A 72,089-nucleotide genomic window follows, 5' to 3' on the forward strand; every position below is an offset into this window, starting at 1 on the left:
TAAGACCGGGAACGCATCTGTGTCATTTTAAGATTTCTTTGGCTATTCAGATCTAGATCTGCTATTCTTTGAAAAATCGTGGAAAAGTCGTACAAATCTGAATATAATCTTAAAGCAAACATTTTTTAACTCCGATCTGTGCTTCTGGTCGTCCCTGGAACAATATATTTTGAGATGGGGGTTCACAGCCAAATACATATTATTTTGGGGGTTCTTGACATGGAAAAGTTGGAGTACCACTGATACCACTGAACATATTGCTCGGATTTAGAAAATATTTTTAGATATGTAGTTAGCAAAGATTTGAGTCACAAATGTTTACTTTAAAAATATATATGTTCAAAGTTGGCACACATATTCAAGATAAAAAAAAAATAGCAGATTTACAGGCTTGTACTGCAGATCTGCTATTTTTGAATAGCCAAAGAACTCCCGCCCGGTCTTAGTGGCTTAATGTCCCCGTCCCCGGCCCTCAGGGGGGTCTTTCGCACCCCGGGCCCGGCGTATGTCATTTTTATGAGCGCTGCTTTGGCCTCCGTTGGGCTCGGGCTGCCCATGCTCCGAGCCTAGAAAGGCAGAGTAAATCTGCCAACTTTAATTAAAATAGCTCTCCTTTTGTGGCTGGTGCCTTCTCCCCCCCCCCCCCCCCCCTCCCTCCCTCCTCTGTCGTCCCTGTGCCCGGTGACATAATGGTGCTGGGAACTTCCTTTCCACAGAGCTGACTCAAAAGGGAGTGACCCTCGGAGAGAATAGAGGTGCGTTGCACTATTTTATGATGAGTTAGCAAGAAACGGCCCCCATCACCCCTTCTCTTCCTCTCTTTTCTCTGTTTGACCTGGTTTACGGTGTAGAAATGACTTTGGGAAAATGATTTCTTTGATCGGGAAGCGTGCATACTGTAGAAACCATAATTATGGATGAATAACCGGATTCAATGAACAATTACAACAGTTACTGTGGGTTATTGTACACAGAGGGCCACTCTGTGGAAAAGAGTGATTTCCTATTGAATGTGGCGATAACTGCAGCCCCATGCAGTCTTTCAAGGTCTCTTGTCCTTCCTAGGAGTAATAATGACTTTGTGAAGGCTGATCAATGGGGCCCATTCATGTCACTTTTGGAAAATTGTTTGGGGACTCACATTGGAGCCATTGATTGGTTAATTTATGGCTCACATCTGGTCTGAGCATTAAATGAATCCAGAGCCAGAAGAGAAGAGAAGAGAAGAGAAGAGAAGAGAAGAGAAGAGAAGAGAAGAGAAGAGAAGAGAAGAGAGGGGAGGGGAGGGGAGGAAAAGAGATGTGTTGCAGCCTTGGGTATTTTAAGTACAGTACATCTATCACTATGGAACTGTAAATGTGTGTCCCTAGAAAATGTTAAAAAAGGAAAGCAGACCTTCCAAGAAGATGACCATTCACCACTTACAGAATGAAAGGACCTTGTACCTCAGAAACAGACATCTGTACAAAGTCATTATTGTTCCTCCTCTCTCAGCTCCTCTCCTCACATTTCTCCCTTCCACTCTGGTCTTCTCTCCTCTCTCTTTCTCTCATCTTCTCTCACTCTCCTCTTGCCTCATATCCCCTAACCCCCCTCCATATTTTAGTTTCATTGTTTGACAGCATGATCATCAGTGTATTTTGGATTCCTCTTAATGTGTATTTTCAGATATTTTAACCACTTGAACCGTCAATAATTAATAAACTTTACCTTTCACTCAGTACTTAGTCTGCTCTTTTTCCCCTCTACACCAAACCTCCTTGCCGAAAATAGACGATCTGCAAGCAAGGTGTTGTGAGCTTGTAGATCTGCTATTTTTATTCTCCTCAGAATATGGATGCTAGGGTTGAGTAAAAAAAAAGTTCCTGTCACCCCCCCCCCCCCCCCCCTTGGCGGCCCCCCTGTAGTAGCTCTGAGGACCCCCTAGGGGTCCCAAACCCCCTGTTGAAGACCCCTGTCCTAACCCTTGTTGCTCACTGCGAATTGTCCCCCTTTTGCCGCTCTCTGCTCCTCTATCCATCTCCTCTCTTTCTCTACCGTGAGGCCCGGCTCTAACAACACTTGCCACACCACCTGCCCTCTTTCTTCTCCTCCCGTCTTCTTTCGCTCCTCTTTTCTTATCGCCCCCTGACAGGGTGGTTGTCTGTCCTCCTAACCAGTCGAGGCCGCGCTTCCGCCGGTCTGTGCCCGGCCCCTATTATCGGAGCATGACAAAGAGTCGCAGTGTCGACTTGTCAGGCTAATAAACATCCTTTATGGCGCCCGCCTGGGTGTGCTTCTGAGGAGGGGGAGTCAGCCAAGCCACTATGCAGTGGACCATTGATTTCCGCGGACGGCACACAGTACTTACACTTATATCCGTCCATTATGCGGCAGACAGGCTGCAATTGTTTTGCCATGCACAGCCACACTTATGACACTTATACTCTTAGAGGCTTTCCATTTAGCGTGACTGACAGAGGCGGAGAGAGGGAGGCAGAGGTGGAGATATGAAGAGGGGGGGGGACAATAGCGAGCGAGAGAAGTGGTGGCTATATGCACAGAGATTATGGCTAGTGTCACTCTCGTGGCAGCAGCCCATTTGATCCTATACTCCACATTTCCATGATATTTTCTATGATGACCTTGTTTTGAAACCCACATCGTCAATGTCGGGCAGAAACCTTGTATACCCATATTTCATGTTTTTTTTATGCTTTTTTGTTTCATGAATGAGTTCCTTATTTTATGCTTATATATATATATATATATACTTACTTTGTGTGACAGTGTTGTGAAAAACTAGCAAACAACAGGCAATCTGCAAGCCCACAATGTGTCACATTGTGATGCGTTGTGAGCTTGTAGATGTGCTATCTTCAGTATTTGGACATTTCCGACTTTAATTACTTGCCCAAATTAAGAGCCACCAGATTAGAAGTGGTTAAGACTGTCTGTGGACTTGATGAATATTTAACCAATGAAAAGTATTAATAAGAGCTTGTGTGTCTAAATAAAAGTACATTGGATGAGGATCTATTGAAACACAGGTTGTTTGTTTTTTTCATTTCCTGAAAAGTAACGGTTTTGGACATACAAGGTTTCCGCCAGACAGTGCCAGTGTGTTTGAATCTTTTTCTTCTTTTTTTGCAGTAGACACTTCAGCTGTCGTGAGTTAGATGTCCAAGTTGACTACAGCAGTGTGAGCACTAAGTATGAAGCACAGGAATAGAGAGAGAGGAATTGAGAGCTACAGAAAGAGAGAGAGAGAGAGAGAGAGAGAGAGAGAGAGAGAGAGAGAGAGAGAGAGAGAGAGAGAGAGAGAGAGAGAGAGAGAGAGAAAGAAATACAGGGGGCTCAGGGGGGTGGAAAGGGAGACTGTCTCAGACACAAATAGTCTAGGGGATAACTACAACAACTGTGCATTCCATGAGAAAAGCACAACATGTCTAACATAGCACATTGTCAAAGTCGAGCAGAAACCCTGTATCTCCTTATTTCAAGTTTTTCGTAAATTGACGCCCAACTTTGTCGTACCAGAGTGTTGCCCAAAAGTATCAAAAATAGCCGATCTACAGGCTCACAATGCATCGCGGCACGTTATGAGCTTACAGATCTGCGATTTTTGCTTAGGAACACAGGTGCTCTCTTCTAATTCCCGAAAAGTAACCTTGTAACATACAAGGTTTCCGCCCGACAGCAACGATATGCAAGATTTATTTTCAGATGTGGAGGGAAATCAGATTTGACCTCTGAGGACGGCGAGGGGTCAAATCTGATTAACCTTCCACATCTGAATATAAATCTCAAGATTCAAGAGGGTTTTATTTGTCACTCACTCATACACGTACAAGCGACGTTGGTGTGGAATGTTCCACAAGATGCTAACAACAATACAATATCACAAAAAGATAGTACCGTAATAATAATAATACTGGATGTAGAAAAAATGTATATACTATTATGTCAGAATTTCCTATTTTTGTCATACAGTAACATGCAAGATTGCTATAATATGAGAGTTTATCTGCTCCACTAAGATAATCGACCACCTTCAGAGCCCCTGATTGACAAATACAATTCAGTACCATGGACAGCGACACGTGTACCAAGTTTCTGCACAGCAACTAAGCAAGCTGGGGTTACACTGCCAGCATGGTATCTATCCACAGCAATCACACTGCCTCTCCTCTCATTTACCTAATAATAATATCTTTCATATTCCTGGCAGGTGGGTGGACCTAAATGTCAACTCAGCCTGCAAGGAAATGGCTCTCACCGAGGGACCATTAATATCAATCAAAGATATGTGAATAAAAAAATCATACATATTCAAATGAATACTTAGCATGAACTGGCTATTATGCCTTGTGGTTGCTCCATTTTCCCAAGCTATGTACATGCCGCGCAAGAGATACTGTCTGGAATTTCAATAGCTATTTCTATTAACAAAAAAACTCTATCCACAGAGATTCTTCTACACAGTTCTTTATTTCTTTCACAGTGAAAGAAATCTATGAAACACAAGGCCGGGACATGGATTTATCCAGTAAGTTAATTTGGTTGGGTGCTGATGTATGATCATTGAGCAGCAGGTAACCTTGGACCTTACTGGTCGGACAACCAGACTAACACAAGCCTTGGAATGAGATCTTCAACCAAGAAGGGTGTGGGAGAGCGCAACCAGTCTAACGTAGCTTTGATTGTATTAGCTGTCTTTTGAACAGGTCTGTCTGTCACAGTACAATCTGCGATTCTGGATGATAAAAAAAAAACACCCCCAAAATCTTTTTGAGGCAACGGCAGTCAGGCAGGCAAACCAGCCAACCTGTAAAACTGTCAACGCGACCTTCACTTACCCCCAGTATTGATGGCCCCATCATATAGAGAATATGAATTAGCACCTCCAGGGATTTCTCCTAACGGGGCATAATTCCTGGGTATGTCAAAAGAAAAGGGAATAAATTAGGTTGTGACTTTATGGCATAGCCCGAGCGAGCCTGGGAAGATGAATTTCAAAAACATGTTTACCTCTCGCTCCTCCCACCTCCACAAGATGTTGTGTTCAGCATAGTGATTAGAACGCCCACCGCACAACAACAATGCACAAAGCAAGTGCCGACGTCTCCATCTTATCTCGGTTTGTTTGCTTCGTCATTTGCCATAGGTTACTGCACTACACCTACATCTTTATGCTATACCACTCAGACAACCACAACCAATCTCACTTATCAAAGAAATGTAACAATTATTTTCTTGCTATCAGTTTAAGACAATGGTGTAAAACATTCACTTGATTGTAATTAAAAAATATAACCGTCATGGTAAGAATTTATATTTTTGTCTATGAATCTTCATAAAAGGGCATCCGCACACTCAAATCTGTGAATCTTAATTGGATTTAAATTGAGTACAATTTTCTAGCTCCAGCACCTCCGTTAACTCCGATACCAGGTGAGCGGTGTATTTTTCTCTACCTTTGATTCAATGGAATCTTGAGAAATAAATTGTAGTCAAAGCAAAATGTTCTCGCTATTTACCTTTTCTTTGCCCCAGTATTAAATCCATTGGAACACGCATCTTGATGGATTTCTGTTCTCAGATGCATTCCATAATAACCATGAGGAACCTGAGGGCCTACAACAGGAGGCAGAGTGGCAGCTCATCTCTGTGAATACAGTGTGTTCTGAATACATTGCCTATGGCTCAGCTCTCTCGCTTGGTCTTTGTTCAGCTTCCTATTCACTGTGTGTAAATGTTCCAACTATAAATAGATCGCAGTGTCCATCAGGGTTTCTAACACACAGCTCATAATGGACCCCAATGTGCTGTCCGGCTCTCTGCACCCATCGCTAGCTTTCTGTCAAGGTGCTACATTATACAAGTAGCACTGAGAGTCCCCGTGTACAATATAACCGCAGCTATTCATGTCCAAGTTTATTTTCTGCATTTTTCCCTTTTCTGCGCCGCTCCGCTGTGGATTGAATGTCAAACTGTGGTGTGTAGGCCTAATTAGCTCTACCAAGCTCCCAAAGATGCTTTCTTATTATTTTACGCACTTGCATCTCAGCAGACTTTCACTTAAAAAAACAATCCACAAATTCTAACTATGAGGAGAAAACAACACTTGAGGAGGGGAATATGAGGCAAACTGTTAATTTACCTTTAGCCCACCAGTCTTTTTGTTATAAGTCTGAATCACCCGCTAGTCACCACACAGATAATGGAGCCTGCTGTGCTCTCCATGCTCTTTGTGCCCACTAGCAGCCTTGCAGATTTGCCAGACTAAACAAATATAATATGGAGTATTACCTCTAGCTGCCCATTGTATATTCATGTACCTAATAACAACTGATTTATTTTTGTATGTGCCATTACAATACAGTATATCTGGATTCATAATACAGCACATACAGTTCTCTACTATACAGTACAGACTGCGATGAGAGTTATACATCAATCATAGGCTTTATAATTCAATATTCCAAAAATGTTAGCATCTCTGTGCACAACCTGGTGGTTATATGAAAGAAAAAGAAAAGAAAAAGTCTTTGCCCTATTAAAGGAAACTATTGTACTTATTTGTGAGCAAACAGTATCTGATGTACAATAGCTGTCCTTCATAGGCCTGTATTGCAACAGCATAATGGTGAGACTATGAAATCATTCTGTAGGGACATACAGTAACTTAATTTCATTTGAGCCGTCTCTCTCTAATAAAGTCCATATTAGTACCATGGATGAATGAAGTGCCTGTCAAGGTACATTAAATATACCTTGTTTCAAATACAATTTATCTGAAAACTATTAAGCATTGAAAATGCTAACGTCTCAGGATCGTGCTCTGGCATACTCTGAATAATACCACAGAAGCTGCACACTACACAGTCAAAAACAAGACTGGTTCAAAACATTGGCTGACCCGTGTATGAAATGATGGAGGGCTTTTAATTTGAAACAACGCATACACAAAACACCAGTTATCACCCAGTGGATAATCAGATTGTTGAATGTGACAGAGTAGTATCACATAGCAACCGTTTCCGCTGTGGAAATCCCAAATATTGTTCATGGCCTTCTTCTCAGCTCAATCAGAAACTTTTTGTTGGACTGTAAAAGGTGAAATAGAGATTGTTCTTCCTTCTTGCCATTGTTCTTTTAAAGAAGTTACAAGCTTTTTTTTATCCCATAGCCTGGAGGGACAATTGCTCCGCAATAGACTAGTTCATTGGCAGCCCGAGACATTTGAGTTGATAGGGCTGGCCTTGTGGAACAGCCAAAATGTGAAAAATATAAAATAAGATTAGCTACAACGGAGACAGCATAGATGAAATTATCTCACAGTTAAGTCCTGTCTTACAATATCTTTGACTTCCTAAGATAACACAAAAGGGAAATGGGTTTTTGCATTTCCTTGTACTTTAACTCTGTCTTTTATCGCCTTTTGAAGCTCTTAAGCGTTGTCAAGGTACGGCGGTGGCAGATAAGTGTGCACGGTAGAGCACAACTTAGAATCATGTTGATTATCCTCTGTGGAGATAGAGAGTTTCTCTTTATTCACATAATGAACCTTCATTCCCTAACACAGAACTGCAGTCTCTGACATGACGAGGGACTTCAATTACTGCCATTCAGAAAGAAAGAGAAAGAGAGAGAGAGACTGAGAGAGAGAGAGAGAGAGAGAGAGAGAGAGAGAGAGAGAGAGAGAGAGAGAGAGAGAGAGAGAGAGAGAGAGAGAAAGAGAGGCAAAGTGAGAGAGAGAGAGAGAGAGACAGACAGACAGACAGACAGACAGAGAGAGAGAGACAGAATGAGAGAGGGAGAGAGGACAAACAGAGTGACTGAAAAGAGAGAAATATCACAAATAACACCTTGACAGTGCTTGGAGACTGCAGTAAGCAAAGAATTCTCAATTTCAATGATTTTTTTACATTACAAGTGCCTTATCTACAATCACTGCGTACATACACTGTGAACAGAAAATAGGTGCAGCACAAACAAACATTGTTATTTTGACAGGTTGTCAGTGTATCTAGTTGAGTGTGACAGTAGTGTAATCATGGTGACAGGTTCTGTACATTCAATCTCATTGAAATGCATAATAAGCAAAACATTTAATATCCGCTCCCAGCAGTGTCTGGTGTGCACGTACCGTATAATACAATGAGTAAAACCTTATAGGTACATGTATGTGCAGTGTGCACTTCTACAGTGTGTATACGTGCACGTGCGCACATGCTCAAACACATGATCAATCAACCCTGTTTAATATTGGAAAATCGATGCAGGGAAGTGCACACACACACGCACACACACACACACACACACACACACACACACACACGTGCAAACACACACGTGCGTGCACACACACACACACGTGCACGCACAACTGGACAAACAATAGAATAGAATAGAAGAGTGGTTCTCAAGCTTTTTAATTTCAAGAACACCCATAACTCCGAAAAAAATTAAAAATGGAATCAAAAGGACTTCAAAGGGTCCATTTGGTTCCATGTGTACACTCTCAGAGATACAGGCCTGTAAGGGTCCATTTGGAACCCTGAGGGTCCCTAGACCCCACTTTGAGATCCACTTGGAATAGACTGCCTTTATTGGCATTGCACACTGCACAACACAATTTGGTGTAACCCCTCAGTGGTACATACCATATAGATTAAAATATAGATTAAAAACTGCAGCGATGATCAATGCAGCATATTGGACTCTACACACATACACGTAAGTGTATAAAACAAGCACAAGAGGCTCGGTGGTCTTTAATCAGATTTGATCAATCCCCTATGGAAACACAGCCTCGCTGTCAGGCTAACACAATGGCTCAGTGGGCTGCTCTGTGCTACACATCAGCATTTTGGGGAATAAATGGGACACATTTGCAGTCAGTGTGTAACATATCGTCTCTGTCAGGTAGAAACCTTGTATGTCTAAAACCGTTTGCTTTTGGGGAAATGGGAAAAGGAGCCTGTCCTGTGTTTCTAATCTAATGGATCCAATGCAGTTAGGCTATTATTTAGTCACAAGCACTTGTTAATACTGTTTAATTGGTTAAATAATTACAAACAGACAACCACTTTCAACCTGGCATCCTTATTTCTGCATGTCTTAAAAAAAAAAAAGCTAAAATAGCCGATCCAAAAGCTCCCGAAAATGTAGATTTGCAATTTTAATTTGTTTACTATACAAAGTGTAAAATAGGGCATTTATTTATGAAAAAAGAAAAGATACAGAGATACAAGGTTTTTGACCGACAGCGAGAATATGTTACAGATTACTGACTGGAAATAGCAAACAGCCTACTGTATGTTGAAAACCTTGAACGTCCAGGGATAATAACTCATTCTTTCTCATTGAGGTTAGATGCTTCCTCTCTGATTGACTCAGCAGAACTGGCCTGCTTCACAGCCATCAATATCCAGGAACAGTCACCCAGCTATAAAATCACTTCTCTCCAGAGAACTAGAGGGATGAATATTACATAAATAATAGAAAAGTTATAAATGCAAATCACTGCCACCAGTGTTGCTTTCTTCTTTTTCTTTTTATGAAGACAGAACAAGGAGGACGAGCAAATCGTTTTTGTCAGGTGGAAACTGCCAACAATGTTACTTTTCAGGATTCAAATTAAAAAAAGATTAAAAAAAATAGGAGATCTCCTAGCTCAAAACAAGTCGTGATGTGATGCGTTTTGAGCTTGTAGATCGGCTACTTTTGCATGACACTGTAGTATGACGAAGTAGGACATGAATTTACCAAAAAAGGTTAATTTACAAAAAACATATGGAGGTAAGAGGTTTCTGCCCGACAGCAACCAAATTGACTTTTGATAGTAATATTTAGGGATGACAAAAGATATAGCTATCGATGATGAATGGCACGCTCTGTATCAAGAAATTATTTTACCTGGCTGTTACATTTTTTTGTTGTTGTTTATGAAAACTTGAGGCGGTCGAGCAGTGTTTTAAATGGAATAGCACTGGCCTATCTACCACCAGGTGGCCTGGAAACTGCTTCCAGTTCCAACTCACACAACATTTATATATGGTGACTTAAAAATGATGGAGTTGCAATGGCCATGTGAATGAAAAATCCATTTCAGTATCAGTCTATGCAACATAACCTGTTGGGTTTGTTGTTTCCTCAACTTACTGAGTTGACATAGAGTAGTCTACCTAGTAGTACCTACTGTACAGTATAGGCAAGAATACGAACACACAAACACTTCTATAATTGTTATGTGTCAACAGAACGAAACAAGCACTGTTCCACGTTCTGTTAGAATGCCCGAAGGAAGTAGACACATTTGGCCCTCACACCCTGAGGAAATGTATTCTCAGCGGGCTGCTTTTCCACTTTGACAGTTATTTATGTCTGCTAGCTTGGCCCTAAGCTGTTAAAGCTGGCATTGACTGCCAATTCCAAACTGATAAAACCGTAATGGAGTCCAGCAGGTACAGGCAGGCACACTGGAACTCTGGCTATTCCGCTAAGATCATAAAACTGATTTTCGTCACGCACGAAAGCGCTCCTTTCTAAAATTACTTATTGGCCCACAATCCATCATTTGAAGTCAGCATTTCAAAGTGAGTCCAATGTGCATATCCCCTTTATGTTTACCCCCCAAAAAAGCCCTGATGAATACTGCTGTTGACAGTGTTAGATGAAAGTTCTATTGATCCAAGTTAATGATTTATTGGTTGACATAATGATTGATTAACGTCGAGGTTTGTATTGGGAGAGCCCTGTCAGATTTGTGGAAAAGATGACCTGCTAAGTGTTATCCAATAACGCCTCAGATTTTAGTCAAATTAGACAACCTCTCTGTGAATAGAGTTTCATAAAGAAATACAACAACACAGCTATTCTGGACAGACCATGACACAACGTAAAGGATCATACACAGTCATGTTTGAAGGGTTTGTTGTTGCTCATTTTAAACAATCTTCATTTATTTTATACTGTATACAACCTGACTATTTTAGTAATCACCTCAAGCTATAATGTTAAACGATTGAAAACGATATTAGGGTATTTTAAAACAAAATTGTACAGGAACAGCGATGTAGGAAAGTACAACAATTTAAATGACAAAACGCTGATATGGTCCAATCCACCGTCATAACATAAACACATCGTTTTTTATAGATGTGACCTTGAACAGGTCTCTCAATGCTATAAATAAGAGCCAATTCACTGGGGTTCTTATTTCAGCTCATGTTTGCTGGGAGATCAAAGGTTACAGTCTTCAGTCTAGCTTGGCTGATCTCTACCTTTGAACGTCGAGTACATTGTTGTTCATGAGCGTGAACGGAATTCTAATACATGGATATGAGGTTTAGGATTTTATTTTAAACTACTTTTGCCTATATACTAGGTCAAAAACTTTAAAACATTTTCAAAAACCTTCAATTTCTTTCACCCTAAATTTGCAGACTCTACAAGCTCACAATGCTTTGTGATGTGAAGTTGTTCTTGTTGATCTTTGAAAATAAGGCTTAATCGATCAATCCAATGCTAACCACATGCTCTGATAATGTAGCATTGATGTAGTATAATATCACAGAATATTCATCAAAAACAGCATCGAGGCACACACATGCATCACAGAAACATCCCCCCATAAACAAAAGGATAAACCGGGGAACAAAGGGGGTTTGGTGACACCGTACAACACAGTCTCTGGACACCCACGGGCCCTCTGAAAACAATAGATCAGAGCATGGTGCTTTTTAAAGTGCGGTTTTGTCCTCCAGCCGAAGGGTGAAATGATCTATGTAGATCTCATTAGCCCCCTGTGATGACAGACACACGGTCCAATGATTAATGACCGGCCATGGAAACGGGAGACTTATTGACGTGACCTTTAGGATCGCTCGCCGTTCTGGACGCCAAATGCACCGACATGTCTTCCTCTGAAATGATCTGTTGTGACGGTTCCATCTTCTCTCTCTCTCTCGCTCCCTCTCTCTCTCTTGCTCCCTCATCCTTCTCTATCAACATGTGCCTTTCTCTGTGCATTTCTGTCCTGCCTCACGTTACATCTCTTATCTCAATCATTGTTTCTGTATTTTTCAATCCTGTTGTCTCCAGTGTTTCTCTCATGTTCTATATTCCACTTATTCTCTCTTTATACTCAATATTGTATGCACTCTATACTGTACTCTATTAGTCTGGAGACAAGACAAATCGGCCAGAGCTTAAAAAAACAAACAAATAGCCAGTGATATCAGTCTGGCCATGCCAGGCTAGTACTCTATACTCTCTTCACTGTTTCTCTCTGTCTCTATTGTTACTGTTGGGCAGAAACTTAACTTTGTATTTCCATATTTTATATTTTTGTTTGTTTGTTTGTTGGTCCATAAATTAATGCTCTATTTTATACTTGGTTTTATGACACTATTTCTTTTGTGAAGGAAGCCGATGCACACCTCAAGGGTTGGCGACAGGTGCGTAAGTCAAAAATGTACAAATTATGGAGGAGATCTCTGATGGTTAGACCAAAGAGTAGGACTCGCACACCGTCTGGATCTTGCAAAAAAACTGTAGCTCTTTATTCTTAATCAACGTTTCGGTCGTTAGACCTTCATCAGGACAGACAATACTTTCTAAAATAGCGAAAATAGCAGATCCTCTAGCTCATAATACATCACAATGAGACAATGAGCTGTGAGCTTGTAGATCGGCTATTTGTGAAAACATTTGAAACTAGGTTAAAAGTGGTTAAGTCTGTCAGTGGGTTTTATAAATATTTAACCATTGAAAAATATTAACAAGAACTTGTAACTAATGATAACTACATTGGATCCATTGGAGCACAGGTTCTTGTTTCTTTCCAATTTCAGAAAAGTAACAATGTTTTTAGGTTTCTGCACAAGAGCGACAATATGTTTGTCTCCTGCTTTCTCTCTCTTTCTGTCTGTCTGTGTCTTCCCTAAGAGAAGAGACTTTCAGATAATACACCTATTCACACTTGACAAGATAAACATTCCAAATGGGTCCAACTTTATTTACCGTTGCAGTGTTTTGTGAATATGCAGTAGCTGGGCAGGAAAATAAACTTGAACCCAAGCTGTTCCCCCGGCAACGCAATTCCACTGACAAGGTCTATATGCAGACACGGTGTAATCTCAGGCGATGGGATTTTAATGACGAGGAGCTTTCCAGCCACAGCCTCCTAGTAACCCCCGGAGATACGGCAGCAGCACCGACATTAAGAGGAATTCATTCAACATCATGTGGGGATGAACAGTCTGAGGCCGCAGGGGGGAGGCTGAAAGAGGGAGGTGGGGGGGGGGGTAGGGGAGGCGGAAGGAGGAAGTCAGGACAAGGAGGGGGAAACGTTCACGGAGCAAATTTAACATCAAGTGCTGATGGAAATGCTGGAGGACGGGGGGTAGAGTAGTGGTTCTCAAAGTATGGTCTGGGGACCCCCAGGGCTCCTTGAGCGGGTTGAACTGGGTCTCCAGCTAAATTAGCTAATGTAGTATCACAATCAGTTTAATCACTTTAACCATCATACATCGGCTATTTGAAAACAGCTGATCTACAAGCTCACAATGTGTTGCGAGCTTGTCCACAGCCACATACATATCAATGTGGGGGTCCTTGACATGAAAATGTTTGAGAACCACTGGTATGGAGCACGAAAGGAGGAAGGGAACACACTATAGGACGACTTGAGGGTGAGAATATGTTGAAAGGAAAGGGAGGTGAGGGAGACAATACGTAACGCAACTTAACCACTTACTGTAAGCCCTATGTGTGTGTGCGTGTGCGTGTGCGTGTGTGTGTGTGTGTGTGTGTGTGTGTGCGTGTGCGCGTGTGCGTGTGCGTGTGCGCGTGTGTGCGTGTGTGTGTGTGTGTGTGTGTGTGTCCGGAGCTAACCTTGGAAACCACTGGACTGACCAGTGCCAAACTTAGTTTTTTAAACATTTTGGCTTTTACATTTTTACTTTGACATTTTCTTTGACATTTGTGGCCTATAATAACATGCCCAAAATAGGGACACCTGGTTGAAAGTGGTTCATTTTCAACGCATCCACCAGGATGGCAGGAGATGAGAATACATATTGGCACTACCTTGTACTGTATGTCCAAAACGGTTACTTTTCAGGATATGGAAAAAAGAAACTGTTCCAATGGATCCAATACCGTTAATATTTAGTCACAAGCTCTTGTTAATACTTTTCATAGGTTAAATATTTATAAAACCCTTGTTTGAAATCCCTTTCAAACATTTTCAAAAATAGCAAAAGTTGCATATGTACAAGTTTGCAATGCACCATGAAGCGACGTGTTGTGAGCTTGTCGATCGGCACTTTTTCCACTTTTGCGTGACAATATCGTACGAGGAGGACATAGCATTAATTAACAAAACAGAACAAAAAATGAAAAAATGAAATATGGAGTTACAAGGTTTCTGTCCGACAGCGATGATATATGAGTGGCGGGGAAGGGATGGAGAGAGAAGTGCAGGAAGAAAACGAAGGGCTGTACAGTGTGAAAGGGAAAGGTCCTCACCTCCACAGGGAGGAAAGGCGACGAGGAAATTAATAAAGGGTTTGGTCAAGAGGTCACGAGGACTTCTCCCTGGAAGGAGAGAGGCGTGTGACAGGACGATGAGGGCAGGAGATGTGACAGTGGGATGGGTGTGTGTGGGGTGGGGGGTGCTGTGCCGGTGGCCTGCCTGTACCTTGTACTAATAACAACATGGGCTCTAATCTGGCTCGCAACCCGCCCTCCCATTCACTCCCACCTCCAGCGTGTGCTGCTGGGTCGAGAGGCTGATGGATGAGGGACGAGGAGGGGAGAGAAGGATTAAAGAAACGGAGATGATTGGCGTGTGTGTGTGTGTGTGTGTGTGTGTGTGAGTGAGTACGTTGAATTCTATTTTGTTATAAAACCTTTATCATTATTGTGTGCATGCGTGCGTGCGTGCGTGCGTGCGTGCGTGCGTGTGTGCGTGCAAGTGTGTTTGGCAGGCTTCGAAACACTGTCAGATAGGAGAAAGGCGGGGAAACGGTACCAGCGGAAGGAAGGAGGAATGAGGAGGGAAGAAGGGAGGGTGTGTGATCGTCGGCTCCGAACATCAGGGTTTGGTCAGAGTCCTGGCAAATTAATTGGTTCGAACAAACACAGATGTTTGCATTTGCCTGGGGCCCACGCGATCTCCTCCCCCGCTCTGCCCCGACTCCTCCAGCAGTCCAGATCATTATCGATCTGCCGAGCCTCGGCCCCATTCATCTAGCTCACTGAGCCCATCCCCACCTGCCAGCTTCAATAGAAGGGACTCCAGAGGACCCGGGTCACTGGACTCACTGTCTCTGTGGAAGTGTTCTTAACTACATTAACGCTGGCAGCATACCTATTCTGGGCATGTCATAATACAGGTGAAGATTTGGCGAAAAATATCAGATCTACACAAGCTCACAACACGTCGCATTGCCAGTGGTAAAAAAAAAAATATCAAGGACCCCCAAATTAATATGTATTTGGCCGCGGACACCCATAGGGAATTATTTTGTGCCAGGGACCCCCATACAAGAATTGTGTTGTTAAAATGTTTTCGATTCTAAATGTTTCAACTTTTTTCTATATAAAAAAAGCATATCGACAAGCGCACAATGCATCGCAACGTGATATATTGTGAGCTTGTAGATTGACTACTTTCAAATAGCCAAGGTTTAAAGTGGTTAAACTGATTTCCATATACAGAATATTACATCATTTTGCTGAGGACCCCCTGAAGGGTACACGCACGGGCGCACACACACACACACACACACACACACACACACGCACACACACGCACACACCTAGGAAAATGCACAAAGGACAGCTCAAACGCAACTCCTGATAACCAAAGGCTGTAGCACAGCTGTGTATTCTCATAGTTCTTCCAAAGCAGAATCCCTTCCTCCCTACATTGTTATTAGGATGCTGCAGATTTTACGGGGCTGCTGCTTGCACCTCCCAGAGACCTGCTCCAAGCTTTGTCTTCATTTACATGTAGTCACCTCTGCTCCGTCAGCGTGTCGAGCCTGTCCTTGAATATCACTAGTTAAGGAGCATGGAAATGTCAAGGTTACAGAGGAAAAGGTCTCAGACAAGTGGTTTACGACGAGAGGGGAATATCAAATGGATTTAATGCCATTTCTGTCTTTTTCTGTTTTGCCCACTTGGAGCTAAAATATTGGTGAACACATAGCTTCCCTATTCTGGAGGGAACATTAGCCGAAAGCGTGTCAAAACATGTTGCATTGTGAGCTTGTTGATCAGCTATTTTCAACAAAGATTATTTAGCATAGCCCATGGGGATACAGTCGGGATTCCAAGCGAGGGCAGAATAATAATTTGTAATAAATGTGAATAACTCAAATGACAAAATATTTAACTAGACTGCCTCTTCTTCTTCTTCTTCACCATCATGTCAAGTGAAGAGGTGGGTAGTTTAAATAAGTGGTTCCCATACCTTTTAAGCTCGCCGCCCAAAAGATAAATTTGGAGACTCCCCGGGACCCCAATTTACAAAAGGTAGATGATGAATTGATAATTTAGGCAGCTTTTTGCATGGATAGCGATTGTTGTAACCGCCATTAGGCTGAAGTGCAATGAAAGATGTTCCACAATGCAGGATAAAGGGTGAGCAGATTTTAAAGCGAGAGCGAGGGAGCTGCCACAGTGTTTCAGCAAATCTGCCAGTGGCTGGGAGAGCCAAAGGAGCCCAAAGTCTTTTAGGAGGAGCTTAGAGTGTTGGCGGAGGGGGTTTTGAGAACATGCTTGAGAAAAGAGGGGAAACCACCAACCTGACAGGTGCACAGATTGGCCAGTAGCGTTATGCTTCGTTCGTACTTGGTTGCCCGCTGGTGTCGTGTACTGAAAATGGCAGATCTACAAGCTCACTGTGACGCGTTGTGAGCTTGTAGATGTGCTACTGTTGGCATGTGACACCGTATTATGAATCAGGCTTTAAGTGATTATCTTGTGAGTCAAGGATATCGCAGAATACAGCTTTAAACCAAGATTGTCACCTTGTAAATATTACTATTATTAATACTAGACCATACCCGTAGGGGGATATGAGCACCCAAAGTGTGCAGTTTGGCTTATGCGCTGAGAACAGACAGTTTATCAGGGATCGAAAGTGAGTTTGTACTGTGTAGTGCAGTGGTTCTCAAACTTTGTCATGTCAAGGACCCCCAAATGGAGACTTGTTAGCCCGCGGACCCCCATTTGAAAAGATATGCCAGGGACCCCCATAAGAGAAGATTTTTTTTACAGCTCTAGCAGTGAATCTTAACCATTTTAACATGCATTAGGGCTACGGACCCCCATTTAATGGCATTTCTATCTCTTGGACCCCAGTTTATATCGTAAAATCTATGTTAATTTAACTCTGAGAGTGTAAAAATGGAACCAAATGGACCCGTTAGAGTCCATTTGGTTCCATTTGTACACTCTCAGAGTTACAGACCCATAAGGGTCTATTTGGTGCCTAATCTATCATTTAGCTGGGGACCCCCTGGAACTCCCTCAAGGACCCCTGGGGGTCCCCGGACCCCACTTTGAGAACCAATGGTGTAGTGTGTACACACACACACGCACATCCCGTCGTGGAGGCACAGAACACACACAAACACCCGCGCATATACAGATCTAACAGGCGGAACCGTCCCCCGTCGGCCGTCGCAAACACACACACACACACACACACACACACACACCACGGTACATCCTCATGCGGCCCGTGGCCCGTCGCGAACACACACACGGGCGTCGCGCAAACACAAATAATGTACATTGTGACACGTGCCTCCCCAACGTGCATGCGCACGTGCGTGTCCACGCATACATGGCCGCGGACCCAAGTTGTGGTGCGATCATCTCCCCCCCAACCACACACACACCACGGAGCCACGATGCAGAATGAAATGTGGCTCCCTGGCGTAGGCATGTTACTCGCCCCCCCCCCCCGGGTACCGTCGCAAACACACACACACACACACACACACACACACAGAGATCCGTAAGGGACGTGTGGGGACGCGTTGTGAGCTTGTAGATCGGCTGTTTTCCAAGAGGCAAGGTATATGTGTGAAGGCGCTTCGTTTGGCCTTCTTTTCATAGACCTTGTTGCTTGTAGGGTTCGTTTCGTTTGGCCTTGTTTTCATAGACCTTGCTGCTTGTTTCTCGCGCGAAGCCTGGCAACGGGCACACACCAAGACACCAACCAAGACACCACCACAGAGGTTAGTCAAATTATAGGAGGATTACCATTTTCAAGCATTTTTGTTAGGATGCTCTTATTCAGAGACTAGTGACAGAACAGGAACAGTGTACCAGTAGGACAGTGGTTCTCAAACGTGCTCATGTCAACGAACCCCTAAATGAAACGTAATCGGCCACGGACCCCCAGTTGAAAAGATTTTGTGCCAGGGAAGGGTGCCTATAAGAGAAGTTTTGTCAACATTTGTGAAAAAAAGTGTTTACATTGTTGAGAACCCCCTGAAACCCCTCATGGATCCCAGGGGGACCCCACTTGAGAACCACTGCAGTAGGATGCTCAAGAGCACATGGCTTGCTACTGAGGTCTGAGGGGAATCAATCGTGTGATCTTTGGGGGAGAGGCTCCTCTAACCAGCAGGCTGAGCTGCAGCCAACTGAAAATATAAAAGTGTGTGTGTGTTTGTTTTGTATATATTACATAAATAATGCATGATGTCAAGAAAGCCTTTCAGAATAATAAAACTACAGTAAATGCTTACAAAGAGGGGTGTTTGTGATACTGCCTTGCTGCCCTCAAGATGGAGCAAATGATTCACTGGTATAAACAATATTAGAAGTGTATTTTTAGGCGACCCTCTTGTCCAAGTCTGCCAGAGGCCATTGTCTTTATTGACAAATGATATGAGAGTGATATGTTCCAGCCTTTATTACAATGGGAGCGCTGCTGTGGCCTGATGCCTAGTCTACACTCTCAAATGCAGGGTGTTCATTTAACCACTTTGAACCTCTTTTTTGGCCATGTCATTATAAGCAAAATATAAATATATTTTTCAATATAACTTTTTCTTGGTCTAGAAACAACCACATGTGAGCCTGTAGATGAGCGTTTGTATTTATTTTTATTTTTGCACTACACCATTGTATACGACAAATTATTAAATGGGGAAAAATGGGAAAAGTACGAAAAAAAGTCAAATCAGTTTCTATTTACATACTAAATGTCTTTACATGCCAAGAGCTTGACAAATAAACAGTGAACAAAATTGTCGGTTCACTTCAAAAATCAACCTTCTTCCAAATAACGTTGTGTTGCTTTATCGTCACATAATATTTGTGTTCTGTGTGGATGACAAAAACAACAGTTCGAATAACTATATTTTAGGGCAAATTAATCACATGAAATAAACGCCTTTGGTGTGTAAGGACCTTAAGGCAACCTACAGGAGCACAATTTAGCAGTGAAGTGAATTCAAGACCGGGTCCTGGCTGTGTCACAAGTCATTCCTTCTCTGCACTATACTGTCTGCCTCCCTGCTGTTCACTGTGAAATAAAACAAGAAACAGCAGTGAAAATAACCCCAAAGACGCATGGAGAGCTCTGTCCAGTAACCACTCACGCCTAGAGAGTCAAGCTCATCATACAGTGAGTTCTTTGATTTCCCAAATGGACAGAGCGCTATTTTAGACCCCTCAGTCAGGTGCCGGCAAAGGAGTTAGAGAAGGGTTGAGTCTCGTTGGTTTGTTGTGGGTCCCAGCAGTCCTCCATCAAAACAGGAGCACGCATCAATACTCCTTTTTGAGACATTTGCCCTGCCATGCTTGCTCTGCCCTCTTCTTCTCCATCTCTCTCTCTCTCCCTCTCCCTCTCTCCCCCCTCATATCACTCCTGCCCCCGGAGATAAGGGCCAATATACTGGAAGAGAAGGTTCTAGTCCTTTGCCGATGACAGACAGTTATCTGGCAGGAGATAGAGTGAAATAAATATCGCACTCTCACAAAGCCAAACAGGCACCGGAAGGAAATGGACGGCGAGTCAGAGAAGCGAGCCGACACGGAATTGTGCCTTCTGAAGCGCCATCTTCAAAGTGGAAATAATCCAAGCCAGATAATTGGCCTCATCAGAAAAAGTATGTCCTAGAAGCGAGCCTGTTGAAAGCGAGCATACATCATTCTGTACACTAGACGAGGTTGAAAGGAAATTTCCATTTTGCTCTCATAGATGACCTTGTTACAGTTTGAAAAAGGTGATCCATGGCATTAACATTGGTATATCAATTAAATTGCTCTTTTTGCTTTGAAAGGCCTCATACAGACAGTGGTTGCACTTCTGACTATGATTTAGATTTCAACATTAAGGACTAATAAGTCATTCATAGATATTAGGAGATGTCTATATCATCCATGGGGTCTTTTGTGATGTTTCCAGGCTTAAATGTGGGGTAGCACCTGTGCCATTTTAATTAAACACTCAAAAGGTTTTCATTATGCAAATAAAACTGACAGTGAATGCATGTCTATATCCGTTTGATGCGATATAAAGTCCATAGAATGAAGTGGACATTAGGTCCAGAGCACTGATAAATGACCCATCGAGTTCCCGTAAAAGGTCAGACCTCTTATTATTTACAACAGCGGTGCTTTGTCATGTCCAGCGTCACTGACCTTGGCTTGTACAGCATCCTGAGTACCTTCATTTCATTGCCTCCCTGTCTGTCCACCAGCCTGTGTGTGGGTCTTTATCTGCACATGTAGGGAACACAGTGGTGGAAGAAGTACTTGCGTATTCTTACTAACCCTTATACTCACTTATGTAAAATAAGCTATACCACAATTTAGACTAAATTATACTCTGTTACAAGTAAAATATCCTGTATTCCTGTATTTTACTTAAAGCAATGCAAGGTAGGTCCAAAAATAAAGATTTTTAGCAACCTCTGCTGGTCACTACCGTCATTGCAGGCCTTTAGCGGAGTTGCATTACCCAGAATTCCATTTGTTTTCACCGGAAGGCAGGAGCGTTTAAAAAAGCGATCTTTTTGTTGTTTTATACTATCTGCGCATCTTTTCTCTTAGCCAGTGGAGCTTTATTTACTGTGAGCTATGTTTTCTTTTGATGTTGTTTTTCCATCTTTAAATCCTATAATGCCATAAAAACAGCGTGAAACTCCTTTTTGTTACTAGAGCGGTAGTTCCGGGCCAAACAGGAAACCGGTGCATTTCCATTTCCTGGCCGGATGACGTCATTTTCACGGGAAAGCCGCCCCACTCCACTTTCAATAGGAAATATATTTATAAAAGGCTTTCGGGGGTGAAATTCATGGAGTGGGTATTGTGAAACATTTGCCACTCACAAAAGATATACAATTTTACTTTTTTTAAAAAAAGTTACCTAGTATAACTTTAAGAAAAGTACAAATACTTACAGTACCAAATGTAGTCATTATGCAGAATGGCCCATTTCACGATAATATTGTTTGATTGTAATTAGTAATGCATTAATGTGCTACATTACTTTAATGTTGTAGCTGGTAACGGTGGGGATGATTTTAATTACTTTATGTGCTGCTGGTTAGATTAACCTATAATAATACATCATCATTTATCAGTTCATATAAAGTCAGCAAATGAAAAAGTAGGCTAACTAAAGCTTGTCAAATAATTATAATGGAGTAAAAAGTAAAAGTAAATTCTCTGAGATGTAGTACTGTAGATGTATAGAATATGCAGAAAATGTTCATACATGGATGAGGTCGCATGATAAATGCATACACCCACAAACACAGAATTGCATACATGTGTATGCAGATGACAACTTGTTATCCTACTGTAGTTATCCTATGTGTTTTCTTAGTGGTCTAATGACTCCACCACACTCACTCTGTGGTTGGTTGATTAGGGTTCACGCCGTGCTCAGGCTGACCTTGCTCTTTGAAGTCGCTCTGCATGGGAGCGTCTGCTAAATGCTTACCTCGTATGGTACAGATCCCTGCTTACACAGACTTAAACACACAGGCCAATAGATACTGTACACACAAAAGCACACATGCATACACATGTCTCTGCACACGTGAACACACACAGACCAATACGCGCACACGCCATCAACCCCACACACAGACACACAACACACAGAGGGTATAGCCCTGTATTGACCTTGGTCTAGATTAACATTAGTCTCAGTGGACCAGGCCTCGTTTATAGACCCTCTGAGGTATCGCAGTGTATTTTTATTGTGTGCCATTGTTTTCTTTACAACTAGCCTCACAAATGGGTTGTGTAACAATTTTCTCAGGAAAAAAACAAAACAACGCACACTAGACGGATTAGATGGGCCCTTATAAAATTGTTTTATGGACAAAGCATTTTTCCTCCCAACTATTACAGGACATTCTTCTCGCTATAGTGCTGTCTTGTGCGTTTTTCTGTGACTACTTTTCTTATGTGCACTTTTTTCTGTTCCAAAATGAGGGGTTTATACCGCTTATCAGATGAAGTGATGCACATAATAGAGCAACTCATAGCCTAAAATAAAATAAATGGTAATGTCGAAGTAATAAAGTGTTTTGTGATAGGATCTTTAAAGTAGCTCGTATATCCTTGTAAGTTATCCAGCGTATTCAGATAAAGCCTTGGTTGAATTCTTACTTCACAACCTTTTTGATGGGTACATTTTAGTAGAACATTCCCTCAAAGGCCTAGTATTGAACACTGAACTGGCAGAGTTTATACCGCACCTCTTTCAAAAAAGGCTTTGCAGAATATTTTTAGATATGGATGATATCTGTGGGGCATCAGTGCGTTTGTTGTACCAGTGCACTGACATCCACTCTATACACCAGGGGAGGAGAAACTCATACTGCATTTGGAGATGATTTTGTTATGTAAGGTAATATACATGAGAATGTTCTGACTTGAATAGAAATAGATAGACTAAACAATCATAGGAGAATGAGTTCATTTCTAAATGATGTAATGATTGGATTTATAAGTGCCAGTGCTCACTGCCTGTCTGGTGTTAAAGGTAAGTCATTGGACTATTATTCAGACAATTAACACCCTCATTACCAAAATAGAATCTGTGTTTCATGCCTTCTGTTTAATCTTGAGAATCACAAGCATTCATGATAAAGCTACTGATGTCGGTAATCAAAAAATGAGATTGATTGAAGAATTACATGGCAATGCACCGTATAGGTAGAAAATGACAGAAGCATTAAAAACATAAAAGCGAATGATAGACGTACAGTATAAAGGAAAACAGTTCCAACTGCAGATCAGACTTTGTCAGTATCGGCTATGACCAACACCCCGCAAACGGCTATATTTGAGACCGGCCCTCAATTTATGAGGGTTATGTCTCATGCATGCAGCTCCCTGATTACCTCTCATTTAAAGCTTATGGCATAGCAGCAATAACATGCACTGGCTGGGTTATTCTTGCCTGGCATAATGAGCATAATGTATCCTTCATCCATTCTGCCTCATAATGATTATTATCCATAATAGCAGCGACAACCGATCATGGCTGTACGTGCAGTATGACGATAATGCTGCGATTCGTCTCATGATACTGCAGAGGCAAGCAATCTCGTCAGGCAGGATGCTGCTGGGCTGTCATTCCGTAACCGCTCTGCCACAGTTCGCCACAACTCAACCTCCAATGCCAAAGCCCTTAAGTCTTGTTTTGATTTCAGGAACAAAACATGTCCTTGGTGAGTTATGCCCCATGGAGCGACCCTATGGATTTACGGGTCACACCCGGGCCGTGCTGCCACAAAGGCTGAGAAAATGGCAAATCAGCATATAAATGACTGCGTTACGGCGAGCGCTTAGAAAAAACAGCAACCAGCGAGTCCATTATATTAATTAGAATTGCCTGCATCGTGGCAGTCAGTCAGGCCGGGGTCAAGCCTTTTGATAAATGAAGGGCTACAGTATGAATATAGTCCCGGACAATGATATAGCAGAGCATCTGAACAAGCGCTCCCTTTTGTTTACACTGACCTTGTAATTAATCAGAGAGAGGCAGAGAGAAGCTGGGGGGAGACAGGCGGAGTCAGGGAAATGTCATGGAGAGAAGATGAGGAGCAGGGGATGAGGAAGAGGGTAGGAAGGGGATTGTGGCGCACTATACGAGCAAATGATGGAGGGAAATCTGTGTAAACAAGAACATAGCCGGCAGCGCGTTCAGGAGGATGATGTTGATAAAGAGACTAAATATCTCAGGGATTTGGGGGTTATCATGCTAAAGGAGGCTGGGGAATGTACCTCATGTTTGCTTGTGCAAAGCAAATAATGTAACACAGCACATTATTATGCTCTGACTTAGTCAGTGGTGGAAGAAGTACTCAGATGTTTTACTTAAGTAAAAGTAGCAATTACCACAATATAGAAATACTCTGTTACAAGTAAAGGTCCTGTAATAATAATTTTACTTGAGTAATATACTTACTCTAGAGTTTGAGATGCTTCCCAAGGCACTAGGTAATGTGTGCACCTTAGACCAGGGGTCTTCAACAGGGGGTCCGGGACCCCTAGGGGGTCCTCAGAGTTGCTACAGGGGGTCCGCCAAATCTCTGTGTGATAGGATCATTGTTTTTTACATTAACCACTTGAACCCTAGCATCCCTATTCTAAGGACAACCTTAGCCGAAAACAGCCGAGGCGTTGTGAGCTTGTAGATCGTCTATTTTCAGCAGAGAGGGGAAAAAAGAGCAGACAAAGTACAGAGTGAAAGTTTACTAAGTATTGACGATTTAAGTCGTCAAATGTCTGAAAATACACATTAACATGAATCCAACATCAATGAAAAGCTTTAATCTGAATATATAGTGGGGGCTATATATTGCCCTGCTTCGTCTCTCTCTCAATTAGGGGGTCCTTGGCCTGAAAAGGTTGAAGACCCCAGCCTTAGACTGAAAAACAAACATTCCTATAGTCTGACTTCAGCATACTGTAATTCTGTATCACCAATTACCTTAAACTAAGTTTGGGACATTAATTAGCTCTTTGTTTCTCTGAGGAAGTAGTTGTTGGGTGGAGGTAAATGAAATGTTTTTATTACTCAATTTGTACCTTTGGAACCCACAGCTCTGGCTAATAATAGCCAGAAACACCAAACAAAGAACAAACTGTTGTCTCTTCTCTTCATCTAATCAAAACAAAGGGCACATCCTCTGAACCTCCTTAATTAATGCTTCAGACAAAACGTGCCATAATGTATGTGACATGCTGCTTGACAAAAATGTACGTGCACACGTCCTTGTGTCACTCTGAAATAGATAGCAATTATGCATAATTTAACTTAACATTGAAACATAGACACTCCAAACTTAAAGCACACAAACCCAGAGGGTTGTTTTGCTTCCCTCTGATCCCCAATTTATGAGCTAATAAGATCAACCTACACATTTTCAAACATAGCTGTTAATCATTTGCATTTATTCATTTTTATGAAGTTTTGCAACTAAATGATATAAATCAGCGGTGTCTCGCACAGTTGCCCTAACAGAAACATCATCAACCTCGGCAGAGATGAACAAGAAAGCCTGTGAAATATCAAATACGTATATGTAAATGTGCTAACAGGTAGCACATTCATATTCTTCCATTCAAAGTTTTTGTTCAGAGAGCTGTTTATTTCCAATGTGTATACGCTTACTGTAGTTGACAGGGGTCCCCCAGGGCTCTATACTTGGTCCACTACTTTTTTGCCTCTACACCAAATCTCTTTGCTGAATATAGCCGATCTACAAGCTCACAACACGCCACAAATTCAATGCGCTGCGAGCTTATAGATCAGCATTTTTGCCAAATAGTCTCCACCAGAATAGGGACGCCAGGGTTCATGTGGTCACGTGGAATTATGATTCATTACTTGTGTTGTTTAAGCTAGTTTGTGGTTCCATTCACCAGTGTTGCAAATAATTCAGCCGGGATGTGTCACTCACAGAGGCTTGCGTCACCAAGGTTAGCTGGTGAGCAAGCACTCGTGACGATTTATTTCTGTTTCACAGCAACAAAGGTACTGATGGTTTGGCAGATTTATATAGCCCATATCTGCATAGTGTGGCCATAATTCCACCAAGGAAAAATACATTTATGCATGATGTCAGACATTACGGAAATTTACGATCAAGAGTGGCCATTGACAAATAGCTAGCTCTGTGGATGCGGTGTGTATCCCACCATACTGTATACAGGCTTGATAAATCAGTAGCATAATGCACAAAGAACCTCTGCCAAATATTGAGGTATTTTGCTACTGTGTGTAATTAAAGGGCAAAACAGCAACTGCTAATTTGCTCTGGGAAGTGTATTTTTTACAAAGAGTGTGTAGTAAGCGTATAGTAAGCTGCAATCCCTGCGTTTCACGATTTATTCTTCCACACTGCTCTCTGTTCACCAGATCATGTCTGCCTCGCCCGCTCCATCCATCCATTACATAACACATAAAAGCATCCTTGAGCAAAGGTCCTTCATTGTGATTTTGCCTTACATACTGTAACTTTAATGAACTAACAGTGTCCCTGAAAGTAAGACTGAATAAAAACTCTGTTCTCTGGCTTTTCCTATACATTATTTTCATCCAAGCATCCCTCACCCCCTCACCTCATCTTTGGTGAGTCTGCATGCTGTACTGACCCTGTTCCCTCCCTATGAGACTGACGAAGCAAATTCACTACAATAACATCTACCAGCACTTGAAGGGGAAGGGAACCGAAAAATCCTTCTCACCTCTGAAGAGTGGCCAGAGGCTGGCTTTGTTTTCTCCCTCAGTCGTGAAAAAGTTTGAATTTTTAACCTAGTTTAACTTCATTCAGTAATGTTATGGATGGCAAATCAGAATGCCATTGCTTCACACCTAAATAAACCAAAAATATGAAATTGAAAAAGAGGTAATTGTTTTACCATTTGAAGTGGGAAAAAGGCAATTTTAAGAAAATCAACCATGACATAAAGTTGTACTTCTCATCAGGGGCACCGATTTATGTGCGCACTACTGGGGGCGCAACGCAAACGCACGCAACATGCGTGCAGGCGCGGCTGCGGGTTTGTTACTTTTTGGGGGTTTTTTTGTTACTTGTTGCAGCGTATTAATAGTCCCATGCTAATTAGTACCAACTCCATGAAACTATTCACTAGACACTAGGTCAATGGCTCTGAAAATAATCCATTTAAAAGAACAAACAAACAAAGTAATGTATCATTAGCTATCGCTGACATAGTCTGGGAGGGTTAGCGTCGGAGCTTGGACAGCAGGGGCGCGGCCACTGCGTTGTGATTCAAATCAACAGCCAATGAAGAAAAGGGGGCGGGATCCACATGCAGTGGGTGATGCATCTAAATAGGATCGACGGGAAGCAATTTCCCCTTGAGAAATTTCGGCCGCCATTGTTGTGTACTGCTGTTTGCCTCTCGTCGGACTTTTTAGACGAGTTGCACAGCTCTCAGACCGGTAAGAGGCGTGTCCGCTCAGATTCAGAGCGTGACGTACATCCCGCCCACAAATACCAGGGCTGTGGCCCAGAAGTTCCTCGCCAGAGCTGGCGAAAACTTCTGGGAACTCAGATTATCGCTGACATAATGAGGTTCAGGTGGGCAACGAGGGAATAAAGAGTAGACATGTTGGCGCAGCTGTGTCTGGCTCACCTGTCAGGGTATACAGTCACACATGTGCAAATTCAATATTCACCTCCTGTTCACTTCCATCCTATGTGAGCAAAGCTTCTGGTGGCAAAGCAAACTTGCATCACGTGTCTCGTGTGGAGTTAAACTTTGGTGAACTTTCACGCAGATTTTGCCTCAGTAGGCATTGGCCAGTCCCCAGCATTCGTGCATGTGTGACCGTACCCTCACTCCTTAGTTCACCAAAAAGGCTTGTTTTATTAGAGCAAAGACCCTTAAGAGGTAAAGGCAAGTCATACAGTATATAGGTCAGTGGTTCCCAAACCTTTTAGCTCAAGACCCAAAAGAGAAATTAGACGTTTGCCCAGGACCCAAAGTAGTGAAAATAGCAGATCTACAAGCTCACAACGTGGCGCGAAGCGACGAGTTGTGAGCTTGTAGATCTGCTATGTTCACTACTTATTTTTTTAAATGTATTTATGCATTTTTTTTATTTTATTAATGATATACTTTTTTTTTTAAAGGAATTATTTTTAATTGATGAAAAGTTATGATTTCTTTTTGAATATTTGAAAATGTATATATTTTTAAATGTATGAAACGGAAAAAATGAGACGTTTACTCATGACCCACAAAAATTAGTCCGTGACCCAAAGATGGGTCCCGACCCACTGTTTGGGAAATGGTTGTATAGGGTACGTAAACCAATTTCAACCTGGCGTCCCTATTTTGGACATGTCATTATAAGATAATAAGATAATAATAGAAAAAAGATTGCAGATCTACAGGCTTGTAGAGAGCTTACGGTCTGTAGAAGTTTATAGGGCTTAAAGTGGTTAAGTGGTTAAATTAGAATACAGTTTCTGTAAATGTGTTTGCTGAGGCTGATCACGAGGCAGATTGGCAAAACCTTCAAATTAATACTACACTTCTGACTGTTGCACTGATGTCCTACACATTTAACCACTCAAACCCTAGCATCTACATTAAGGGGCCGACCATTTTATGAAAATATCAGATCTACCGTAAACTCACAACGACGAGCTGTGAGCTTGTAGATTGGCCACTTTCGCCAAATTGATTTGGTTTAGAGGGAAAAAAGAGATGACCAAGCACAGAGCCAACTCAGGTCAAGTTTACTAAGTACAGAGGATTTAAGAGGTTAAAATCATTAGTCAACTATTTTCCCCAAAACAGGCAAAGCTTGGGTTCTGTCCAAACTCTTACAGGTGTGCGCGTCCACGTGTTTGTGCCCCTGCATGCAAAAACCAGGCTGTTGTGTGTGCTGTGTGCGTTTGTGTGTGTCAACCAATCCAGGCCAGTCAGGCCAACTGGAGTAATAGAGTAGCCCCATCTGGACCTAACACATGGGCCAGACTGTTCAACCAGCCAGGGGAGTGAGCCAGGACTCGCATGAGAGTGAGTGTGTGTGTGTGTGTGTGTGTGTGTGTGTGTGTGTGTGTGTGTGTGTGTGTGTGTGTGTGTGTGTGTGTGTGTGTGTGTGTGTGTGTGTGTGTGTGTGTGTGTGTGTGTGTGTGTGTGCGTGCGTGCGTGCGTGCGTGCGTGCGTGCGTGCGTGCGTGCGTGCGTGCGTGCGTGCGTGCGTGCGTGCGTGCGTGCGTGCGTGCGTGTGTGTCTGGGTGTGCGGCATCTTTGCAAGGCTCTGAGTGAGTGGTCAGCCAGACAGAGAAGATGAAAGCATCCACCTGCTAGATGCAGCCTAGTTAGTAGATCAGGCAAATAGAGAAAAACTAGAAATACAGCATTGCAGTTGTATGCCTCCGCAACCACTTCCATGTCTGTCCTCAGACTCAAGTATTGTCATTGCCGGTTGGAAACGCAACAGCAACATATTTTTTACGATGCAATGTGTTGTGAACTTGTAGATATGTAACTATTTTTTCTGTGTTTGCGCAACACTCTTGTATGACGAAGTAGGGCATTCATTTATGAAAAAAACATTAAAAGTTGAAATGTCCTTGACCTTTAACCACCTACTGCAAATCTAATCAGTTCATCCTCGAGTCAAAGTGGATATTTGTGCCAAATGCCCTCAAGGCATTCCTGGGATATCACCAGGTTCACAAGGTTGGGACAGACGGATGGACGGACGGGCTGGCGCACGGACGGACAACCCGAAAACATGATGCCTCCGGGCAAGGCTGTCCGCCAGTGAAGGCATATAAAATGAGAACGCAAAAGATAAAGAGAGAGAAAGAAGGGGGGAGAGAGAGAGAGAGTAAATGGGATGGGGGAGATGGACTTGTCTGTCCTTTCTGCCTGTGTGTAATCTCTCTCTTGTGCGTTCCGGTTAGGCGTACATGATCAAGGCTTAACTTTATTAAGTTGACAGTTATTGGCGGCAATTGAAAAGACCTGGATAATTCTGGCTTCTCCTTTTGGGCACCAGCCCGCATCCACGCTGCCCATGACTTCGCGAAAGATTCAACTGCTTGGCAGCACGGTATATAGGCTGGCAGGTGGCAAAAGGGAGTGGATTGTAGCCTCGTAGAACGAGATTGAATGATTCCAATGAATGAGCTCGTTTTCCGCTCCCTCTCGCCTCGCTGTCTGCACTGGAATAAGGCGCTGCTGTCATGCACCATACGTGCCAACAAAGAGCTATCAGACTTACACGTGTAAGTTATCGTTTTCTCATTTCTTTTCTTGGTTTGTTGGTAAACTCATAGGGGATTCAATGGAATGGGAGGTAGACCAAACACTCACTCTGTTCCCTCCAGTCACAGTTTAAATGGAACCGTCATTTCTCTCCTCATTTCTCATGCCACATTTCAATATGGCAGCTGAGGAGGAGACCCAGGTGGTGGAAAATTAGCACCATTAGAAAAGAGCTTCTAGTTAAATGTTGCTTACATAATGGCCTGCATCTATGTAGAGCTAATACAGTATGGTGCCACCACATGTGCACGTAAACACACACGCGCGCACGCTTACACACACACACACACACACACACACACACACACACACACACACACACACACACACACACACACACACACACACACACACACACACACACACACACACACACACACACACACACACACACACACACACACAGCTTCAGGCTCAAATAGTTACACTCATTTCCTCATTTCTAAAAGGCATTGAGAGTGTTATACATAATACATATACTGTACGTACGTACACACACACACACACACACGGTTTGTCTCTTTCTGTTCCCAGGCTCTGAAACGCCCCTGGGCACTGTGACAAAATGAATCTGCTCAGGTGGAATGATTTACCTGTTGAGCAGGCGTATACAGTTTTAAGAGCAGCCATTTGTCAACAGGATCTGTCACCATCTCCCCAAAAGTCGTAAAGAAACACACAGCAGCATCCAAACAGAGGGCATCGCTCATTCCTACATGGCCACCACCATATGGCCGCACATTACAACAGCACTTCACCCTGCTGAAATAAAATGGCCGATCTGCTTTGAATGTAGGTATGGCCTAATGGATCAGTGCTCTTGACGCTGGCTGAGCATGAACAAACGTATGCCATGCTCTCCAGGACTATATCAAATGACTAGATTCATGGTAGACACTTCCAGGGCATTCACTGTCGGTCATCAGCACTTTCAGAGTTAAAGTCACACACTGGATTTTGTCATTATATTCCTGGCAGCCTGAAGCCTGTATTAACAGCTCCATAACGCTGCCAGCTATGTGGTTAAAGGTCTTACAGCAAACAATCTTTAAGTTATTACTAACCTCATGTATTAGGCCTTGGGTCGCCTTACGTCTTCAGTAAAAGTTGCGCTGGAACACACCACGAAGACTGCAGCAGAGGGTCAGCTGATGGCAAACTTGTACGTATGTTCTGTGCCTGTGTGAGATGAAAAGAAATTCTATATCAAGAGGTGGCAGTAGTCTGTATCACGGCTGTACATAGCAGAGACAAGCCCCAAAGCAGAGGTGACTAGAACTGTTTCTCAAAAAAGCAAAGAATGGTCTTGCTTCCTTGGGAATGTTCTCATCAGGTCAAATTGGGGACAATGTTCTCTTAAATTTAGGTGACCAGAGAAAACATATTTCTTTGTTTGAGACAGACTTGTACGTGAGGTTCATCTTGAATTAATTCTGGGGAAAAAATCTATAGTAGTCTGTATCACTTTGATAGACTGACAAGTCAGCTTTTATCATTGCCTTTTCACCTGTTCCACCTTATCATACTGTAAACACGCACAAAGCAAAAAAAACAAACAAAAAAAAAACAATGTCATCACATGCACCACACAGGCACAACGATGGAGGGAGGTAGGGCCATGACTCCTGGCGGAGATTTGTGCTCCACTGAGCGCAACTTCCTAGTTTTGGTTTGGTTCATCCGTTCCGTCATCGGTGACGGGTGACTGACAACCAGCTGGAAGTAGCTGTCAGTCTTTCCAGCAATCCTGTTGTGCCACAACCTCTCCACTGAACCCCACCCCCCCCCCCTCCCCCCACCCACTAGGATGGCCGGCTCCTCAGTCCACTGACCTTCCACCGACCACCAGACAGACAGACAGACAGAAAGCAGTCAGGGCATTAGGGAGAGAGAGAGAGAGAGAGAGGGGGAGAGAAAGCAAGAAATGGCAGGAGACAGGAAAAAGGACAAAGAGGTAGAAAGGCACACAGACTGGCAGGCACTGACAAACAGACAGACAGACAGAAAATCAGGCCATCAGGCGTTAACAAAGATTGAGCAAAATCTGGGCATTGTATTGGTACAGCTGGCCAAAGTCTATGGAGGGGGCCAGTTGGACTCACAGATGACTTGGCAGTGCATGTTTTGCTACATGATTTGGCCACCGAGGATATGCAACGGAAACCTCATTTAAATTCCTGTTTAATTTATTTATATTCACTGAGTGGAGCCGTGGTTCAGTTGGTGGACCCTTCTATCCAAAGTGCCTCACAGTGAATGAGATGCACAGTGAACGAATGGACAACTCAAGGAACCAAAGAGTGTACTTTTCTTTTGTGCATAATGCTTCATAAATGGCACAGACCATGTATAATATATCAATGACACATACGTGCTGCATCGTGTGTGTGTGTGTGTGTGTGTGTGTGTGTGTGTGTGTGTGTGTGTGTGTGTGTGTGTGTGTGTGTGTGTGTGTGTGTGTGTGTGTGTGTGTGTGTGTGTGTGTGTGTGTGTGTGTGTGGGGTGTGTGGGGGTGTGTGTGTGGGGGTGTGTGTGTGTAATGACTGCCATGACTGAGTACCACTTCACAGGCCACACACTGCTGGCCAATCTAAATTACGCCTATACTCCCTAACACTAATACTCCCTTCCAATCGCACACATTAACACGCGTGCATGCGCACACAAACACACACTGGCACCCGTTTCCATGGCAACACTATCAATAGGAGGCCATAAGGGTCAGGAAGTGGAAACATCTGAGGCAGAAAATGGAACCACTTCTAGCCACCACAACCCCACCTCCCTCTCTCTCTCTCTCTCCTACCTTGTGTCTCTATCCCATCTGTCTATGTAGTCTACTATATGTATACGTCTATTTTTACACATTGCTCCCTCTGTCTTCCATTCTCTCACTCATACAGACACCTACAGTCTCAATCTGTTTCCGTTGAGCTTACAATGTTCTTCTCCGCGTTGTACATCGTGCACGGCTCTCTCTCTCTCTCTATCCTGTGCCGTGGCCCGTGACACTTGCCCATACATGCAAACACAGACATACAGTATACACATACACACAAAAAAACACAAACATGCCAGTAATAGCACAAGCTGCCAATAATAGGACATACATTTGACTGAAATTTTAGGGCAGAAATACAAATACCTGTGGCTCAAGCTGTCCTTAACCACAATAACCCTGGCATCCCTATGTTGGGCATTTCATGACAGGGCACGTGTGTTTAGTAAGTATAAAATAGGACGTAAGTGGTTAATCTAACTAAGACGTAAATTGGTGTGTGCGCACACATACATACACAAATCTATAGCATGAGGTTTCCTTAATATATATACTTTGATTTCCCACACACACACACACACACACACACACACACACACACACACACACACACACACACACACACACACACACACACACACACACACACACACACACACACACACACACACACACACACACACACACACACACACACACACACACACACACACACACCATTCAATGTGTCATTTATGTTCTGTCATATGACAGTGTAGCCCATCTACTTCAGGATTGGCTACTTTTGGCATCCGACACAGCCATACAATGAAGTATAAATTAGGGTTCAGGGAGATCATTTCCATGCAAAAATTACCACTTTCACTCTCCTCCTAGCAACAGCTATTAAAAAATCAAGTCACACAGTAAGGAACATTTCCCGCAATTAAGCAAAATGGCCCAACCTTATTATTCAGAACAGCATTTCTTATCTGTTTATATATCACTGCAAATTAGTGGCAGCAATTTCATAATGGGTATTAATTTACAACACTCCGAATACAGTGAATGTCAACCGAGGCGCGAGTAAGGCATTACGAGAAATATTCATGGAATTAGTCAAGGGGAAGCGCTCTTGTTGAAATGAGTCATTTCAGGATTATAGTGGAGATGGGCCCAATTATGATGTATAATGTACGGTCTAACAATGGGCTATTTTAAGACCATACCTAAGTACTCAGACAAACAATTGTGTTCTCAAACGAGAAATGTGGTATGGAATGACAGACAAATGGGTGACCCCTTCTCTACCACTTTAATATTGTTACATTGTCTTTTCAATTTGAAAATGTTTGTAATTGCGCTGTTTCATGTTTGAAGATTTAGGGAAAATTACTAAAATCCTGTGAGGAGCTCTGACTGTGTAAAACATTGGGTCAATTATTGCACACTCAGAATTGAACTACTATTTAAATATTTGAATATTATATTATATATTTTACTGTTCAGGGTACTCACTCGATTTGTGTATTTGGCACAAATATATATTTGATCTTTGTACACATACATTTGATTGTGATGAATACAATTATGAGTTTTTTTTGTGGAGAGAGCCTCTTGAAAAATCCACCTTTCAGACCTATTGTTAGACTGATGACCACACAATACATTTTAATAGCAGGGGATTTAAATACATTTTTCAGAGGACACACAAGGTGCTCAAGCCAAGCTGCTGATGGTGTAAATGTGCTCTTTCAGTTCCAGCAGCTTGACACAATAGCAGCAAAGTAAAATGACCCACATCTCTCCAGTTTAAATAGGTACGGTAAGGTAAGGTAAGGTAAGGTAAGGTAAGGTAAGGTAAGGTAAGGTAAGGTAAGGTAAGGTAATAGCTCACAGTGTCATGATAAATTGAGACGAGACAAGAGAAGACAAGACATAACAACAACAATATGACGTACAATATAGATTAAAACCCAGGCATGGTGTTATCCAACCAAGGGCTGGTGCATCAACCTGAGACGTATGTGAGGGATAATGCAACCAGTCACGTTGGATTATCTGTTTATCAAATACCCAGAGCCTTATTTATTCACAAATTAAGTAGCATTTAATCAACACTTTAATTGCATTACTCTCAATGGGGAACTCCCCACGCAAATAAACTGGTACAGTATATATCCCCTGCTGGGATTGTCCAACTGTGTAGGCTGGCTCAGTACACTGAACATGGAAGTTACTACTACTACCATGTCTTGCCTTTGTTGTTGTGTTGTGTTTTGGTTTGTGAATTATATCAAACCATCCACAGCAACTGTGTTTGGTGTGTCACGTTTTATCTACATTTGACTTGGTGAGTATTGATGGTGGTAGCACTTTAGCTTTGATTGGTCAGCTGCAATATAACCCCTAAGGAAGATAAAGCTCTCACAGTAGATTTTGCTGAATGGATCCCGTATCTCCCTTGGGATATACGGCACCCGGCCAATCAGCCCGAGCTTATCACCCTCTTGATCCTTTCATCACTTTCCCTCACCCAGGGTAAATAAAGGCTGGGTGTGCGATAAAATGAAATGCAATGGAATGCAATATGATAAGTTACAATATGCCATCACAGGGCAGGATAAGCCAAGAAAACACAAGGCCGGATGAAATCTCATTGATTCCAGGGGTAGAACAAACACAGCGCTGTGCAATGTGCAAACAGCTGTGTGTGCAGAGATGCTAGCACTCACCATGTATCTCTTAAGAGCGTGGTTCTGTGGCCTGGGATGCTCTGCAGCAGCAATCAGTGGCTAATCCCATTCCCTGCGGTACGCTAGAGCGCTGATCTCAACAGCAGGCCGCGTTGGCGGGAATACCAAGGGCCATCACTCAGCCACCTGTGCTGTGTCACTTGTGTCAGGGGAGGATCTGGCAGCCTCGCTGATTGCTCAAAATCAGATTTACCACGCTTTTTACCTTCCAACCCACAGGAGGAAGAGCAAGGTGTTCGGCTATGATTTAGGATGGATGGTAATTCATTTCACTGCACTGTGCCCTGTGGGTGTCTTTTGCATTGTTTTCACTGCTTTGTTTAGATGTTGTGTTGTGTTGTGTTAGGTTATGTTCTGTAAACAAGTGAACAAGCACGCACATCCACTCTGTAAAGTGCCAGGTGCAGGGCAGAACTCAAAATCTATAACAAAAATAGCACACTGGATCATGCTCCAAAAGCTTAAAACGTATTCTCCACCATAGTGGAGTGATGTTTCGATGTTCTCAAGTGGCACATCCTCATATTCTGCCCTGGCCATTACCCCAAATGACAGTTCTTCAGTTGTACACAGTGAAACTTCAACTTCAGAAGAGGAGCTGTCTTTGCCGTCAGCTTAATTAGCAAACTCTCTTCCAATGAAATATACATTTCTATCCACAACAGGCGACTATACTTTCCTGTCGGAGATCTTTGACAGCTAAAGCACACATTAAAATGACAAGACAAAAAAAATAATATATATAATCTAGTTTTTTTTTATTGCTGCTGTTGTCTATTGCATGGGTGAATAGGCCTCTTGTATTCATATTGTACACGGCTACCAGAGAGTCCCGGAAGCATACGGATGTATTGCACAGCAGGCAAAGCTACGACTGAAATGAAATTCTCGAAATACTGGCGACAACACTTCACCCTCTGAAGCAGTAGAACAGTTATGTTTCAGTGAAACAGTATGACGGAAGTCAATAGGAATTGTGTATTCTTGCATGCTTTCACTTTCACATGAACAATAGCAGTAATGTGATGTGTGGAGGAGAGGTTTTGATAAAGAGAAGACAATAAAATAGACTGGCTTTTAAGATAACTGGGCCGGCCCGAGGCTCGGCCCGGCCTGAACAATTATCATACTTGTAGGCCCGAAAACTCGAAAAGGTATTATTATGTGCAATATTATGTGTGTAATGTCCACAAAGTCACGCATCCAACAAGCTTTGAACTGAGCAGATTGGACCTTCCGTTCCAGAGATAATGGCCAAAACATCTTGAAAACTTTTCGATCGCCAATTTTCTTTAATAACACAGCCTAGGAAGGTCGGACGGCGACAAACTAGATACCTGAGTAAAGTTCAGTTTGAGCAGCATCCAACACATCCACTGCCATTTCCGGCGGCCTTACCGTTAGGCCGCTACGGGCAACTGAAATTATTTTTTGGGGGGTAATAGATTTTTTCATTTTATTCACAGAACCCGAGGCTCGGGTTAGCACAGATTTTGGGCCCGGTTAGCAAAATTTGAGAACTCTAATTCCAAAGACAGAGGTAGCTGTGAAATGTGCCGTTTTGTTTTGAGTTTTGACAGGCTGACCACCATGCACGCCTTCAGTGGCTTGCGTGACACCGCTGTCCCACTAACTGATATCTGCCAATTAAAAGTGGAGCAGTGACATCCCTGGGGGAATTTATTGACACACGCACGCACACACACACACACCCTTACAGAGGCTATCGCCCCAAATGAGTAGAACTATCTCAGCCGTATCCCCCACACACGCAGCAAGCATAGACAGCAGCTTATTGATCACTGTCAGAACACTCTGCAGAGAGGAAACAACACCTCCAAACAGCACAGAAATTAGGACACTGATGATTTTCGAAGTTGGCAAAGGGAAAGCTGACAGACGCACGCACGCCCCGCACGCACGCCCCGCACGCACACCCACACACATACAGAAATACAGTAAACACACAGTAACTCATTGATACAGAGCAATGAACAAGGAGGTTTTGTTTTGATTGAGTTTCTTTTTTGAATTACGTCTGGCACCGGACACTTTCGGAAGATCACTTGCGCGTGTGTGCGTGCGTGTGTGCGTGCAAGAGAGAGAGAGAGAGAGAGAGAGAGAGAGAGAGAGAGAGAGAGAGAGAGAGAGAGAGAGAGAGAGAGAGAGAGAGAGAGAGAGAGAGAGGCATAAAATAGCAAGGCGACTTGAAACCACAGCATGGGAACTCCATGAACTCCCCAACACCCTCTTGTATCTTGTATCCACAGATTACCATACAAAACCCAAAATGTCAGCCACACAAAAACGTAAGATATGAAAGGACTGCAGCTGGTTCCAGCCGAGGTGACAACTGTTCCACTGTCAGTGGTTTATTTGTGAGTGTGAGTGTGTATGCTGGAGAAGGACAAGTCTGTGTGTCTGCATTCATTGTCTATGTCTATGTCTGCCTGGCCTGTCACTGCCTCTCCCTCTGTTTGTCTAACCCTTGTCTGTCTGTCTGTCTGTCTAGAATCAAAAGGGGTTTATGAGATTGGTGGGACATCTTCCGCAAAGACTGTACCAATACAACATAACAAGGCAATAATAATATATATTTTTTAAAGTAAAGCTAAAATGTACAGATATGAACAACAGGCATGGTAAAATCTCTTGAGAGCAATAAGTGTGTGTGTGTGTGTGTGTGTGTGTGGGGGGGGGGGGGGTTGTGTTTGTTTGTTTTTCTTTTTTGTCCTCGTCTGTCTGTCTGTCTGTCTGTCTGTCTGCCTGTCTGTCTGCCTACTTGCCTGACTTTCAAGTTATTTATTGTGCCACTCGGAGGGAGAGGAGGGAAAGAGACAAAAAGAGAGAGAGAGGACACTATCTGTGACTAACTCTAGCTGTAAATAACAGCTACACTTTGCACAAAAGAACAAGGGAATTAGTATTCATACCAGTAGTCACAGGTTGCATCAAGTTTCCAGTTAAGCTAGTGGATGAGCACAGTGTGTGATGAAACTCAGTGATATAATGGTGTCTGGGACTGTCACAGACCAAGACACAGGAGCTCCCAAATGTAATGGAAAGGAGTCATGGTTTGGATTTGATTTAACGTTGCTTACATGTTGACAGTACTTTGGCTATGTCATACTGTATGCCTCTGGCTGACTGGGTGTTGTTTCTCTCTCTCTTTCGTTTTTTAGTCTCTGCTTAATAACTCTCCGTGCACATGCGTGTGTGTGTGTGTGTGTGTGTGTGTGTGTGTGTGTGTGTGTGTGTGTGTGTGTGTGTGTGAGAGAGAGAGAGAGAGTGCCTGCAAGTGCTCCTTGCAGGCATTTCACAAACACACTTATTTTTTACAGTCTATGGAACACAGTAATTTCTGGTGAGAGAATGTCACAGTTGATAAAATAACAGACATCCTTTCATTCCTAACGGTGAATGCAGCTCCTGCAGTGAGTTTTGTGCCCATATATTATTGGATAGGTTTGGATGAACTTGCAGAGCTCCAGTCTGTGGTTTCTGCCTCTGCTGTGCTCTGAAGTATAGAGGAGGCTGGGGCTACTTGCATGGCCATGGTCCAGTACATAGAGTATCTCAGGCCCTTGGTACAGGGCCGACACTGAGGCCGATACTACAAATTTCTTCAAAATCCTAACCTTTTCATGTCACAGACCCCCAAAATGATATGAATTTGGCCGAGGACCCCCATCTCATAATATTTTGTCCCAGGGACCCGCAGAAGCAACCATTTGAAAAAATGTCGCTTTAAAAGAATATATTCAAAGATTTGCACTCATTTTCATTTTTTTTCTAAAATAGCAGATCTACAAGCTCGTACGTAGCGTGACACTCGGTGCCACGCTATGAGCTTGTATATCTGCTATTTTTCAATAGCCAAAGCGTAAAATTATGCTTAATAAAAAAATGACACAGATGCGTTCCCGGTCTAAATGGATTAAACTTGCACGACCAATCACCTAGGATGAAAACATGCAACATCACAACCTTTCAGACTTTTCAAGTTTTGATACTTTCCCCCCGTCCTCAAGACTGCATCTCCCTCTATCTTCATCTACACTAGAAAACAAAAAGTGTGCTGCTTGCCGTTAGCATGCGGTTTGATGTGCATCATGAGCATCTACTAGCTACGTTGGGTCACATACTCGTTTTGGACCTAGTCTTCAAAATATAGTGGCACCACTATCACCTCATAGCAGTCTTAAGCCTTTATTTACTTTCCCTATTTTAGCAGTGAATTGAGAGGCTGTTTGCTCGCCTAGCTTGTGAACAGGAATTATCTATGTGTAAATACTGACGTTCGATTGTTGTGATGTGATGTCCTTTGTGATGTCTAAGCCATAACGCATAATCCCATAATCTACTGGATTTTGCTGGTGCAATCTCCCATCATCTGTCTCCACAGACACACCATCACTTAGTTATTCAGTTTGAGGGTAGATTTTTGAAACGATATTTCAAAGCCAACATTGCTTGACGTTGGCATGTTGACAGAGAGAGAGAGGGGAGGCCAGGGAAGTGTGGGGATTGAAATGGACAGAGATGAAAAAAGGTGACATTAAAGGTATGAAACGTGGCTTTGAAGTGCAGGTACACACAAGGACAGCACGGGGGAAAAGCAGACATGACGGTGAGAAGAAAGGGACTAATCCCTGTTCAGCAGTCACTGTCTTTCTGACCCGGCATAGGCTTGCAGGCAGACAAAATTGTTACGGGGGCGTCCAGCGATTTGGGCTGCCTGACAAAAACCAACATGTCACTCCACTGCTTTTACTTGCTAAGGAAATGATACTGAATCATGAAATTGTTTTGCCAGTTTGCTCACATTCACTTGCAGTTGCTTGTACACGTAGCACAATACAACAGAGGGGGGGTTAAAGGTAGATAATTATAAATGCAGGAACTGATAAAAATGCAATAATGAATAAAAGATGAATGGCAGTGAAATGTCCTGTCTCTTTGTGTGGGGAAAAACAGGTTTATTTTCTCCCAATACGTAGTCAACTGAACCGTTTTCACCTCCTCCTTCTAAAGAAGTACCGGTGTCTCCTATGTACCTCCTCCGATTCTCAATATAGGCACGGATAATTGAAGTCAAACCGCCCTCTGAACTCGGTCTTTATGGGCACAGCGGAAGAGGTCTGATGTGTCTCTGTGTAACGTGAGGCGCACTTGAATCGCTCTGTGCTGCGCACTGGGAAGGCGAGGCGCTCTGCACTTTCAGAGCACTCCATTTAGCCGTGTTGCATCAGCCGAGACAAATCAAAGACACCTCAAGTATCCCTAAAGAGAAGTCAAACACAATTCCCTCACAGGTGCTTTGCAGGTGTGATGTATTGAGAGAGACTGGGCGGAAATATGAATGCTCGTGCATGCACACATGCATACATGCTCTTATGCACACATGCATACGTGATTGCACGCGTGCATGCGCACACACACACACACACACACACACACACACACACACACACACACACACACACACATAAACACACACACACACACACTTTTTCCCCTCTACATCCCATTATATTCCCTCAATATAGCCACGGTCTCTCCACTCCAGTAGGTTTCAATACTCCCTCACTGCACCTTTGTGCCGTTATATTGAAAATTACAGTCAGGTTGGGCAAAACCAGTGACCTTTGAATTAGCTTTGAGTGTAGTAGAATGGAGAGAAAGAAGGAAAGTGCTGCTGGTGGTGGTGGGGTGCAGCGAAGGAATAAGAGAGAACGACAAAGACAAAGCGTGTGCATTTATTCATTTAGTGCATGTGTGTGTTTGTGCGTCTCATCCTATCCCACTCCTTATGCAAAAAGCATGGCCAGGGAGAGGACAATGGCAAGCCCGCCAAGGGTGACAAAAGGTGATCGTGGGTTCTTGTGTGTTCTGTTAATGTGTGATTTCAACCAATTTCAAGCATGACTGCCTTGATAAGATTCCTGCATCCCATTGAAACATTCCTCCGGAAAAACATTTATCTAATTCCCTTCATGGCTTCCCGCTCCTGTGCTCTCCGCTCTCACATGCGGGCAGCCGCACGCACACTGGAGGAACGAAGATTGTGGAAAGCTAATGCCAGTTTGTGTACATTATTCTGTACGCAACGTCAGATTACTCCCACATCATACACCAGTATGTATAAAATATAAAGATGTAAAGTGGATGGATGGATGGACAGACGGGACAGATAGACAGGTAGGCAGACGGATCGGTTATAGTAAATGTGGAAAAATGGGAAAATAGTACATTTACCAGTATTAATTCCATTTAGGTGGGAAACTTATGTATAGATTTCTCAGCAGACCCAGAAATTGTATAAAAAGCATTACATACCACCTATATAACACAACAGTTTTTCTCAGTCTTTTATATTCGAGCCAGCGTTCCTCACACAGGCCAAAATAAAGAATGATGATCTCAACAGTGACATGACGCAAGTCCTTGTCCATCATTACGCCCCTCCATGACCCGTTTTGATGTGAGCCTCATTGATAATGTCAACTTGTCAAAAACACTTCTTTTGCCACATAAGTAAAGAGTCCAGCCCTCTCCTGATAATCCTCTTTATACCATCCTTCTGCAGTCTCTCTAGTAATGCTGCTACCCCACCGTTAGGTCTCCCCATTAATGGTCACGGTATTTTCACTTTCGCCGACAAGACAAGTTATCTAACTTCTCATTAAACAGGTCTCTCTTGGACCGAATCATTTTTAAATAGATTTTTCCAATGAATTCGGAGGGAGGCATCGAGTCGTGCCAGAGATGGGGGAGCGCTCATGTTGTTAACTTGTTTCTCTCAACGTAAACTTTTTGCAATTTTGAAACAGGTGGTAATAAGGTGTTAATGTTCTGTTAATGTTCTGTCCACCATGGCTTGCCATAAGTTGCCAATTGGGACGGCGTGCTCGTCGACGTGTGAGGCCATCAGCTGCTCTCCGTGGGAAATTGCTTGCTTAGCGGCTGGCTGGGGTGGATCTCATGAGCCCCAAGGCCTCACTGTCGGCACACATGCCTTGTTGTCAAGCAATGTAAAGCAGTGGTTCTCAAAGTGGGGTCTGGGGACCCCCAGGGGTCCTTCAGGGGGGTTCCAGGGGGTCCCCAGCAAAATTTGTTAGTATAGATTCAAAGTCACATTAACCACTTTAACCCCATTTACATTGGGTATTTGAAAATAGCCGAACTTGTAGATCTGCTACAAATAAAAAACACATTTTGTTCAATTTTTTTACATTTTAACAACACGCATCTCCCTGGCACAAAATATTTTCAGATGGGGTCGTGACCAAAAACACATTAATTAGGGAGTACTTGATATGAAAAGGTGTGAGAACCACTGATGTAAAACACTGTTTCTCAACATCTGGTCTGGGGCCCACCAGGGGCCCAAATGGACCCTTAAGGGTCTGTAACTCTGAGAGGGTACACATGGAACCAAAAGGGAACCTTACACTCTCATAAGTACAGACCCGTAAGGGTCCATTTGGAACCCCTGGTGGTCCCAGGACCCGATGTTGAGAACCATTGATGTAAAAAAAAAAAAAGCAATTTAACCATTCTTTATTCAGTTGAGAGAACTCCCCTAAAATCTACAGCCCTCACCACCTCAGAGCCTTCTGATGTACTCATATACAGCAAATAAGCTGACACCCATATTTCCTTTGTTTATTCATTTCCCAGTCTGTTGAGAAATCTGTACATTAGCCAGGAAATGTGCAGATGTTCAACCTCACTTGGTAAATTACACCTATAACGTCTCTATTCAGAGTATGTCATAATAGACAAATTTGGAGAAAACACAAACATTTGAAGAAAATAACTGATCACACAGGATATTATACCCACTTGCAATATCCTGGCAGAGCCACTGGTCTACAGTAGGTACTGTGTGCCAGTGCTTTTCACTGGACACTATCTCACTAGCACGCAGGTGTGCCAAAGCCCCTCTGGAAGTCCTGACTCAGCAGTTTCTCTAGCCTCACTTCCCTACGAGTGGACATGACTGGATGCAGAGCAAACCCTGCTTCCAGGCTCACCCTGCATGGCTACAGACAAGAACCAGGAGAGCCCATCCAGAGAAACAGAAAAAAAAAACACTCCCTATTGTGGAACATTCCCTACACCACTCATGTTGTTAATTAGAAATGAACTCCGTAATTATCCACCATGTCTCATTGTCTGAGATGGATATTCTCTCTCTCACTCGCACACACACACACACACACACACACACACACACACACACACACCATTACTATTGTTTTAAGCTTTTAACAACAGCTTTTGTTTTTCTGTTTTCTCCCTCCATCAATCGTGCCAATTCCAATTTGAATTGAAGCGCCTCAGAGGGATGCTCATTTTAAGCCATGCTGCTGGTTGGAGAGGGAGAGAGAAAGAATGGCATTGCTTCTCTCTTGTAATGGTCCTCTGCCTTATCACAGAGCCCAGCTGTTTCTTTCTCACTGCCGTGACAACTTAGCTCCGCTTCCTCAGACAATTTCACTTTCACTAAGAAAATAAACAGAGGAATCCAATGGATCATTTCGCAGGGAAGACAAACCTGGTTCTCTCAATTGTTGGGCGCCCGGCATTTGTGGGATAGGGAGTGATAATTATTCAGTGATGCTGCTATAGCTGCCTCATTGCCGCGCAAATGTTCTAAATGAGCTGTGTTCGCATCAGGGGGCTGCCGCACGGCAAAATAAACTACAAAAGGCCTCCTCACACCCCAAGTGGTCGTTGTTTTTTTTTTTAATACATAATAAAATCCTCAGTTTAAACCACCTACTCAAACGTGTTCATTTCCCCATAACTCTGAGTGTTCAAATGGAACCAAAATTGGTTCCATTTGTACACTCTCAGAGTTACAGATATGTAAGGGTCCATTTTGAACGTCCCCAAGGAACCCCGAGTGTCCATGGACCCCACTTTGAGAACCACTGACTTAAACCCTATACTTCATTGACTGGGGTCCCCCAAAGGTGTATACTTGGTCCCTTCCTTTTTTCCCTCAACACCAAATCTCTTCTACAAGCTTGCAGCTATTATGACATGCCCAGAATAGGGATGTAAGGGTTCATGTGGTTAGGTAACTATTACAACGTCAAGGAGTTTTCACTTTTTTTGAATAGCCAAAGAAATCTAAAAATCACACCCAGTGTGAAGTGAGCGGTGTTATTTAGAAACAACAGTGGTCATCACAGTGATGGAAGCTCACTTAAAAAAATATATATTCTTTGAAGTGCGTGGTGATATCTATAGGTTATTATTTCATCATGCGTCTCGCTAGCCAATCAAAGCAAAGGGTCTGAATAGAGTCAGCCAATCACGGTACGGCGAAAAGGGTGTGAATAGGGTCAGCCAATCACAGTACAGGGAAAGACGAATTCCCAACCCCACTTATAGGAGCTGCTACACCACTCAAAAAATGACACACAGATGCGTTCCCGGTCTTAATGGGATAAATCAGGCTTAACTGTGCTAGTAGGCTCCATACAGTTAAAGGAGAATTTTGGACTAAAGTTTTCTTACCTTTTCTATGATGTTATGATATCTTAGGATGAATGGTACAGTAGAAAAATGTCATAACTCCATCCCTGGTCCGCCACAGCTTAAAACGTGCGTGGATAGGCCTTGGGTTAGATCACATATTTAAATATATATATATATTATTTTTTTTGGGTGAGATCTGACGTTCATAGTGACAGAACACTATGCAAGTCTCGCTAGACGAGATTGAAATCTCGAGATTTCAATCTCGTCTAGCGAGACTTCTGTTTTTTTTTGGACAGTGTTCTGTCACTATGAACGTCAGATCTCACAAAAAAAAAAGCTATTAAAATATGTGATCTAACCTAAGCATTCATCCTAAGATATCATAACATCATTGAAAAGGTAAGAAAGCTTTAGTCCAAAATTCTCCTTTAAGCCCACTTGTAAGTTTGGGAGCCATTTAAAATCATCAGGTGCTCACTTCCATGACAGGAAGCACTGACACAAATAAAAGGAGCTTATATGGATTTCTGCCTCTTTTCCTTACAACATCTTCCGGACATCTTCAATTTGTCTTGGACTGCAGACATTTTTTAATTGTTATTCAAAATGAGGGTATTGCTCGTTATTCTAAATAAAGATGTGTTCATTAAACTAAAGATGCAAAACCACGTCGGCCTCTTTTGCTGAGAAAACGTTACACATGCACACCAAATGCGTGAGCTAATCCAGCCACTTGTGCTGTTATGCTAAAACTTTAAATTATTCATTTATTTTCATAACATGTCCGACAAACTGTAATCATTCTGGACATTCTGGCCGGCAGCTTTAAAATCCTAACGCAACCTATGACACCAGCAGACAAACTGAAATCGAATTAAATCAGTGGAAATGTCATTCTACACAGCTTTTTCCTTCCAAGGTCTTGACCACAATACATTATTAACCAGATCTATATATCATTTACTGTCAGCCCAGACATTTTCTGTGCACCATGGAAACCAGATTTGTATTCATGCAGTTTCCCACGGAGCGCAAGCACCGCTGTACAGTCACCAGTGACATTACACGAGACTGTACAGGGACAAAAGTCCTATGTGGGAATGCTGTTCATATCACTCAGTATTCCAACACCATAATTCCACACAGACTTGACAACAAGCTCCAGGAACCTATAGGGCTCGACCCCAGCCTGTGCAGATGGATCATGGACTTTCTGTCAGACTGACAACAAGTGGTGAGGATGGGATCTAAAACCTCTTTCCCCCTGACCCTCAGCACAGGAGCCCCTCGGGGGGGGGGGGTGTTTTGAGCCCCCTTCTCTACTGCCTGTACACCTACGACTGTGCTCCACCTTAGCTGATGACACGACTGATATATGCCTGATTACGGACGACGATGAGACAGCCTACAGGAGAGACAACACTAAACAGAGAGCTGAGCGTGGAGGTCAGGCAGAGAGCACTCCCACATCCACACAGAAGGGGAGTGGGTCAGCGAGTTCAATTTCCTGGGAGTGCACATCACTTGAGAAACTCACCTGGGATGTACTACACACTTAACGGGTGGAGAAAAAAACCACAACAGCACGTACAACAACTTTCTCAGGCGACTGAAGAAGTTTGGCATATGGGCCCCAAAGCCCTGCACGCCCTCTACAGAGGTACCACAGAGAGCATCCATGACTGGCTGCATCACTGCCTGGTATGGGATCTGTACTGACTTCAATTTTAACCCATTCAATCGGGGAACGATCTGTGTCATTTTAGATTTGAGCTATAACCATTACTTTGGGCTATTCAAAAATAGCAGATTTACAAGCTCAAATGAGCTTGTATTTCTGCTATTTTTGAAAAATCTTGAAAAAATCTTGAAACATTTCTCACTCAAATCTTTGCTTCTGGAGGTCCCTCCCTGGAACAAAATATTTTACAAATGTTCGCTTTAAAAATATATATATTCAAAGATTTACACAAAGTTTCAAGATTTTCCAAAAATACCAGATCTACAAGCTCAGATAAGTATAAAATAATGGTTGAAGTGGTTAAAATCAAAAATGACAGATGCTTTCCCGGTCTTAAAGGAGTAGTTCACCCAAAAAATTACTAATTTTCTATCAATTACACACCCCATGAAGCATTGAATTCATGGATTTTTTTTTGTTTTTGTTGCATTCCTGAGCCAATAATTTGATGACTGGCTCTCCAGTAGGAGACTCTCCTTTGAGTCTGAGTAACTGATGTTACCGGATGAATTTGCATTTTTCCGCCGGTAATCAAATTATTGGCTTAGGAATGCGACAAAAACAAAAAAACATCCATCAATCCAATGCTTTATGGGGTGTGTAATTGATAGAAAATAAGATTTTTTGGGGGTGAACTACTCCTTTAATGGTTAAGGCAATGCAACATGGCAGCAGAACGCATCAGCGGATGCGACCTTCCCTCCTTTGCAAGAATTACTAACCGATGAACGTAGCTCATCGGTTAGTATTCTGGGGCGGTGGTTCTCAAAGTGGGATCCATGCAGGGACCCTCAGGGTTCCTTGAGGGTCTATAACTCCAAGATTATACAAATAGAAAAATATTTTGGTACACTCTTTGGCATATTCTTGCCCTGTTTATTGAGTGTTTTAGGTTGTCGTTGTATCATGTTTTTATTGTATTGGAGCTGCCAAGCGTAGGTTTTTGTATGCATGTACAGTACGTGACCAGTGCATCAAGTGACAATAAAAGTGAATCTGAATCAGAGTTATGAGGGTCCTTGAAATTAAAACGTTTGAGAACCTGTTCAAGGGGATAAAGATACAGTATATTTTATGGTTCGTAAGGCTTTGTAAGACAAAATCCTTTTTCTATTCACTTCCAATGGAACTCTCTCTCTCTCTCTACCCCTCTCCCTCTCTCAAACACAGACACACACACACACACACACACACACACACACACACACACACACACACACACACACACACACACACACACCCACACACACACACACACACACAGGCTCACACGCAAGCGCGCACAAACAAAACAAAAAAAGGAGCAGTTCAAGGATGTACTTTGATGATACATCACAAGTCACAGCCTTGAGTCTGCTGGTTGCAGGTTTATGGGAGAGTTGTTCATGTCCATGCTGTAATATACTGTATGGACATGGTTATATGCCAACATATATTATAGTATTATGTTTCAATAAAGGCTGCATGGCCAAAAGCCGTACAGAAATTCTTACAATAGCAAAACAGCTGTATTTCTTTACCTTATTCTTATTCTTGCCTCAATTAGGATATTATTGTGACTTGCATATCTGCAGTATATTAAAATCTTCTTCACTATGTTGTACAGTAAGTACTGTATCTTGGCTGCTAAAACAACCCAATTTGGGAATCAAAGATGTGCTACGTCTCAACATACCTTATATGTCATCTAAATTTCAACAGGAATTGTCATATAGTTGCTATATTTTGCAGCCTGTGGGGATGTTAATAATTCATTAGAAGATGCCTTTCAATGGGGTTGACCTGACATCAGTCCAACTTGCTTATCTGGAGCCATGTCTACAATTCTCACTTTGGTTTAACCCATTAAGACCTGAGGCCTTCTAAATCCTACCAACGTTTTCTGAAAAACGTATATAATGAACATATATATACTTTTTTTTTTATGTCGCTATATATCGTCTCTGTCGGGTGGTAACCTCATATGTCCAAAACTGTTACTTTTCAGGATTCAAATTCAAAAATAGCAAAAGTAGCAGAACTATAAGCCGCGTTTCGAGCTTGTGGATCTGCTACTTTTGATACTTTTGTGTGACGCTGTAGTATGATCAAGCTGGGCATTAATTTACGATGAAACACAACAAGTTATAATAAGGATATAAGAGGTTTCTGCCCAACAACAGAGATATATAGCAACAACAAAAATGACACAGAGACGTCCCCAGCTTGAAAAGTATACAGTAACAACAGGTGTAACAGGTCTAAATGGGTTCAGAGAGGCTGGAAAGCTCACACACGCGCGCGCGCACGTGCGTGCGTGCGTGTGTGTGTGTTTGCATGTACGTGAATGGTATGTGTGAACGAGACAGAGAGAGAAGAAACACAGGCAGGGGAAAGTCAGAGAAGAATAGCTCATTGTACGTGTTCTCTCTGGGTGGACTAGCCTCCGTAATGAGAAGTATTACCATTGCCAGACTCATTCTGCCTAGTTTAAAGTCATCATGTTCAGACAAAAGAGAGTGTCCCCAAGATCCATCCGACCATTCAATGGTCTTTATGAGGGATGCGGTGCACAGGGATGCCTTGTTCACTCTTGCCTTTCAATAGTTAATGCTACTGAATAGAAGAGTAATCATTTCACAGAGAACAGATTTTTTTACGGCAAAGTATCCTGTAATAAGTAGGTGGGTGGTTTCAACGCACAGCACTGGGAACAGGGACCACTGTTTGATCTGAGTTATGTTAAAAAAAGAAGAAGAAAAAAAGAATAACTAATGCTTTTAGACCGCTTGTATCAATTCACCGCTTGTGAATTCCCTTGCATGTTTCCTTGGTTTTGTGGCAAAACCCCATAATGCCATGCTTGAAAAAGCATGAAACCAGAAGTGTTTACAAGCTTTTAATGTTTCTTTTTTTTCATGAATTGTAAGCCAAAAGCCCTGAAAATGTTTGTAGCTAGCTTTACAGGTATAGGATAGGATATGATACGTATATCCTGTTGAAGATGTGTAAAATCCACTGTGTTAATCAACTCTGAGAGTGTACAAATGTACAATATCTGAGCTACAAATGGATACATTAACACCAAGGATTTTAATGTGTTGCCCATATTGCTGCTGGTCATATTTGACATAACCTATTCAACCTCACATCCCACATGCAATAATCCATGATACATAAATAAACATGAACATTACCATGGAAACCACACTCACAGAGACCACCAAAAATCAAGAGCACGCATGTATTTCTGTCCCAGGGTCAGGAATAAAAATGTCCCTGCTTTCACATCAAGGTTTTTCATGAAGAGATTAAATAGGCTATTTTAATATGATATACAGATTTACATGTGGCACACAAATAAATCTATCTAAGGCAAGGCAAGGCAAGGCAAGGCAAGGCAAAAGGTAAGGTTGGGTAAGGTGAGGTAAGAAAAGCTTAAATATCCCCAAGCTGCATTTTGGTTTGCAACAGCAGTACCAAAATATAGCAATTTATTATTTGGTCGTTATGACAATTGATTCATCCCCACACACACTCGACAAAGCCAGATGTGCCACGGTGGATTTGAACCCACGACCTCCGCGGTGGTGGGCAGGCACTTTACCACTGCGCCACCCGAGTGCCCGAAACTCGTTTTGCAATTTAAACTTACAACAATATAAACATACAAACACACACACATAAAAACAGATACGGTATATAGTTGGTGCCCACATCACTGTTGTCATTGTAGCATGTCAGAAGAAGAAGAAGCAGCAAGGAAGAAAGAAAAATGGGGGCACTGTGTCACATCTACAGATAATCACAGACCCATTTTGTTTAGAAGCCAATTGCAGTAGGAATAACAGACCTCATATATCTGTTGGTGTCACCTTGAGGGTGGTAAAACATCCGCCTTGAGGGGAGCAAATTAAACTCATTGTATAAAGAGTGCTGGGAGTCCAACAATATTGCCTGAGCTTTCTGTGTGGCTCTGATTTGGTACAGGTGCCAAAGATTGTTTTTGATTTACACCAGTAACCTGGCACACCTGCACAATTTTTCCCATCATGTTTAAGATTGTGAAATCAACAGTTCCAGCTGATACCGGTCAACATAAGATTTCTTCCATAGGGAAAGAAATCTTGCCTTTGCCTTTTCACAAATAAGGCATCTATTGTACGTAAGTTTATCATCCAGGATAATTCTCAAGTACTGTATTTATACTGCTGTAATACAAGGCAAAGTTGAACTTTTCGCAAACCTTGCCGCACCGCATTTTGCTGGCTCCACCTCCTGCCACAGTGGTTGCTCCTCTCCATAGACAATGCATTGAATCTCACCACTTTATCATAACGCAAAAGTGGCATAACGCTGCTGTGGTGAATTTGGCGAAGGTCTGTCCACTTAGTTATCTAGCACAGCTTTTCAGGAGTTTACCCCCAATACTAGCAGGACCAGGACTTTTCCTCAACTTAATAAGACTGTCTGGGCTTGGCTATGGCATCCTCAATCTGTATCTTACAGCCCTCCAGCCTGTCTTGGAACTCAGAGAGTTGAATATTACAATCATCTTATAAAATCTCAAATTCAGAGTCAGACCAAACCCCTTCATATTTTTTGATTCTGCATTTAAATGACCTACCCTTCACTTCACACTTACAGTAAGTTTAGTTGCACATTCCTTGTGAGTCACAACACACTTCTGGATCTCTTTCATTTGAGTACTGTCCATCTGATAAAACGCTAGTATCTTCTGATTCAAAAATAGTTTGAGTGATTGATGTGTCTATCTGCCCGTCTGTCTGTCCATCTGTCTGTTTTGTATGTTATTATTTTATATTGTCATTCTGAGGTTAGTATTGAATGGATTTCTTTGTTCAAAGTCAGCAGAATGTAATGTAATGACAAGTTGCCAGTTTTGGTATGTCCTGTCCTGACCCACAAAAGTTTGAATTCCGTCCGACAGTTTGAAAACCTTGTCTTTTGATTTCTATCGACGGGCGTCTGTGCAGACGTGATGCTCGACAGAACGGACTGTGCTTGTCAGCTATAAACCTCAAGGTTCCAAACACTCTGATTGGACTGGATTTCCTGCATATTTGAGCGAAAAGATTTCCAACAAAATCAAATGGAGAATTGCTGGCTATCTATATAGTGTGCTAAATTTAGAAATGTACTGTAGATCTCCTGCCTTGGAAAACTGGACCTATCAAGAATAATGTAGCTGCTCTGGACCCCTTTATTGCGTGATGGCTACAATGTGTTTCCCCGATGCCCTCAGTACCTCTACCCAAGATAGGAATGCAAGCTGATGGATAGCAGCTTAGATTCTCACAGACACATGCATGTGTACTGTGTAAAGTAAAAAGTTGCTCTGCTCTTCTGCAATGATATCTCCTTGCATGTGTGTGTGTGTGTGTGTGTGTGTGTGTGTGTGTGTGTGTGTGTGTGTGTGTGTGTGTGTGTGTGTGTGTGTGTGGGTGCGGGTGCGGGTGCGTGTGCGTGTGCGTGTGTGTGTGTGTGTGTGTGCATCTACTGTACTCCATCTGCTTGCACAGATGGGGAAAACACGGCAATAGCTGAGAGATAAGAACAAAGACAGGAGGACATAGATCATTTTCTCAGCTCATTCATAACGGGACTGATTTGTCTGAGTGGTGCAGTTTGATCAATTTGAGATAAATACATTCCCTCACAAACACAAATACATAATGCACGTGCACGCACACACAGACACAATACATGTAACCATATAACCCTAAATCCAAACCATAATCCATAATCCAAAATGAACACACATCTTATCCGCTAAATGTCCAAACCTTCGCAAAAAGTGCTGACTTATTGAAAGATGGACACACACACACACACACACACACACACACACACACACACACACACACACACACACACACAAACTATCAAACTCTTGTGTCCTTCTATCCATACATCAATTCAACAGAGAAAGTATAGGAGGGAAGAGTGCACGGTACATCAATACTTTCCTGGCTAAGTGCAATTGACTCATGCTTATTTCCCAAATGACATATATCTGACTGGCCCACCGCTGCAGGGGCTGTAGGAAGCATGGGGACAACAGCCTGTCCCTCTCTCACGCACCCTCTCTCTGTGTCTCTCACTCACAGCCTCCATTTCGTCATTTCTCCGCAGGGAATCAATGATGTTTGTTTAATTATTGGGTGAATTTAATCAGCGGCACAGCAGTAATTACTGCCTTGCGACCCAGTAGCCATCAGGAAGTCATTCAGTTTCCAGCAATTTGGGTTCCCAAACTAATCCCGTAGTAATTAAGAGCACTGCAGTTAAATTGTTGCAGAGGTATCAAGGTGGTGGAAAAGTAGCTGATAAATTGTGTTATTACGGCATACTTTTGTGGTAAAAAAATGCTCTAAAGCTGATGCACACATTAACCATATTAAACCATATTAAACCCTATACTTAGTTGACCAGAGTGCCCCAGGTCTAGAGACTCTAGACTATACTCCCGTTTTCTCTCTAGTCGACACACGAAATATATTTAATGAAAATGTGCAGCTAGGGTTCATGTAGTTATAACCTTGAGTGAGCAAGGTCTTCTGACCAAGCCGGTGTGGCTGGGGATGTGATGAAATAAATAAAGAATCCTGCAAACTGATACATATATTGATATAGATATTCCTGAGCATATATCAAGAGCTTTGACCAGCTCAGTGGCCTTGTGGTTAGAGTGTCCGCTTTGAGACTGGGAGGGTGGGGTTCAATGGGGTGGGGTTTGCTCTTTTGCTCTTTTACTTGATTTTGTAGTGAAACCCCTTAGTTAGAACTTCACGGCTAACTTTACAGTACCATCTAAAATGCTTGCCACATAACTGCAACCCTCCTCTGTCTGCACTCACTTTACTATTTCACTTCATGGTCCCATTGAAATGAATCTGACATGTCTGCCGTAAAATAACTTTTAAGAAGAACTTCACTGCCTTTGGCATTATGAAGATGAACAGGACTTAAGTATGCCATTACTATGCTGTATGTGACTACAGTATTTTCTCTATATCAAGCAAAGTAGACAGACAAAGGGACATGGAATCATATAATGACCGCACAATGCACACATAAAACGTAAAAGTGATAGTATAAATACACAATTTTTAAGGTGCTATTAAGATTGCATTGTTATCTCCGGAATGGCCAGTGACGGGGGCAGGGCCTATTTTTTACAAAAAATGCCATACCATGAGCACAACATCCAATCCATACCCAAATCACATAGAATCACTTGTTGAGGGGCCTCTATAGAGTGCACTATCAAAACAGCATTCACATCTGCCCATAGGTGGTCCCACAAACGCAAACAGTTGACCCATATGTCATACAAACTCTATTTCCCACGCAGTTTCCTTGTGTCCTGACGGCTGAGCCCCACGACTGACACAGCCCTGGGTAGGCAACCCAGCCTGGCGGAGATCTGCACTGAGGAGCGCACTTTTCTAGTTGATATTCAAATTGGACCTCACAGCTGGAATTTACATATCGTGACTGAATTCCACTGTGAATCTTCTAATCATTATAATCCCCTGTGTTAATGTATCCATTTGTAACTCTGAGAGTGTACACATGTAACTAAATGGAGCCGTAAGGGTCCATTTGGTTACATTTGTATACTCTCAGAGTTAAAAGCATGATGAAAAGCCATGCGTGAGGGAACCAAAACCGCTCCGCTGTGTATTGGCTGTGTGTCAGCTGAAGTAGTTGCCTGAGCCCCAGTGTACCTCATTAGCTTTCAAATGGCAGCTGTGGTGCATGCGGCGTAGCCCCGTGGAAGTAGGTCGAAAAAGCGTCTGACCACTTTCCGGGGCAGGGTAAGATATGGATCTGAGAGAGATCAATGAAAGTCTGCAGAGCGCAGCACATGTTGTGTAAGAGAGCAGCCTGCATCAAAGCCAATGGAATAGAAAATGGGTTTTGTTTGCGTAACCCATTTTGCAAACAGGCTGACTGATGTCACAGCCAAACTGATGTATCATGCGAGGCTCCATTCAGTGTTAGTGGAGAATAATATTATCCCACTCACTATACAGACTGTGACGTACGGCAGCTGTACATACAGGCCTGCGTCAGTGGTATACACGCGCTGTATCAAGGACAGGGATTTGAATTTGAACCAGAGCACTTCCCCTAGGGCGGTTTGAGAACATGATTCCCCAGGAGTCATGCCGTATGACATTTTGACGTATGACTTGATATTTGGCTGACTGGGGGAATATTGGCCGAGGTACAGACCCAGACACTTCCAAAATTTCTGCCAGCTTTTCTTTTAAAAGCTGTTTTTTAAGATATTCCAAGGAGGCATCCATATTCCTTGGGACTTAAAGTTCACTCAAAAACTGTATCAATGAACAAGTCTTTTGTCAAGAACAGGGCGGCTGTGACTGATCTATCAAGCGGCACATTTTGGAGGCACTTTAATTATACACCACCTTTTTTCCGCAATGTAGCGCCCAGCAGAATTTTCCAATTTTCTGTTTAATTACAACCCTAGCCCTAACAAAGACAAAACTCATTTAGATGGCTATCGGCTCAGAAAATTCTGCATGGCGACATGACAAATTAGTGGGTTTACAATTTTCCTCTTTATTACTTTCAACTCCAGTCATTTCTCCACGAGTAAACAAAAAGATCACAACCCGCATCAGAAAATACCAATCACAGAGCTGAAGAAATTTAACTCCCCAACTTATTAAACAAAGCACTTGTTAGGACGCAATTACATGATAGCTAATACTGCTAGTTTGCCTAATTTATTTAGAAGCCAAGACAGGTTTGCTTCCATTTAATTTGTTTTCAAGGCTATTAGCCCCAAGAGAAGAAAATTAAACCTTATTGATTTTGGCTCTGGTTTTGCAGGAAAGAATGAGTAAGAAAAGTCAAGCCCTTACTTACATTCTGTCAGTTACATATTTAACCACTTAAACCCTATATCCTTCGTTGACCGGAAAACTCCAGTGGTCTAGGCTCCGGCCTTCTTTTTTCCCTCAACACCAAATCATTCTAGAAAATAACAAATCTACATAGATCTATTATTGAGTGGTGCCAACAACTCCTATATCTGACTTTGTCCGTGCGTCCGTATGTATGTATGTCCAATAAACAAACATTGATGACAACATCAATACATCAATACGGGGCTCATCAAAGGCACCACTCTCTTCACACAGGGTGTGATTTTTTTTGCCTAATGTTTGCCCCCCAGAATGTGGTTAACAGGGAACTTGCCCCCTGCTATGTATTACACCTGGCATAAAGGGAGGATCGGCGGGCCAGCAGACCACGTAGTCACGCTCATGTCACTATATGACTCAGCCATAACCATATAAGGAGTTCCCAATGTACCTACAGTACACCCAGATATGGAGTGTGTTGTCAACCCTCCAAGTGCAGTATTTTACAATCACTATCTGTCCCGATACCCCCTATCTAAGTATAAACCCTTTCGAATGAAAAAGCAAACTCCCTCCTCCCGCTTGTGCCTCAGGCAAAAATCAACATGAAAACCTGACCTTCAGTTTAATCATTCCAATCGACTGGCATATCCACCCCATTGTGGCTTTCATTTCATATTATTATAGTTTGCATCTGAAATGCGTGCCCAGTGCTCGTTTTGAGTGATAATTCTGAGGTTGGCAGCGTGAACCTCCCCTGTGGTTAGCGGTAGCCTAAAAGGTCAGGAGACAAACAGTTACAAGCTTTTGCAAAGGGTGACATTTACACCCGAGTTCAATAAAGTGTTTCAGTGTAATCAGTTAACATCACGTCCTTTCCACCCGTAATTGACTGGGACAAATTGATGGAGCATATCTAGAAGTCGTGTTTTTCATGCTGCATCATAAAGTATTAATTTCATGCAACAAATTAATTTATTCTGTGATCCAAACACCGCCATTTTGTCGATAAAAGCTTGGTCTTTCTCTCATTCTATTTTACTATGTAAATGGGATGGTTGCTAAGCGAGTGCTCAGAATGAGAATGATGCTTTTTGTGAGCTAAGGACATATTAAGCTAATGACACCATCCTGGCTAATTACAGACAGATGGAAAATTCACCAAGACAAATAATTGTCATAGTCCTTAATCACATGTGCGATTAACTGGCAAATGGAGATGCATGTTTAAATGTTTGTTGGCACAAATGTTCCATTAAAGATCTGAGGTGAAAATTAAGTGGGTGCTAAGAGAAAGACAGAGGTTCCCCTCACTGTTTCTGATACACTGAGCTATTAGTACACGTACTATTATAAAACGCCTTAGGTCTGAACAAAATCACTGAAACACTGAAAGAAATGAAGACAGAAGGCCAAACCTTCACTTGAAATCACGTGAGCCCATAAAACGGTATTCACTTTTATCTAGAGGATATTGCCAGTGCATATTTAAACGTTTTTTGTTTTTCATAAATTACAGTAAAATAGTCTAAATAGATACAAGCTCACAACGTGCCGCACATTGATGCATTGTGAGCTTGTAGATCAGCTATTTAATAAAACCCACCTCTGTGGGTTTTATAACTATTTAACCAATGAAAAGTATAGAGCTTGTGTATAAATAATAACTCCATTAGAACATTTTTTTTTCCATTTCCTGAAAAGTAATGGTTTTGGACATACAAGATTTCCACCCGACAGTGACGATCTGTATGTATTACAAAGGGTACTATACGCAGAAGTTTTCTACTGAAAGCCTTGACTCATTGTTTTGTTTCCCTATTTTTCATGTCACAGGGTGAAAAGATTGCCTACAGATTAGCATGTACATGTGAGAATGAACTAGTTAGCGACTCGAGAATAATATCACGAGAGAACCTGCAATGAATTCAATTTCCTGTGAATGCGATTTGCACTTTTGACCAGAAAACTATACAGTTATAGTTGTACAATCAAAGCCTGTTTGTGCCTGTAAAGCAGCAACCTTCACAACACAAAAGAAAGGTTAATCCATTTGGATTTTGCTTTATCACTGAGTTTACGCTTTTAGTATTTTTTTTTATGACAATCCAAACTTGGCGAACGTGTAAGCTTAGGTCAACAAACTTAACACGGGTGCTTTTTCTATCAAATACATTACATTAGTCAAAACGGTTGCACACATGGTTGCACTGTAGTAGCATGTGGGAGCACCCCCCCTATAATCCCCCAGCCAGCAGATACAGCATCAAATAGGGTCTTTCTGTGTCACTGCACAGCAAGTTGTTACAAAAGAGACAACAGATTTTCCCTTCAGCTAAAGGTGTCTCTGGGGCAGAGCTGTTTGTATATCTGAATATCCTTAGGCATGCTGCCCGGAGGGTCTCCACGCCTGAACCTTAAGCACTTCTAGCTCTCAGCGGGAGACAAAAGGAGCTAGTACTAGTAGACAGAGGTTGTCCAGAACACCTTTTCTCCATTTTAATTCAAAGGAGATGCACGCATGCACGCGCGCACGCACACACACACAATATAACAGACAATATAACAGGAGCATCCACTTGGAGGCACACTCTCCAAACTGTAAATACCTGCTGACGGTGGACACACACACAGGGTGAGAGGTTGAGACGGAGATGGGGGGAGGGGAAGACGATGATGGACAGGTCGGGACACAGGGTGAGAGAAGGACTGAAAGGGAAGTTGGAGGGAAAAGCTAAATGTTAAAGTGTTACTCGTGGTAAGTGGAAGTGATCCAGTTTGGACTGGGGCACCGTGGCTAATGAGGATCATTAACGTGGGCTGCCTGGCTCAGCTAAATGCCGGGGAGGAGTAGAAAGATGGTGGATAAAAAATAAAACCTCTCGAGCATGCCCCCCTGAGACTCAATAAGGCAGGCGCCTCGCTTATAAAAGAGATACGGTGCAAGCCGGCCACGGGAGGGATTTGTTAATGCAATGCTGCGCCTGTCGATAGTCAGAAACTAGGATACTCCCTAAACAGGAGCGTCAAGATGAACTCTTGAACTCTTACGATGCTGTTTTTGGAACCAAACGATTTAGATGGCGCCCGAGTTGTAAAAATGTAAATAAAGGTCAGGTGAATGTGCCTCCGCTGGCTGAGAATTACCTGAATCAATGAAAGGTTTGCGTCACTGCAACTCTGGCGTCCAACGTGGGGATTTGGACTTACAGACATAGTATGTAGAGCAAACAGCACAGAGCTAAGCACTGCTTCATTGTCACTTCAAAATGCCGCTCATCCCCTACCCTGCACTAGCCCATTAAGCTCTGCCGCTTTCTCTCGCTTCCTGTCCCACGTTGAATATGTGCGATAAAACAAAAGACCAGAACCCACGAGCATAAAAACCCAAAGCACAACTTCTGCCGTCCTACTGTAAATCAACTATGATATATTCACCCCACCCCCCCTCCACCAACCATTTCCTACAACCTTTATGGTGCAATCAATCGCCCGGTTAGCTCAGCCACGATCAAAACAGCTTGATAAGACAAATGTTCTTTGTCGGCGGTATATAACAGAGAGCTGCTTTTTTAGGCCTCCTGCCATCGATTCCTGATTTCCCCGTGCTCAGCACTGCTACTCAACGCCTTGAGGAGGAAGGCCGCGTGGAATTTATCTCCGCCAATCAGGCACCTCGGCCACAACAACCGGAAAGTGCTGACTTGTTGCTCCATCGGCTGCTTTGTGTCACATTGCCATTTTCGTTTCTCTGTCTTTGCTATTATTTTCGACCAGCTCAATGAGTACACAGTCTGTTGAATAGAGACAACAAAGGAACACACACACGCAAGCGCACACACACACACACACACACACACAGCGCTGTGTGCAGGCCAGAGCAGTCAGACAGAAAGTGTGTTGATAAGACAGAGTATAATTGGTACATTCAACCCCAGTCCTGTTAATAAAGAGCTTTGTGGTTTGTGAGTAGATCAATAGCCGGAATCTACAGTATCTACAGTATGTTATGTATTGAACTCCAGAGACGGGAGACCCAAGATGACCTTAGTGGTCTTCCGGGCCTTTCTTTTTTTCTTAAGGCAGTCTCTGTTCTAAGCAAATGGACAAAGTTTAAATCAATGCTACGATGCTTTTGGCATAGCCGCCAGGCCCACATATGAACAACAGGTCACACACTATAGTACAGCAGTGTGATGAATTACAGTAATCCTTAAGATCTTTATATGACTCTCAGTCAATGGAAAACAACTGCTTATGTATACATTGTCATTTAGTCTTTTAAAATTATGAAATGATGGTAGAAAGAAAGAAAGAAAGAAAGAAAGCAGGAAAGAACCCATTTCGTTCAGCTATGCTTTGCTGTGAATTTGTGCCTCACGTGGAGTACAGTATGTGCCTGAGCCAACTCTTCTGCCCTGAAAAGATAAATCACAGTGCAGGCTACCTACCATTCATCATACAGATTGAGCTGGTGACAGAATGGACCATATGGAAAACTATCCCGAAACATTAAGCAAAAATAAAAAAATCAGACATTGAGCCAACTTGGGAAAAAAAAGATATACAGTGTCAAATCGTTCAATTGTCAATTATTGAAGAGCAGAAAACGAGAAAATCTATTTTGAGACAAATAATTGAAGATGCTCTACTGTAGTCGCTCATTTCAGATGAATACACAGTCAAATCCCCTGTTAATTTATCCATTTGAAACTCTGCAAGCGTACAAATGGAACCAAATGGACCTGCAGGGGTCCATTTGTACACTTGCAGAGTTAAATTACCAACAGGATTTTATAGTGAACCAGTGCTAATCATATTGACAATTCAGACGGCACTGAGCTAATGGCAGTCCTCGGGATGTATTTGCATCCCTTTTCCATTTGCTGATGGCCCCTCCCGCTCCTCTGATTTGGACTTGTACACCGGCTGATGGATGGAAATGCGGGCTAATGAGTGCCGGATGTGTCCACATTTTAACCGCGCATCTAACGATAAGTAATGGCGATGCCGTAACTAACACAATCACTGTTGGGCACGGAGGAAAACAAAAGAAAATCCCCTAGATTGAAATATTATGTAAATTATTAATTACCGCGCAGACATGTGCAATCTCATTCGGCTTGCCCTTTGGCACACGCATAGCATGGGAGTGATTCGCTGCGGGATGGAGAAAGCCAACATAACAGAGATAATGCAGAGTCCTGATAGCCACAAGCGGTGAATACCACCTGTTCATTTAGCTATTTATAGAAGCATTTTATACATCTGCATATTAAGGATTTAGCCACGAGGTGACTTACTGTGGAAGTGCGCGTTCACGTATAATTGCCAGCTTTTTAATTTGTTTTTTTATCACATCACCCATCATTACATTTGCCCATTACCACCCCCCATATAAATCTATATTATATGACTATTATGACAAAAGCCAATTAACAACTCCAGATTAAACTGTTCGGAAAGCATGAATATCTTTTTCCTACATTCTCCCCTCCATCCATCCATCCATCATATTACAATCATAATGTGTTCCATAGCATGGTGCCTGTACGCTGTGTGAATTTCAACTACGTGATTCATACATATTCACGTTGAATCTATATTGAATGTACATCGCATGTTGAAGCCCTATGAGCTTCTCCCAAAGGCACTTGCACTTTCAGCAATGTCTCCTCCCGTGGCCCAGGTGGGAATACGGAAGATGCCGTCTCCGCTCTCAAGCTCACGTAAAAGTGAGAGAAATGAGAGAGAGAGAGAGAGAGAAATGGACAGATGAGAGAGACACAATTGAGAGAGGAGGAGAAAAAAAGGAGAGCAATCAATGGGAATCAAGCAAAGATGGAGTGGAAAAGAGAGAAAGTGAGAAAGAGATAGAAAGGGAGTGAAACAGAGAGATTGGAGTCTTCACCACGTAGCTCAGCATAATGACATGGGGTCCCACAGGGGAGAGAGGCAGCGCGCACACGCACAGTCGCACGCGCGCGCGCGCACACACACACACACACACACACACACACACACACACACACACACACACACACACACACACACACACACACACACACACACACACACACACACACACACACACACACACACAGGATTCTGTGGAAAAAGTCGCAAGTGTACTGAGGCAGCCACTGAAATTAACTGTTCGGGTTCTTACTTCACAAGAAAATGGAATCAGAGTTTCCCTCGGTAGCGGTGTCAGCATCCTTGTCTCCCTCCCTTTCGTCTGGAAGGTTTTCTCTCTGCCTCGCTTTGCGTTTGTTAATATTCTCTCTCTGCTTCTGTGTGTGCCCATTATCTCTGTTTGCATCTAGTGCTGTGTGTGTGTGTGTGTGTGTGTGTGTGTGTGTGTGTGTGTGTGTGTGTGTGTGTGTGTGTGTGTGTGTCTGTGTGTCTGTGTGTGTGTGTGTGTGTGTGTGTGTGTGTGTGTGTGTGTGTGTGTGTCATCTGTGATAGCTACATTATCTGTGAATGTATCCATCTCTCTGTACTATACAGTATAATACTATACTACCGGTATATATTCTTCGCTCCATCAGCATTTATTTTATTTTGTATTACTAAGTAATTGATGTGACAATAAAGCTGATTCTGATTGAAATTTCAATATACTGTGCAAATAGTATTGGCACAGTATGTTGAAATTTGAATCAAATACCTAACAGCAAATCACCCAACTCCTTTGCTTGCTGTAACCATGGGCAATATATGCCCAGCTGACTTTGACAAATTAGAGCAACTGGATGTATGACAATAACCTTCGCAGGGTGACAGCAAGAGAGACAGCGAGAGAGACAGCGAGAGAGAGAGAGAGAGAGAGAAAGAGAAGAGGGGGAGAGACAACCAGGAATGACAGTAAGGAGAGAAATAGACAGTAAGAGAGAGAGAGAGTATTTCCAAAATAGGGACACCGTGTCACAAAGTATTGTATGTCCACAGAAAGATGACACGTCTCCCTAAATGTCACCAGAGAGGGGTACCACAACCAAAATAGCTGAGCGGCAATTTTCATGAAGCTAACAATGCAAGGCAGTGAACTGACCCAGTCTTTATGAGGGTATTTTCCTCTTTGCCAAGAACCTGTCATACAAGACATGCATTTGGCTCAGGACTCCCAAATAAAATGGAATCTAATTAGCAAATGATGCCGGTGGAAAAAAAATGTAAATGTCATTTTCATTGTTCTGGGGACCCATTAGAATCCATTTGAACGCCACTTTGAGAAACTCCATCAAAGGAGTACATACAGTATCCATGGGAGATTCACGTGCATACATCTCACATTTCCAATCAAGTATAATTGCAGTGACATGGTTCAATCTAAATTGACGCCATTGTTGAGTAGTTACTGACATACAATATATGTTCAACAACAGTGGGATAGGGACAGCCCAGAGCGACAGCAACTTTGAAGAACAGACCCCTCCCTCTGTGTGGCAATTATGACAGATTCCCTTATAATTATATCTGTTCCAATTAATTATCTCTAAGGAAGGTCTCAAATGACCCTATTAAGTGACTCAAGTGCCCATAATCCAAAGATATTTAACTTGCTCTGATTGTCTTCTAAAACACACACCCACTCACACACACACACACACACACACACACACACACACACACACACACACCTCGGGCCCCAGCTTGGGGGCCATTAAGCAGCTATTGTTGCGCTCCTCTCTCTGCCCAACACGATAAGGACTTGATTGATAGAGATGATCCTCAGTCAATTAGTCACCCAGCCCCTGGTCTGCACGCGCGCCATATGTTTGCAAGTGATGCAAAAACTAACCCAAGGCAACAAAACCAAACAACGCAGATACAAGTAAACACACACACACACACACACACACACACACACACACACACACACACACACACACACACACACACACACACACACACACACACACACACACACACACACACACACACACACACACACACACACACACACACACACACACACACACACACAATGCTGAGGTGCACAAGTGAGTACACTAGGACACAACACACAGTAATATCCATTAGTCACTATACATTGGCATACGTTCAGAGTTAAATGTCCACTCAGGATTAAATGAATACACGCACGCACACGCACCCACATGCAAACACACACACACACACACACACACACACAAAATCAAGGCACTTGCTTGGCACTGCACACATTTAACTTACCTGATCTGTACAAAAAGGTAGATGCTTTAAAATTGGCCCGGGCTGATGTTTCTTCTCTTATTTCTGTTCTCTCTCTCTCTCTCTCTCTCTCTCTCTCTCTCCCTCTCCCTCTGGCGACTGTCTCTCAGTCAGAGATGTCCTGAAGGGCTCTTCACTCTTCCTGTGTGGTGTGGCAAAAGTGCATCGATCTGGTAACCAAGTGGTACGTACGTGGTCCTGCCGTCTCCCCACGACTCAGATGTCCTCCGCTCTGCTTCCCTCCTCTCCTCTCTGCTCCGCTCACTCTGCGTAGCACGGCTGCAGCGGGGAATGAGAGAACCTGCTCCGCTCTCTCTCACTCTCTCTCACTCTCTCTCTCTCTGTCTCTCTCTCTCTCCCTTTCTCCCTCAGTGCCCTGAGCTGGATTGCTCTTGCTCTCAGGATGCCAAGCTGTGGTGCTCTCTCTCTCTCTCTCTCTCTCTCACTCTCTCTCTCACTCTCTCTTACTCGCTGGCTCTGTCTCTCTTTTTTGCTGTTTCCCCCATTGATCTATCTCTCTCTCTCTCCTCCGTATTGATCTCCCTACCATCTCTCTAGTGCAGCCTCTAGTGGCTGATTTCTCTTCGTGTTACTTATAGCATTGGTTCTCAAAGGGGGGTCCGGGGACCCCCAGGGGTCCTTGGGTGGGTACCAGGAGGTCACCAGCTAAACGTGTTAATATAGCGCCAAAATCATTTCAACCACTGTAACCAGATTTTATACCTATTGGCTGTTCAAATATTGCAGATATACAAGCTCATAGCACATCACTTTGTGCTCTATGAGCTTATAGATCTGCTATTTTTGAAAAATTATCAATTTATGCAAATCTTTGATATGTTTTTTTAAAGTGAACATTTTGAACTCAAGTCTTTGCCTCTGGGGGTCCCTGGCACAACACATTTTTGAGATGGGGGTCCGCAGCCAAATACATTTTTGGGTCCTTAGCACGAAGAAGTTTGAGAACCACCGACTTATGGAATAAGAATCCATTTCTATTTAACACGTGCATGGGCCTTTAAAAGTAAGATGACAGACCAGATGACTTGAACACCCCTACAACAAGCCGTTGACTCAGACACCCAAATATAAACAAACCGTTGACTCAAACAAAACCACCGCATAATCCATGATTACTAACTCATAACTCCATATATGGAGCTGGCTGATACATTTGTATATGAACTAGAAGTTCGGGCCGCTATGCGGCCCGAACGTCTAGCGTGGCGCGTCGTTCACTTTGCAGTGCCACCTTACAGGCACCTCACAGTGTGAGAGAGAGTTTTGTGCTCTCCTAAATCCACGGCAGGCTTTGAAAGTACCCACTTCAGAAAGTGGTGACGTGCATCACCTCTCCAATGACCAAAACCCACTTTGTGATTACTCAGACCTGGTATGGCAGACCTGTGGGGAGTGTGCAGTGGTGTACAATGTGAAAAGATAGTTGAAATCGCAGTTGAAATCGCAGGAGATGAAGTTAGCAGTTTATTTGTGTAAAGGGTCGTCGGCGTGGGTTGTGTTGAGGATGGAAGGCGTCGAACTGGTGCATCCTACCTATTTATAGGTAGGATGTGATGTCATGCTGTCGTGAGATTACGTCACACTGGCGTGTCTCATCGTGATGTCACGACCGTGATGTCATATGACGTCACACTGACTACATACAACGTTACAGACAACCGACATGGCGCAGGATTCAAATTGTATATATAGATTGTGAACTTCATATCATCTCAGTCGGGTGGAAATGTCCAAAACTGTTACTTTTCAGGACCCGTCGCAAGCTTGTAGATCTGCTATATTTGATTATTTTGTGTGATGCTGTAGTATGATCAGTAGGGCAATATAATATTTTGCAAAAAAACACAAAAAGTTAAAATATGGAGATAAGAGGTTTCTGCCAGCTAGTGATACATTAGGATATAGCCCTAATATCCCCTAGTGATATATCACTAGCATTAGGGCTGGCAAATACTTGACTGGGTTTGCATCCAGAGGCCGTCAGACAGAGCCGTACCTTGCTGGGAAAAAAATAAGATTAAAGAAATTGAGTTAAAGTCGTTAAGCTAAAACTTTGCACAGCTGTTGCCCTGAGCTCATTATTTTTGCAACACCGTGACAACATCTGGAGGGGGGAGACGTTCCCAAAGTGTCAGGGTTTGACAGAATTGTTCCTGTAGCAGTCACTTTGACAAGCGATAGCATATTTAAGTCTGAACCTCATCAGCAGCAGGGTTCCTTGACTGACAGAACAATAGATAGCTTATGAGTCAGATGGTTAATTAGATCGTCTGTTGGCTTATTAATTTGGTTTGGGAGGGGGGGTTCCTACATTGTGTTGGGTGATCTATGACTCCAATCTAGTTCATCTTATCCGCTTTCACCCTGGTGACATTTAGGCAGGTCATAATAGGCCAACATTTTCTGAGATGAACATTCAGAACATTTCCGAATTTAAAAACAAAAAAGTGGTTAATGAACAATGTGAAAAAAAATCTCTTCTTGCCTGTTTAATTGAAAGATACATTGGGAAATTCCACCATAAGACAGGGTTAAAAGTTCCTCAGTCTTTGAGTGATCACCAGATTTTGTCTTACCTACAGTACTTTTTCCTCAACAGTATAGTCTAAATTATAGCTGCATTTGCTGATATTGTCCGTTGACGCACTTGACGACATAAAAGCTTTGAAGGTGGAATGTTCCTTGCATTGAATCCTTAAATAGTGCTACAAGCCCATTTAGATGTAGAAAGTAGTTTGGCTAATGGCTAGTTTAGTTTTGTGTAATGCCATCTGGAATGGTTATGTAGTGTACTCATGGTTGCACACACAGAACTTGTGAGTGTGTGTGTTGTGTTTTATGGTAAAGTACCGTAGCACCCTGCAGCATGTAAGGTTTTCACTGCCAAGTTCACTGAGGTTGATAGAGCACTGCTGAGGGTTGGGGACTTGTATGCACTGTAGCCTAAAGTACAATACAACATTCTCTAATGTTGAACTTCAGAATGTGCCCCACACACACACACACACACACACACACACACACACACACACACACACACACACACACACACACACACACACACACACACACACACACACACACACACACACACACACACACACACACACACACACACACACACACACACACACACACACAGTTTAAAGGCTGGAAAGCTGAAACATCTTGTAGCTCACCGGAACACTTGCGAAAGCAGCGAAGCCAAAAGCGTTGGACAGGAAAATCCGCTGTACACTCTAGTGAGGTGCATTATCTATAAACTCAACGAATCTCTGTGGGTGTGTATCTGAGTTTGTACCTGTATCTGTTCTTTGCACGTCTTGAGAGCCGTCCAACCAATTGCATTCACGTTTGACGTGTGTATCATTGATGCCCCAAGAGAGTGCAGTGTCGAGGGTGAAATCAGTCGGATCAGCAGTTCTCCAGAACCAGCGTGCGGCATGACTACTCTATACTGACATGGCCTCCAAATATTCTGATAACGGGTACTATAAGTACTCTGACAATGGGTAGCCTATTAAAGTCATAGCACATAGTATCTACTGACAACGGGTACTGCACAAATAGGGACACATTTGTGATCAACATCACATACTACAGTATTCACGTGATAACAACATTCTTCATACCAGGTACATTTTAATCAAATGTAACACTATGCTCTATTTCCTAATTCCATCCATTTCTGTCTGTTAGGAAAACCAGTGTAACCATTTAAACAACTTTAAACCTTAGGGTGCAGTCACACCAAACTTTAATTCTGCCTATGCGGGCGGATTCTGCCAATGCTTTTCAATGGGAATGGAGGGTTTTTGGGGGGAAATCCTCGAATGGCAACAAACCGCTCCGTTCCCATGGAAAAGCATTGGCAGAATCCGCCCGCATAGGCAGAATCAAAGTTCGGTGTGACTGCACCCTTACCGTAGACTTTCCCCATCCTTAATCTATGCAAGATAATTTGCTGGTGCCATAAAATGTCATATATCATATTTTCCACTAGGGGGAATGCTCGCAGATAGCTTTTCCTTATTTAGATGATTTTAGCATGCATTCTATTTCACTAATATAATTCATAAATCATTGCTCACGCTTACACTGCATGCCAAAGCAAATGGAGATGCTTATCAGTGTTTCAGTAGCTTGCCAGAATCCAGCAGCTAAGCACTGATTAAAGCAAGTCATCCTCAGCATTTTATGAGAAAACAATGCAAACACTATATATGCAGATACCTTGTTGTATATCATGTTTATTCAATCGACAATAATACAGTACCTAGTGCATGGCTCTGTTGACTCTGTCAATATCCGTCAACAGCATTGCACATGTTGACACTTGCGTCACAGTGCTCCCATAGAGGGTTTCATGTGACAGTATAAGCAATGCCCTACCTAAATCAAGTGTTTGTGTACACCAATCCAGTATGCATTCTTTGTACTTCTAAGGTCCACTGGCTAGATTTGTTCCAGACGGATGGGATATGTGTGTGTGCGTGCGTGCGTGCATGCAGCGAGAGTACTTGCCGACCACTTAAACCCTATACTTCATTGACTGGAATCCCCAGGAGTCTATACTAGGCCATCTCCTTTTTTTCCATACACCAAATCTCTTCACAGAAAATTTTAGGAACAAACATTTTGCCAAATGTTTGTTCCTAGAATAGGGACACTCGACACTATAGGGTTCATGTGGTAAATACAGATTGCCTTTCATACTGTACAGTATATTGAAGAGTCAAAAATCGGAGTGAATCTGTGCTACGTATTAAACTGAAGACACTAATAGTAGGTAGAACAAGGGTCAGAAACATAGCATTCAGGCACCTGCATTCCAAAATCTTAATCTAGTGTGTGAATGAAGAGAAAAACCTTTGTTTGCGCTATTCACAAGGCCGCAAACAACAGGCAATTATAATGACTTGCCTTTATAAGACACCACACATATGATTGATGGATCCCTTGAAAATCACATTTCATTAAGTTAACTTCATTGTAGCCTAATAAAATGGAGCAGCTTCATCTAACTCATCATTTGAAGGGGTCCCTTCCGAAGGCATCGATTTTCAGTTTACAATGGATGATATCTCCCCTCTCAGTGGGAAGGTCATTCCACCATTAGGGAGCCATCAACATCAGAACATGCTCCTATAGTGATAATACAAGTGCTAAGGTGTCCTTGTGCTCTCCTTCATCTCCTGCCCCCCGCCAGGTCCTGCAGAGTAAATGCTAGAATGATAGTGTCCTCAGCAGAAGTGGAAAGTAACTAAGTACATTTATATAGTACTGTACTTAAGGACATTTCGGGGGAACTTTTTATTTACTTGAGTATTTCCATTAATTTATACTTCTACATCTCAGAGGCACAAATATTGTGCTTTGTGCTACAATTATTTGACAGCTTTAGATACTACTAGTTACTTTGCAGATTTAGATTATTATTACAAAGCATATTGTATTACAACTACATTAACCACTTACTATGGCTATTTGCAAATAGCAGATCTACAAGCTCACAAAGTGCCACATCACGACGTGTTGTGATCTTGTGGATCTGCTATTTTTGAAAGCAGCAGTGTGTCTTGGGTTGGCTCCCCAGTGTCAGTTTGCTCGCCATAGATAGATAGATAGGACTTTATTGCCAGTTTAAAAAAAGTCACAACGCCAACGTGGACTATACACAAAAAAGCCGTAGCTTGTTTCCATTGTGGTCCATCAGTTCCGGGTGTCTGACACAGTGCCCAGCCAGCCTCATCCTTTTCTCCCTGATCTTGTCCATGACCCGCGGGAGGCTGCAAATTTATACATATTTGGCTGTGGACCCTTATGTAAAAATATTTTTAACCACAGACCCCATTTATCTTTCCGCTCTGTCAGATTTTTGTGAGCTTGTAGTTCGGCTTTTTTTTCGAATAGCTGAAGTATAAAATAGGGTTTAAGTAGTTACACTGATTTTGATGCTATATGAACTCATTTAGCTGAGGACCCCCTGGAACCTCCTCAAAGACCCTTGGAAGTCCCTGGACCCCACTTTGAGAACCACTGGTGTAGAGACAGGAGACAAAGGGCAGAGAGAGGACCAGAGACATGCGAGACAAGGATTTGAACCCGCGTCCTCGCGCTCACAAACGAGCATGATTTCATGTGAACTAACCGGCCAAGAGCCAAGTGGCTTTTTTTTTCATCACTACATTAATGCGGGTACAATGGAAAAAGCCTGCAAAGCAACATCTTTCGCACATGCCCACACGTGCACACACACATGCACGCAGGCAGACAGGCAGGCATGCACTCACACACACACGCACGCGCACGCACGAGCGCGGTCACAGCCCAAGCACTCCAGCGGCACTTCTACCAAACACTCACAGTTTTGTTGTTTCTGCCACTATCCGTGCTTGAAATGGGTTTTTATTTGAATATTTCCAAGCAGAAGTGTAATAAATATGCAGAAAAGTGTCAGCGCTGCCATCAGCCATCACTTTGCATCAATTAGGGGAAATGATCCACAGAGCTCTAGAGTGAAGGTGGGAATCATCTCAACCCGAACAGCACAGAGCCAACGTGCAACCCAGCCTTCCTGTTTGTTTGTTTGTTTATTTGCTTTTCAGGAAGAGTAACTCTCTAAAGGATAGGTGATGTTTTATTCTTATTCAAACGTATGCACACACGGAAATACACACACACACACACACACACACACACACACACACACACACACACACACACACACACAGTGCAACTTCTCCTCAAAACCATCAAAAAGACACATGGAGGAGGTTGTTCACACCGCGGGAGACAAACCAAAAATACCCCAGGCTCTCCAGCAAACAGCACAGATATGGTATGTACTGTATGTGTGAAAGCAGTGTGTAAAGAAGAAAATATGTGGGGGGGGGGGGGGGGGAGTGTGGTAGCCAACTGTCCTAGATAGAGATCCATTGGGTATCATTAGGCAGGTATAGCTGGAAGAGCATGATGCTGGCTGGCTTAGCAAATGAAAAGGCCTTGAGAGAGCTCACTAGCTGGTTTATCCAGAGGTCAGTGAGGCATGCTTATAGAAAATTAATTCACATTAAAACAACAACAACAGAAATGCACACCTCTGCTTGTCTGCGGTTCACAAGGAAAAGCCAGAGAGCATTTGCATTTGTTTTTATTCACAAATGCTGAGGTGCTGTTCTTACTTATTAATACAGCCTATTTGGTTTAGTAAATTGTTTGGGCTAAAATGAGCCCAAGGCCCTTGGAAGCTCCCCAGCTACTCACCCCGAGCCCTCTCCTAAATGGTCTGCATTTGGTCAGCATTTCGATATACTGTCTCCTAAAATACCCGTGGTTATTTGATTTTAAGTTAAGGTAGTGGTGCAACAGTTAATCAGGATCAACAGAGGTCACCACATCCTAAAACCTCTTGAAGGCAGTTGCTGGGCCCAAAACGAACTGAGATCAAAAGCAAACAGCTGGGGAGCGTGTTCTCTCCTCCGCGTCATCAGTGCCCATAACCTAGGAGGGGTTCGCGTGTGGAGTTTGCATGTTCTCCCCGTGTCCCTAGGTACCCTCACAAAAAACATGCAGTAATCCTGGTCTCTATACTGCCTCCCCCAGGTCGTCTGATCGAGGGGAAAGGAACTGGTTGGTCCTTCCACACGCTACGTCCTACCGAGGAAACTCCCCCCTGTCAGGTGATAAGAAGCAGCACTCCTCATGCATTGAAGGAAGCATGAGCTCAGTTCGGGGCTCTCCCCAGGCTGGCAGAGGGAGAGTAGTGCCCAGGATTACAGCTTAGGCATTGGCACTGGGTGAAAAAATGGGTTACAAAAATCGTGGGATAAACATTTAGTTTAAAAAAAAAGGAAACAAGCAAGTCGGCACACTATGGCTCCC

This window comes from Gymnoscopelus microlampas (assembly GCF_963454915.1).
Source record: "Gymnoscopelus microlampas genome assembly, chromosome: 5".
Taxonomy (NCBI): Eukaryota; Metazoa; Chordata; class Actinopteri; order Myctophiformes; family Myctophidae; genus Gymnoscopelus; species Gymnoscopelus microlampas.